Source organism: Astatotilapia calliptera, chromosome 18, assembly GCF_900246225.1.
Source record: "Astatotilapia calliptera chromosome 18, fAstCal1.2, whole genome shotgun sequence".
Classification (NCBI taxonomy): Eukaryota; Metazoa; Chordata; class Actinopteri; order Cichliformes; family Cichlidae; genus Astatotilapia; species Astatotilapia calliptera.
This window is the reverse complement of record NC_039319.1, coordinates 12,010,045-12,080,671: the sequence shown is the minus strand read 5'-3', so window position 1 is coordinate 12,080,671 and position 70,627 is coordinate 12,010,045. Positions and strand designations below refer to the sequence as shown.

The 70,627-nt window shown below is 40.2% G+C and overlaps 4 protein-coding genes and 1 long non-coding RNA gene across 10 annotated transcripts; 2 read left to right on the top strand and 3 right to left on the bottom strand.

The window, feature by feature from the left end:
* Window positions 1-14,895: 14,895 nt before the first annotated feature.
* On the top strand, window positions 14,896-23,539 carry LOC113011174 (uncharacterized). 2 transcript variants are annotated; one of them, XM_026150585.1, is made up of 3 exons: window positions 14,896-16,226; window positions 18,404-19,045; window positions 22,940-23,539. In XM_026150585.1, the coding sequence occupies exons 1-2, from the start codon at window positions 15,237-15,239 to the stop codon at window positions 18,941-18,943; spliced, it is 1,530 nt and encodes a 509-aa protein (XP_026006370.1). In that variant the 5' UTR covers window positions 14,896-15,236; the 3' UTR covers window positions 18,944-19,045; window positions 22,940-23,539. The 2 variants fall into 2 exon arrangements, with proteins under 2 accessions (XP_026006370.1, XP_026006369.1); XM_026150584.1 differs by having other exon boundaries at window positions 22,937-23,539.
* A 12,937-nt stretch (window positions 23,540-36,476) lies between these two features.
* loxl5b (lysyl oxidase-like 5b) lies at window positions 36,477-43,647 on the bottom strand. The gene is made up of 7 exons (XM_026148801.1): window positions 42,577-43,647; window positions 41,592-41,700; window positions 41,008-41,145; window positions 40,651-40,807; window positions 37,865-37,960; window positions 37,642-37,757; window positions 36,477-36,804 (listed from the first exon to the last, which is right to left on the bottom strand). The coding sequence occupies exons 1-7, from the start codon at window positions 43,499-43,501 to the stop codon at window positions 36,798-36,800; spliced, it is 1,548 nt and encodes a 515-aa protein (XP_026004586.1). The 5' UTR covers window positions 43,502-43,647; the 3' UTR covers window positions 36,477-36,797.
* A 2,173-nt stretch (window positions 43,648-45,820) lies between these two features.
* Window positions 45,821-59,968, top strand: LOC113010031 (uncharacterized). Of its 2 annotated transcripts, none has more exons than XR_003270277.1 (3): window positions 45,821-45,934; window positions 46,164-46,351; window positions 49,504-49,847. It is a non-coding gene; the product is annotated as an uncharacterized LOC113010031 (long non-coding RNA). The 2 variants fall into 2 exon arrangements; XR_003270276.1 differs by lacking the exon at window positions 49,504-49,847 and adding an exon at window positions 59,907-59,968 and having other exon boundaries at window positions 45,822-45,934.
* nmrk2 (nicotinamide riboside kinase 2) lies at window positions 50,865-53,487 on the bottom strand. Of its 2 annotated transcripts, XM_026148806.1 has the most exons (8): window positions 53,292-53,487; window positions 53,093-53,183; window positions 52,319-52,367; window positions 51,904-52,081; window positions 51,732-51,803; window positions 51,518-51,624; window positions 51,282-51,367; window positions 50,865-51,181 (listed from the first exon to the last, which is right to left on the bottom strand). In XM_026148806.1, exons 1-7 carry the CDS (start codon window positions 53,315-53,317, stop codon window positions 51,282-51,284), a joined length of 609 nt encoding a protein of 202 aa, XP_026004591.1. In that variant the 5' UTR covers window positions 53,318-53,487; the 3' UTR covers window positions 50,865-51,181. The 2 variants fall into 2 exon arrangements, with proteins under 2 accessions (XP_026004591.1, XP_026004592.1); XM_026148807.1 differs by lacking the exons at window positions 52,319-52,367; window positions 53,292-53,487 and having other exon boundaries at window positions 53,093-53,156.
* Window positions 55,627-69,538, bottom strand: atcayb (ATCAY kinesin light chain interacting caytaxin b). Of its 3 annotated transcripts, none has more exons than XM_026148805.1 (14): window positions 69,310-69,538; window positions 68,864-69,045; window positions 65,567-65,673; window positions 64,332-64,381; window positions 64,006-64,233; window positions 62,326-62,484; window positions 62,030-62,132; window positions 60,209-60,340; window positions 59,954-60,040; window positions 59,611-59,709; window positions 57,834-57,869; window positions 57,689-57,736; window positions 57,291-57,337; window positions 55,627-56,282 (listed from the first exon to the last, which is right to left on the bottom strand). In XM_026148805.1, exons 3-13 carry the CDS (start codon window positions 65,641-65,643, stop codon window positions 57,298-57,300), a joined length of 1,059 nt encoding a protein of 352 aa, XP_026004590.1. In that variant the 5' UTR covers window positions 65,644-65,673; window positions 68,864-69,045; window positions 69,310-69,538; the 3' UTR covers window positions 55,627-56,282; window positions 57,291-57,297. The 3 variants fall into 3 exon arrangements, with proteins under 3 accessions (XP_026004590.1, XP_026004587.1, XP_026004588.1); XM_026148802.1 differs by having other exon boundaries at window positions 68,860-69,045; window positions 69,310-69,537; XM_026148803.1 differs by lacking the exon at window positions 69,310-69,538 and adding an exon at window positions 69,168-69,242 and having other exon boundaries at window positions 68,860-69,045.
* Window positions 69,539-70,627: the final 1,089 nt, after the last annotated feature.

Sequence of the window (70,627 nt, the reverse complement as noted above, 5' to 3'; positions counted from 1 at the left end):
ACTTAAGGTGGCTCTACAGGCTATTGAAAAGGGCGTACTTAGTTCTTACAATCTGAACAGTTCCTTGATGCATGTACAGTATATTTATGATCAAAATAGACACAGACAGCTGGAGACATGAAAGCCAAGTTGTCATTCCTATTACACTTTGAAGTCCACTTGCATGTGCAGTTGCTGCATTGTAATGTAAATTCTCTGTGGACGATTCCAAGCGGTCACAAAAGCAGGCATACATGCAGACATTCACACGGACCCTCGTGCTCATCGTGTAATGATGACATTTTCATCACTCGGACTCAAAATAGGATCAAGGCTTTACTCTGTCCAACAAGTTAGAGTTTTAGTCATTAAACACACAATAGTCCATCTATACTGATCAAAAATATAAAACAAATTTTACATTTTTTTTCCTGTTCACTATATTGTACTGGGTTGCGTGACCACTGCAGGAAAAATAAAATTGCTTTTTTAATGGAAAGAAAACAGAGACATGAGAAATGCCCTTTGAGCCCAGATCAAAACACTTTATCCACACAGAGCTACAGTGTCAAAGCAACTTGTTGTTTTGATAGCAGTAACCAATTTACAACTTTTTTAACACATGGATTAAAGGTTTTGTGCGAGTTACAACTTCTTGCAGGTTGAGAGCTAGTTTAGGAGCTTGAAAAATGTTTGGAGAAATGTGCCAAAGTAGTGAAAAAACTATGAGAGAGAGCCAGGGGCCGTGTCCTGTACACCAGTCAGCTTAGCAAACAATTCAGGCAGGAAAAGGGTGGGGAGGAAAAATCAGCTGAAAAATTATACATGATAAAAAACAAAAACACAGACGGAAATATAAAAAAAGCTAGAAATGTTTACCTTTAAGGAATCTGCCAACTGTTCAAGATAAGTGGAATGCACAAAAACAGAGGTTTTAGAAAATCAAAGTCATAAACGACAGAAACAAAATCCATGAATACTGTGTATTTGCATGCTAATCTTGATGGATTTAGCCAGTTTGTGTATAAAATACCAACAGGAACTGAATTCTTGTTTTCGGAGATCCTTCAGCAGCTGCCTCGACACTACTTTATTTAAATTCTTCGCAGGTGTGACCACCACTCCAGTACCCACAGTGCATAAATGGCATTCAGTGCTCTCACGCATCAAGCATTTTTAGTGTGCAGCCCCATGTTTTAAAGCACACTTAATTTTGTTGTCTTTTTCTGCAAGAGCACACTATGTGTTAGACTAGCTGTGACCTAAATGTCCACACCCAGAGTCCTCTTTTCGAAGAGGCGAACATCTGAGGAAGAAATAATCAGAAAATGTCTCTAAAACGTTTCTGTAAATCATGCAGAAAATGCTTGCATGACTGCAAGCTGCTGTCTACCAATCAATCTGATGCCCGCCGTCCAAAAGCTCTTTCAGGGAAAACATTGTTGTGACTGAGGCCAGCTGCTGAGGGACATTTCATTTATCTGAAGTGGCGCGCTCAGACGGCTCATGAGCTCACGCTGTTGCTTTCAGCATTTCGCTTCCTTTTCTTCTGCATGAAAGCAGAAGGAGTTTCAAAGTTCTATTTTTGAAAGTTTGTGAACAGCTGCTTTACTGTCTCACTATATCCAGTGATATAATGAAGATCAAAAGAATAACACCATAAATTAAAACACATGCCTGCGTGTTCATACATGAGCGAAGCGAACAAGCGCCGCAGGCTAGTACATTTAAATAATCATGAGTATAAACTGGAATAATTCACATTTTAAATGACTGATCTTTAGTTTTAGCCAATAACTTAATCCTTCTTTAAACCTTTTAAGACTAAACTTCAAAATATGGGCCTGAATTGGACTGAACATTTCCTCATATGATCTTCCCCACAGTTCAGACAGTGAGTTACAGGACAAAGAAGCCTCGGCTCCTGTGGACAATGCTAGATGAGCGCTGCAGCACTACTGCCACTTAAGAAAATAAAAGAGGTTGCGAAGCCAAGATTGAAGATTGAACAGCACAGCGTGTTAAACCACGTTCCCAAACCTGGCTCTTCCTGGAACCGGTTCAGCCGCGGTCTTTCAGGACTGCCCGTCTCTCTTTAATGGGTGTTTATGAAGCTTAAAAGCCCTCTCAACACCTCCACTGACCATCAGTAGCTCTTCTAACTCAGACCATAGATGAAGTAATCTTTGCAAACTTTCTGTAAATGAGGTCAGCAGCCGTTTTAATGAGGCTCGATCTATGTTGGCACGCTTCTCCTCAGATTAGACATGAACCAAGTAATAGACTCACCACCAAGAGGCTATTGCTCTCAAGTGGCTCGACAGTACATCAGACAGCGATTTTTATTCGCCCACCTCCTCATAATAAAAGCCCCGGACATCCATATAAAGATGTATATAAAGTTTTTTTTATATATTTTGTCACTGCAGCTTAATATGTCTCTTTTCTTCTGTGTGTTTAAAGTCATTGTTTGAAGATTATGTGAAATGGTGAGAAGCAAAGGATGTTCTGACATTACCTTGTTATCTTGGTGGATCTCATTGCATTATCGTAGCTGATGTGAATTTTAACACAATAGAAAGTGAGGGCCTGTCAAGTTGAGTACAGCTTTGATTTCTCCCTCGGTGCTCTACTTTAAGTGCATCATTTCAAAAGGGAAAATTATGAAGGCCGGCTGCTTCACCATTTGTGTTAAAAGTCTTCTCTTTCCACACTTACCTCTTTTTCGCGTCCCTCAGTTTGCTGAAATTCCTGAAAGTTTTCAGATGCAAATCTTTAAATGGCATTGAATGAAATATTCAACTTGTTTATGTGGGTAAACATGAGAGATAAGTCTGAATAAAGCGATGATGACCCAAAATTTCCCTTGGCTGTAGTGCAAAATGTCTTAAGGTGGTGGTTCTAATATGTTTGCTTGCCACTGGCGGTTGGATTTTTGCAATAAGGTTTTAAAAGCTTAGAAAATGACAGAAAACTAATTTTGGCAAAAAAATATACACGCGTTTTATGTATAGTCAGCATAATGTCAAGTGGTCAGACCATTATTTTACTTCAAAAGGAAGTATCTCAACAGTTATTGGGTCGATTTTCATAGGATGAAGAGCTTCCACTTAACTTCACCCGCATGATCGGCACAGTTGCCTCTGTTCTCAAATGTCAAAGTGTTATCCTCCCATCTTCCTAAGATCAAAACCTCTTAAAGGCTTAAAACCTAAATAGTCATGAAAACATGAAAGTGTTCAAGGCAAATTTATGATCAGAATTTCATAAATAAAGGATGCTGAAAAGCATCCAAGCTGACAAATTTAGAATTAAAATATTATTTCTCTTATAGCGAGGAAACACCTTAGGGGAGAATTGATTTCTATACTCTTTCTGCATTTATTGGATTACAGTGATCTGCTCTATATGGTTGCACATGTCTGATATTTAAGGGAGTAGGATACTTTATTCTACTATGCTTTACGTTATATTACCGGCTGCTAAGTGACCATATAAATCCCTCTTTTCTCTGTAGATACATGTGTAAAAACCAGAATGGTCTTTGCCAACACAATATTTGGAAAGTGTTTGCTTCCAGAGCTACAACAGAACTTGGCAAGAAAGCTTTTAAATAGAGTGCTCCTTTTTTATGGAACAATTGACTGCTTCAACCTGATAGGAAGGCAACAGTAACCCCATGGGGTACCACTCTGGTCAGCTAAGAACAGGAAACTGAGGCTGCAATTCACCAAAGTTGCCTGCTCTCATGACTCTATGTTCCTGCTGTGACGTTTGGATGGTAAAGCCAAAATTAGGCATGAATGCACAAAGCCATCCTGCCTTTTATTAGCAGTTCAGGCTGTTGGTGTTGTAACGATGTAGGAGATATTTTCTGGGCACACTTTGGAGCCCTTAGTACCGAGAGTTGTTTAAACACCACAGGCTACCTTACCCTAACCTCTGAAGAATGTTCACAGCATGTTTTTGTATTCATATCATGAAGAATCAGCACTCAAGGTGACCCAATTGTCAAAAAAATTATATCAGCTCTAGCAGCAATTGGTATCTAACGTCACATAAAATTTGAAGATAATATCTTGAAAACTGTGCATGCTAGATTGCTAACAAACAGACAAACAAACTGAACCGATTAGATACTCCCTCTCTTTGGAGCAGTTATAAAGGTAAAAAAGGGTCCAAGCCGGTACCATCAAGGTGTACCGAACAAAGTGTTCAGTCTGTGTTTATATTTCACATATACATCATAAAGTCCATTGCTCTGATATGCTAACATGCTATAAGAAAAGAACCCTTAGCGTGTTAGCATGCTCGTTAGCCTTTAGCGGCTTTGTTCCAAGTTTCAGTGTGATGGCACAGAGAAATTGTTAAGACTGCTCTAAATAGATTTCAGTTTTCCTGAAACACAAAATGATAAACCACTTTGGCTGATAGCTGACAGCACTCTATGCTGCAGGTAAAGACAGACTGGGTGAGTAGATGGATTTCTTTCTTTCTTTGCTATTTCCAAGAGCCTGCTGTCAACGCAACACGGAACAAACTTCTTCCACTTACTGTACATGCAAACAAAATGTAGCATCTTCACAGAACATTTGTGCTTTGTTCCCTATTCATGATTTTTCTCTTCAGCAGTTGGATCGTTGAAAGCCAGTCTGTAACACGCTGAGCTTCTGTTGCCTCAAATATGCCTCCTCCTGCCAGTCCTACAAAATGTTTAGAGATGCACCAAATGTTTCATTCAGATTAAATTTATCCATGGGACACTGACACTAATTATTGCTTTGTCTAATTCTTAACTTCAGCTTTCACCAGTGCATTTTTCATCATGATGAATACTTTAAACACATACTTTTACCTTCCAGGACTTGTAATTAAGTATGTAAAAGCTCTGAGTACTTCTTATTCTATTGAAAAATACATACAGTGCATGTAGTTGGTAGAGTTTGGCAGTGGTCATTTCAAATTTTCAGCGCCGGCCTAATGACCAAAGGCACTTGCACTGCTTAATGAAGATAGCTGTGTGGACTTATCTGGGTCAGTATATGTTATTGCTGCAGGTCAGATCTGAGTGAAAAGCAGTCTGACTTTTTGCTCCTCTTTCAGGCGCAGAGTCAAAGCTGAGAGACGTCGAGGGGCCAGGCTTTCATGTCCGTGACTCACGTGTCACACTGTTTACTTCGCAGATGAAATACTGTACGGGTAGGAGCCAGACTCTTCAGTGAGATGTTTTTATGTTGTGCTTTAGCTTGTAGCAATGCTGTAGTTTTTGAGTCAGAAGTAACGCCTTCTTGACATACTGAACTTCTGTCTGCCAGAGACGGTCGTGACCGTTGGAGTCTTGAAATGACTTTTTTAGCATACAGCAGCTCTCTTTATGACTAGACTGAATAGATTGCAGCAAAGTCTTGATTGTGGATGTTCTTCAGGGGATAAATACATTTAATTCTTCGTCTTTAGAAGTAAAATACATGGACTGTATATACAATATGGGCATAACCTCTGTGACATTACCCATTGCTTGTTGAAGTCTCATTGTGAAACCTCTAGCTGAGCATTATTACTGTCATTATTTTGGTGTTTTGAAATGTGAAATGTTCTCAAAGTTTTAAAGTGACTGAAGAAGCCTTGGACACTGCAAATGAGTCTGTAAATTCATAAGGAGAGTGTTTGTTAAGGCCAAAATATAAAGGCACTCAGTATAGACAGAAGCAAAGACCTCCCATTGTTTTTTGAATCCACAATTTGGAGCTTTAGTCTTTGTGTTCTGGCTACACTATGTTATGAGCTTAGCCTTGAGAGACTTTGTTCTTGGGAAGTTTTATTTTCTCAAGTTATTTTTTCATTTTTAAATTATTTTCTCTGAAGTTTTGCAGTGATGGAAACAAACTTCCAGTTTTTTTCCACACATTTTCTTGTTGCAACCTGGGGGTTCGACCCCCTGCTGACAGTTTGAAAGAATGCACGTTTGAATAAATTTTGGAGATGGGAGAAAAATTCATGTCCCTCTCAAGATAAATTTGTTCAGTTTTGTGCCCATGTTTCTTTTCCCCGAGCCTCACAATAAGATCAGCATTTTAAATTGTAAAAAAAACCTTCAGATAACAGATATTTAATGCTGATTGGCTAATACTAACGCTGATACATTAAACTGAGCAGGTAAACATGGCAAACATAAACACTCACTACACTAAAATGCAACTTCAACAATATCCTAACATTGCTTTAACAAAGCTTTAAACACTAATGACTGATCTGTATTCCACCAGATACAGATATTCACATCAGAAACAATACAAATAGAGGGTTTAATCTTGAAGAAGAAGACATAAATTGCACTCCTTTCTGTCTTGGCGTGGGCTCATGAAAAGAAATTTCTCTTCAATATTTCACACATAGATGTGGTCTTAGAATTGCCTTGATCTGAGGAGGCCTTAACTACAGCCCTGCACCTGCATTTGCTGTAATGTGTCCTTTTGTGCTGTCAGTGCAGAGCTGATAAAACTGGGCTCCTGTGCCCACCATCTATCTCTTCTCCTTCCCTCTTGTCATCATTCAGGAGCCGCGTAAACACAAGCTGTTTTTTGTTCTCTTCTCTGCACTTTGTCCCCATGGCAAGTGCAATCCTATGCTAACAGGGCAAAATGAATCATTTCATTCCCATTTTCTTACTGTTAGCCATGGCAACAGCTTTCTGTGAGCCATCTCAGCTGTGCTTCTCAAGGCAACACTCTCACTCCTGTCATTATGCTGTCCGTTAGTGCTTTTTGCCATTGTCATTTGGATTTCAGGCCTTTTCTTAACAGCTGGCTGCCACGTGGTGTCCTTGGTGCTGGTCATATAAAGACAAATTAACAACAGTGCCCTGAGGTCATTGGAGGTCTTTGCAGATTCACTCTCTGCATGTATTGTGAAAGGAGTCGCATGTGATGATTCACCACGTTAACTCATGTCAAGGACTTAATGCAATAAATTTGATTTGAATTCATGTAAAGTACATTTAAATGCATGAATGTTTTCTGTCTTCTGAAGAATGGTTTTTAAAAGCCTTGCACAAAGAGTTATAAAATAAACCTTTAAAAAAAAGTGCTTTTGAGACCTTTAAAACAAAAGCACAGCGTCTCTGAGCTCCCAACCAAGAATAACTTGTGAATGAAATACATGACGCAGCATTTTCTGTGGCACTATGATGCAATTGAGTTTCCTGGCTTGGAAATGGGAATTGTTTTGTAAATCCTCTTTGGAACAACCTAACCATTGTGCTCCCTTAAAGCAGGACATGCACAAGCACATTGAACCCTGATAGAAGATAAGACCTCCCTGTGCGTTTGATCTAACGCGGTCCTTTATCAGTGAGGCTTGACACAAGTCACTATCCCACACTGGAGATATTGCTTCTGTCTGAAGTTTTTTCTTTAGCCCATCTCTCTTGTCGGAGTAAGTTAAATCCTGCTTCAAAGCCTTTCAAGCACCTTTAGTAAGCAGAAATCTGCATGATTAAGTATGAATCTTGTCAGTTTTTGATGTTTCACACACAGAGTTGTTCACGTATTATTAAAGAAATGTAATCTCATTTCAAGACTAGATGAAATTTTTTTTGCTTGCTTTTTTACCGTGATGGGGGCTTCTCATGAAATCCAATAATCTCCTCTCAACGGGAGATCAGTTTGGAGTGAAATTACATTGACCTCATCTACAGATACAGGAGCTCTTCATCCTCATTAAAGCACTCAGAGGGCTCACCCTGTTGTGTACTCGACAAATAACATGAAAACAGGTAAAGTCCTTTTTTTTGTCCCAGATTTATTAACACTGTGATGTCTGAATACCTTTAAGCCCTGTTGTATCAGAATATGTGATATTTAGGTTTTGAAAAATTGTTCTCCCATGTCAATACAATCATAGGAAATATAATAAAATAAAAATTATTTTGCCTTACGTAGGTTTAGGGCTATTTCTCGGTCATGTCAGAGTTAGAAAGCTTCTCTCTGTAAAAGGTGTAAAGAGAAGTTTGACAGAAAAAAAACAACAAACTGTGAAAATTCCCCAGAGAGATCTATATCCACATAACATCACAAAGCCAATCCTCCTGTTACGCCACATCCAAAAAATACTCACCTAGATTGAGCCCCTGTGACTGTAGAGGCCGTTTGAGTAAAGAGAACTCAGTGTTGTGAGTTTGAGAAAGCAGTTTGCAATGATGTGAACTTTATAACATGGTCCCTTCTGCTGGAAGCAGCCATTAGCCAGTAGTGTTGGACATAGTCAGCAACAACAGCCCATTCTCACTCCCGAGGCGTAACGTGACAATTTGTCACGTCCCGCGGCGTTCCTGAGGGACTCGAAAGGTGCCATAACCATAACCTTACCCCTAACCTTAACCAGCACCTTAATGACGTTAAATAGTGTTTTCCAAAGCGATTTAAGTATCATGAATGAACATGTGTAGATTGATTCCACACAGTTCTCATGTTTCTCAATTTTTCCGATCTCTTCATTTAGGGACGTGTTGGGTGCCCGGTTGACGATTTGTCACCTAGCGTAAAATATTACGCTTTGGGAGTGAGAACGTGTTGGCAACAATGTTCAGGTAGGCTGTGGTGTTTAAATGATGTTCAACTGGTACTAAAGAGCCCAAAGTGTGCCAAGAAAAGACACCGTTACACCTCCACCACTACCCTGAACCAAGGCAGGATGAGCTCATACTTTCTTGTTGTTTACACCAAATTAGACCGTAACATCTGAATGTTGCAACAGAAATTGAGATTCATCAAACCAGACAGTGTTTTTCTTCTGTTGTCCAACTTTGGTGATTTGTTTGAATTGTAGCCTTGGTTTTTACTGCTCTTAGCTGACAAGAGTGGCAACAGGTGTGGATTCTTCATTCATATTATTGTATTATTGTAGGGTCCTTACTTTACAATACAAAGCACCTTGAGGCAAGTGTTGTTGTGATTTGGCACAATGTAAAATAAAATTCTCCTTTCTGTTTTGATAGTCTGTTTGATTTTTAGGAGGCCATCTTCAGCATGTCTACATGCCTAAATGCACTGAGTTACTGCCACATGAATGGCTGTTTCAATATTAGTGCTAATAACCTGTTGAACAGGTGTACCTAATAAGGTTATATTATAGAAGACAAATTCTTGTGAATAACTAATCAAAATACTAGTCAGCTGTTGCTGTAGCCACTTTCACACCGTGTATGATCCATACTGTTCGGAGATCGTGTGCTCTGATCTGTGTGCCGTCAAGATACCAGCACAGTACGATGTGGGAGTCATGTTTTTACATTTTGTTGTCAAAGTCTCACAACTCTCTTCTTTTTTGAAGAGTTTTACTATTACTTTATTTTTCTTGAATTATGACAACTGCTGAACATCAGAAGCTTTAACTGAAGCTTTTTCTTACATGTAGTTTGATCACATTTCTGCTTGAAGACATAGTTTGCCCATCTTATAGTGTTTTGTTTACTATAATGCTTGCCTGACAGCATGTGTTTTGAAAACAGTTGAGAACTATGGCTTTTCTTTGCTGTATAGTAGAAAAATATTTGTTTTATCGGAGTATGAAGTGGAAAGAAGATGGTTCATTCGTGACTGTGGAACCTGGAGCCGAGAAGACAATATCACCACATGGCCCGTCGACTTGCATCTGAAGCTTGAGCAGATGGAGTTTGCCCACTTCTCGTGGAATTGAGGATGTTCGCATTTCCATTTCCCTCTGTAATCTACATTTTTGTGATAACAACAACTGGGGAAACTGCATCTGCTTGTGATGACCATGTGATGTGACCCAGAAATTCTCCTAAATAGATCTTGTGTGGTCATCATGAACAGTGAGCAATTTCAAAAAATGCCTTGACACATTGAGGATATGCATTTTTTGGTCGCTCAGTCATGCAGTCTGACATTTTCTTTGTTTTTATCCAAGTCTGGACTAATAGTATACTACATTCATGTTGTGTACTTGATTTTATATTATGTTACAGTTACAGTAGGGATAAACAGGAAATATCAGCAGAAAGCACATGGGTTGAGTTGTGAAGAAGGAATTAAACTGTGGATTTTGAATAATAAGTGACTTTTAAGGCAGAAATGCTGAATACTTACAATGAATGGCACATTTCAAAGATTGTGCAAAGGTGCAGAAACCTTAAGGACCACTGCAGATTAAAATCAGTACTTTAACTTTTGGAAAAATTTGTTTTTTTTATATGCTGGATTACAAATCACAAGGATAATCATCAGTCAGATGTTTCTTGTTGTGTTTGCATGGAGCGGTGAAACGAATACACATGCACACGGTGAAACAGGAGAGGACAACAGAAGGTCTACCAGCAATATAAATGACAGGAAAAACAATGGGACTCACACTACGCTGAAATGAAACGAGTGCACTTAAAGTATGAGAGAAGCCCTGTGATACTAATTAGACAGCATAATAAAAGGACGCAGCTACCCTGACATCCATTTGTTTCTGAAGGCTCAACATTAGCATTTTCTGAGGGTTGGGACAGACTGTGAAACCACTTGCACACCAAGGATAATCTGCAATATTTAAACATGGTATGACCAAGATAAAAAAAAAAAGGCTTAAATGAGTGACTGAACCCATAAACTCTGCAATGGAGGTAAAGTCAAAAAAGTTGTTTCTTCAAGGACCACAAGTCTTTTAGCAACTACAGCTATCGCCGTCTTGTGGACTTCAGAGGAATGTTTTTAGGCATTTCCACATTGGCTAATTTTGTTCGACCTGAAGGCAGTGCCCATGTTTTATAGTTTCTGAGTTAGCTGACAAAAATTTATGTTACTGTAATTTAATTTACGAGGCCCAGCAAGCATTAATCTGGGTAAATGTGTTGTTTTTGATGACAGTTTTGTTTAATAGATGCAGTCACTGAATATTTTGAGCTGACCCCCCTGACATGCTAGAATAATGACCTTTCCCCCTTGGACGCCTGCTAGGGGTGACCCTTGTTTCTCTTTTCTGGACTGAGCGGGTTTTGTCATGTTTCAGGTCTGCTTCCAGATCACTGCCTTTTCTAGAGCTACTCATGGAAAAATCCAGAAGCTATTGTAATTGTCGTCAAACCACATCTTCATTGATAAACACTGAGGTGTCAAAACTCATCATTAATGATACAGGAAAGGCCGTTAAACATTGTCTTTATGGGGGAAACAGCGAAGGAATGTGTTTTCCTCCTTTTGCTGAACTAAACGCACAAGTGGGAACCTAGCAAGAGAAGCTGTGAGCAGCTGGGGCCAAGCTTGCCCACAATTGCACACTAAGAGTGGAAGACTGAAATGGAGGGAGTGCATACCAGTCTGCAGATACACACATTTGAAATATGCTGTGAAGCAGACTTACATTCACTCTATTTCAATCCATAAAGAGATTATTTCTAATGGAAACAACTTTGGTATATTTAATTGTGATGAAAAGGGATGAGTGTTTAGGGGATAAATCAATAAACATGGAGTAACAAGAACAAAGGAGGATATAGGTATTCTACAGAAGATTTCAAAATAAAAGGGCAAAACTCAGGGCCCATAAACTCAGGAATGGATTTAGAGGTCAAGTCAGAAAGCTTTTTTCTTTTTATTATAAGGCTCATGATAAAAGGACTAAGCTCTCTTCTCTTCTTTCTTTCTTTCTTTCTTTCTTTCTTTCTTTCTTTCTTTCTTTCTTTCTTTCTTTCTTTCTTTCTTTCTTTCTTTCTTTCTTTCTTTCTTAGCATGAGAACAGTTTGTAAATTTACATTCAGCAACAGAAAAGGGTCAAGCTGATTCTAATTTGTTGGACCAGATTTACAAAAGCCCTTTCTGTTTCACATTTAGGTTCAGTCACTGGGTTAGTTGGAGTATTTGATCATATTCTGATGCTTGCAGACTTATTGAGGGACAACATGGCTTGAAATATTCAGCAGTGTATTCTGAGGTAATAAAAATAAACCTATATATTTATACAAGTTAGTAGCTAGTTCAGAGAGGCTAAAACTAGCCTATATATTATGACAATAAACAGTATAATACAGACAAAACATACTCAAACACTACACATTGAATTATCCACAGTAAGTCTGTACATCTGCAGGTGGGTAAATAGGCCACATGCCATCCAGGACATTCCAGACACCATATTGAGCTCTTGTTAAGGGCTCAGTTCGAAATATCCATATGTGCTAATTAGGTCATCTTGACCATGGCGAGGACAAAAGAGTTCAGAGTGGTGAAGTGTGGCTCCTATTTTCTACTCGGTGCTTCCCCTCCAGTCGTGCAGTGAAGCGGGCCGGCTGACAAAAAACAGTGTGATGTAAGAGCTGCACAAGCTGGGAACTTTCTGAGGCAACATGCACACATATACTGCACCCATCTATATGTATGGGCACAGACCGTGTGATAATGACAACCTTTGATATTCCTTTTACCTCACAGACAAGGATCTGGCTGAGAAAACCCTCCTGAGAAGCACTGAGAACCCGATGACAGGCTGAGGTGTTGCTCTGTCTTCTCTTATCGACTTTCTCATCTGTCTGTCTGTCTGGATTGAATGAATTTATATGTATGAGAGCGAGATGGCTGGAGCGCAGGACTTATATTCATGGGTTTAAAATGGCACCGAGAAAGTGTTCAAATGTGACTGATGACTGCTTTTTTCCCTCGCTCTCAGCTAACTGACTCTTTAGTATTGGCAGGATTGTGCTAATAAAAGCAGTCAAAATGTACTCAGTCTGGTTTGTTGTTCTCTATAGACAGATAACAATGGGGCATTTTGTCATAACATTTAAATAAGGCATCTATCCCTTTAATATCTCTGGCTGGAAATGGGGATCAATCACTCCTGTCAGGATTGCTAACAGTCATGTGACTAGAAGCAAGCCCAAAATGGCTGCTCATAGAGATTAACCCAAACAAAATTCAAACCACTTGTTGGTTCCCTTGAGGGATATAAAGTCTTATGGCTTCCTTCAGATCTTTGTTTAGCTTTCAGTGCAGCAGCTCTACCTTTTAGGTCCACCCTCACTGCTTTAAAAAACCCAGCTGTAGCTGCTTGCATACTAAATAATGTACACAGTTATCTGCTACTGTAGCCGACAAATACCCTGACAGAAATTATTCTTTAAAGCAGCTGTAATTAATATTTTTACTTTATCAGGGTCCTATGACTCCTAGCTTGTGTAAATGGCGTTTCATGGTGATTAACCCACAGAAATTTTAAACCGTCAGTTCCCTTCAGCACTATAGAGTCTTTGACATTCTTCAGATCTTTGTTTAGCTGTCTGTTTTGCAGCTTTGCTGTCTGAGTTTAACCTCACTGCTTTCAAAAAGCTTTAAATGCCGACTGTAGCCACCTGCATACCAAATAAAAAAAGTTATCAACTAGTGAAGCTGCTAAAGCATTCAGCATCTACAGTGGCAGATATTTCCCCCCGAGATGGTGGAGACTAAAACACGGCTAGAAGGAGAGGAATTATTATTGGACTTGCAGTCATCTAGTGGCCAGACACATGTTGCTCTGTAACATCTGGATGTGTCAACAGGTCGTGTTGGTGCATGTTCAGCATTGGAGGTTTCTACTTAATTTATATACCGATGACCGATCACAGCTTGTTCCCACAGAAATCAAGTGGATGAACATTGAGTTATTGCAGATTTTAAGAATCACTACACACTCAATCTGAACAACTTTACCTTTGTATATTTAAATATGCATATCTGTGCCCACATAAATAAACTGCACACAGATATATAAATTCCTCCGGCTGTGTTACACCAGTCTTTTCCAGCGGCTGCAGCTGCACTGCTCATCCTCCTGCTGCGATGGATGAATCCCCTTCATCTTCCTCTGCTGTTATTCTCAGTAGTTCTTTTTTACAACCCATTGTTTTCAAAGCTCCAGTTATTTTCTTTGAAAATAAACGCCTTGCCGTCCTCAGCCGCTGTGGACAAAGAGCTGCAATACTGACGCACTGTGCTATTTTGGAGGGAGAGAAAGAGAGAGAGACAGAGAGAGAGAGCGATCTTGATTACTCATCATGCTTATCTAATTCTGTTTTTTCTTTTTTGCTCCATTCATCTGGAGATTATCTTATCTGAAGAGAGAAGAAACTCAATCAAACAGATGATGAAATTAACATGGCTTGCAAACATTTAACAGTGTGCTGTTTAAGTGGCATTCAAATCCCAATGTATGGATTTGAGGGAGCAAAGATATCCTGCCTGTGCTTGCCTCAGCAGAAGGAAGTTTTGCACAACTGTTGAGGTGAAGTCACTTTAACTGAGACAGTGACAGAGTGCGGATGATAGGAGAGGCAAAGGACGAGGAGGAAAAGAAATTGGTGTGGAGAGAGGTAGAGAAAAGTGAAAAATGCTCCCCTTGTACAAAGGCAGTGGCTCTGTCTCCTTGACTCAGAGAGCTGTCTACTCCCTTGTGTGTATATGTTAGAAACCCCACCTCCCCCAAGTGCTTCTCTCCACCCCTCCCCTTCTCTCTCAGTCTCTGGCCGAGGAATCCCAGGCAGCGTTTAATTGCAGAGTGCAAAGGCTTTAGTTGGTCTAATGAGCTCAGCACCGGAGCTGGGACTCTTTCACACGCTTCTCTCAGAGACAGAGATCCATGGAGTCCTTTAACGGAGGATCCTCACAAAGCTGCAGGATTTCAGGTGGTGGGTGAAGAAGAAATTCTCAAATTCAGGTACAGCCGACGAAGTGAGAGAATATACCAGAGGCAAGAGACGGAGTAAGAGGTGGAGAAAGAGAAGAGAGCGGGAGAGGGGAGGGGAGGAAACGGGAAATACACTGCCAGAGTGAGAGAGAGAGAGAGAGAGAGAGAGAGAGGGACTGAAAGCCTGCAGCAGCAAATGAGACAGAACAACGAGGCGGGAGAGGTAGAACGAGAGACAGAGAGAGAGGGAGGGAGGTGGAGAGGGGCCCCGTGCAGGAGAGAGGGCTACAGGGTGAGGAAGAAGGAGTAAGAAAAAGTTACGAGAAGTAGGAGAAAGAGGGTATAGGGAAAGTACCTACGCAAAGATTACTAACTACAGAAGTGAAGACGAAAGGAAACAACAGGCAGGAAGGAAGGGGAGGGAGTCTTGGGTAGAGAGTTAAAAAAAAAGAGCTGGTGAAAAGTTTTCTTGTGGGAAGACGCAGATGAGGAAAACAGAGCGAGTGAATGACTGGGCTGGAGAGAGCTGGGAGGGGAGGAAACCAGTTGTTTTCTAAGTCGTTTTCGACGCAAGTCTTTGGACTTCTTCGGACATGTACACAGAAGGCGCACAAGCAACGGGACACCAACGATTTCTTCAGCACAGCAACAATCCTGCCCCATGCCCCTGCCAGCACTGCATCCACTATGAGCCGTACGGCCATCACGGTGGACTGGGATATCAACCAGCATCACCCAGACAGACAGACCACCCATCGCTGGACTTCAGGAGAGACACCCGGGCTCCTCGGGTTAAAGATGTAGGAGGTAGAGCTTTCGTGGTGGACAGAGTTGAGAAAAGTGGTCATCACAGCCCACAGAGGAGGTCTGTGTTTGCAGGGCAGGGCCCTTATAGCCAGTCAGATGACTTGAGCCAAGTCTTCCCCTGGGAGTTGAACGCTGCCCAGTGGAACTACCCACTGGAGCCTGGGGTGAGACACTATTCATCTGTCAGAGAACAGTGTGGCTGTGTGGTGCGCAGCAACAGCAGGGCACACCCCTTTAACGCTGGGATACCACATCCTCTCCCTCATCTTCAGGTCAAAGGTCAGGGGTACAGACACAGGAGGACTGTCAGGTACGTCTCTGTGGATGAGGAGGAAAGCGATGGATGCAACTTTGAGAACCATCATTTGGACCTATACAATCCCCAACTGGGCCATTTGCACATGCCAAATGGCCACTGTAGACCGAGGCCTGTGTTCACCGAGGGAGGGGAGGAAGGAGATAGCCATCAGGACCCAGGGAGACTGAAGGGTGGATCAGAGGAGGGTTTGAATGGATGTGGTGGCTTTTTCCCCACTGAGGTCCCACAAAAGAATTTGAACCAAAGCAGACGGAAGGGGTCCTACATCCCTCCTTCCGACATCCCCAGTCCAGAAACCTCAAAATCACCATCCGGAAACAACCACCAGCTCCAGGGTTTGGAGGTGACAAAGCAAAAGAGACGGCAGGATTTGGTGAGGGATCAAATTCGACAAGTGGTGACAGATCTGGAGGATGTGTTGGGGGGTTTGAAGCAAGTTCACGTCGAGATGAAAGAGGTAGGAGGGTCTATTATTATAACTGTATAATCCTTACGTATACATCAGGTGTCTAATATAGAAAAACCTGCATCTGGTGCAGATGACCCAGTCTTTCATCAATTCTCTCCTGGAAACTGTGACATTTAAAAGGATTAACACAAAGCTCAGATGCTGACATAACAATCCACTGTGCAGAACAGATTGACACAGGTCGTGTATCTCTGAGTGCACGTTCATGAAGAGCATGTCATTATATGTGTCCTTGTGTATACGTGTGTATGTGTATGTGTGTGTGTGTGCATGCTGACTGCATTGTTTGCAACTCAGTCATCATCTCCTACCGAAGCAGTGATTGAGAACGATTTGCTCTGACCTTTTGAAAAACGCTGCCGAAATTGGCAGCGTTCCGGGCAGCACATTAAAAAGCCTGGCTTGAGACTGTTACTAAATTATGCCCTGCTCTTACAGTATCCATTTTGCATGCAGCTGTAAAATGGCATTGATTCACAGCTGACTGCGTTGGTGCAAGGTCTGGCATTTTGCTGTTACAAATAAAAACCGCCATAATAGTGAACTGAGACAGTTGTAAACAAAAGAGATCCAGAGACAAAAAAGAGCTTTAATTTGACTAATTGGTTAAATTGTCTCAATCTGTTGTAGTTAGAAATAGAGTTTGGCAGCGGAGGAAGAAGCTTTCAGATCCATTACTTCAGTACAAATACCAAAACGTAAAAACAAATTCCTGCATTCAAAAGCCCACAAAAGTCTCCAAACTAAAGTGTTATGGCCTCGAAGAGCTACAGCTATCAACAGCATGTGCTAATACTGATGTATGTAGCATGTGACTGGTATTAAGGTGGAGCAATAGGTTAGGAAGAAATAAAAAAATGTAGATTTTTTTACGTTTTTAAAGTTTTCACACGAAACATGAAGTGTAAACCATTATTCAGTCCCTTGTAGAAGCACTTTTAGCGGCAGTAACTTGAAGTGATTGTGTTCTGTGTGACTTTTCAGTCTCACTTGTTGTTGTGGAGGAATTTTGGCAAAATCTACAATGTTGCTTCAAGTCATTGAGGTTTGCGGGCATTTGTTTATGCACAGCTCTCTTAAAATACCACTTCAGCATTTTGACACAGCAGGTTGAGGTCTGGACTCTGGGCCATTGCAACACCTTGATTCTTTACTTTTTTAGCCATCCTGCTGTAGATTTGCAGCTGTACAGTGGGGATCATCGTCATGTTGTATGACCCAGTTTCGGTCAAGCTTTATCTGTCTGACAGATGTCCTCATATTTGGCTCTAAAGTACTTTGGGATACAGAGGAGTTCGTGGTTGACTTGATGGTAAAAGGTGCCCAGGTCCTGTGGCTGTAAAACAAGTCCAACTCATCACCTCCCCACCATCGTGCTTGACGTGAGGTTGTGTTGATATGCTGTGTTTGGTTTTCTCCAACTGTGGTGCTGTGAATTATGACGTCTCAACTTTTGTGTCATCTGCCCAGAGGTGTGGAGTCTTGAACTTAAACCATGCTGAAAAGCGAAGTCTTTCTCCTAAACTCTTCCACAGAAGCCATATTGGTTCAGTCTTAGAGCAATTGTACCTTCATGAAGTTTAATAATAATAATAATGGATTGGATTTATATAGCGCTTTTCAGGGCACCCAAAGCGCTTTCCAATGCCACTATTCATTCACTCTCACATTCATACACTGGTGGAGGCAAGCTACGGTTGTAGCCACAGCTGCCCTGGGGCAGACTGACAGAAGCGAGGCTGCCATATCGCGCCATCGGCCCCTCTGGCCAACACCAGTAGGCGATAGGGTAAAGTGTCTTGCCCAAGGACACAACGACCAGGACAGAGAGCCTGGGGATCGAACCGGCAACCTTCCGGTTACAGATGCGCTTCCCAAACCCCCTGAGCCACGGTCGCCCCAATATTAATATTATATTCAACATGCTAACTGAGATCTGTAGGTGTAGAGATTGGGTTGTTTTAAACTTCTCTGAGCATTACACAGTTTGACCTTGTTCAGATGTCCACTCCTGGGATGATTGTGGCATTTCGTTGACACATGAATGCTACAGACCAGCAAACTGCAGCAGAAAGTCGAATAAAAATGCAAGTACACAAACAAAGTACTGTAACTGAAACTCCACTGCAGTTTGTTCATATGTATTTCTCTCTATTTTCATTCAGGTGGTTGAGCAGATTGATCGTCTCACAGCGAATATCGACCTCAGTGAGGAGCCGCCCTGCATCGCTCAGGGGTCATCCAATAACTTTCACGACTCAACGCATTCAGGAGACCTCAGGGTCACCATGCTGCCCAATCACAAGCCAGCTTCAGTTCAGGCATCACAGCACGTCGATGAAGACCGCGTCATCCTCAGATCTAACTCTCCTTCTCCTGTCCACATGGCGTCGGTAGTGAAGACCAGCCACTTCACCCCGCCCAATCTAATTAAGGACCACGAAAAGCCAGGTTTGAACGGCCACCCGCCTCACCTGTACCCCTCGAAAGACTCCAACCACACAGGCCAAGCTCGTCCCGAACCCCACCCGCAGACCCTAGACCCTAAGGTCATCATAGGGAACAGCACCTCCAATCTAAGAACTCAAAAGCCTCCGCCTTACCCCCAAAACGGCCGCTGTGGGAAGGGCCCATACCCACCTCCCAAGCCTGTGAGGACCCCTGCCTACCCTAGTAGAGGTCGCCAGAGCACCAGCATGGTGTGAAGGAGGGGGGTGGTGTCCTCCAGTGCCATGGGGGCCTGAAACATGAGACCCTGCTGTAGTGACTGGAGGTCAAAGAGGGACCAGGCAGGGGAACAATTAATGGTACGTTTAGAGGAACTTTTTTTTCCTCCCTGTCTCTCTCTCGCTCTTCTTTTACAATGTTGATGTTTCTGTCCGGGCTCACTGCTGATTACGTTGGCTCTGTTTACTGGCAGCGCAGGGTTTAAAGGCAGTAAATGAATTGCAGCGTTCCTCCCTTTTTACAAAAAAGGATGTATGTGTTTGATATATGTGTTTTTGTGTGCGCGTGCGAGTGCGCGGTGTCTGTGTGTGGGCGGCAGCGAAGGGATTGTTATGCGTCTGCTTTTGTTGATGTCACATGATTTCCCAGTCTTCACTACACTGCAAAACGTGTCTGTCTTGGCAAGTGAAATGAGAAATTAGAGTTCATTCTTGAGTCTGGTTACACATGTGGTTGCAATTAGTCAACAGGGTGAGAAAATTTCATTCGCTGAAGTAAAATTCTTCTTTTACGAGTAGATTTGAGAAATTTCTGATCTTGCGAAATGCAATTAGCTGTTGATTATTACTCATTGCTGTTATTTTGGCTTAAAAAAGCACTTTAATATATTGAATGTGACGGCCTTAAATCTTGAGACTTTTTTTTGCAGTGTACCTTAGTCATAACTTCGAGGGAACTTGAACTTGGCAGGAGCTCAGCCGTTACTGGCAAAAGAAGACCCCACAGCCGCCTGACTGCAACCATGTGACAAAAAAAAAAGTCGTCATTAGATTTACAGGAAGATCATAGCTCTGCCTCAGAGCTGGCATAATTTACTGTTATGGGCTGATGAGGTGGGACTGAGCCTTTCTTCTCATGCCACAGACAGATGTATCATCACAGAACCAGACTTAATAACAAGATGACTCTGTGAAAAAGTCCCTGTAGCAGAGGCAGAAAATTAGACAGCAGATATAGAGTTAAGCACTGGTTTTAAGAGTCCACCTTTGCAGATGCTGAAGACACGTGCGTGTTTCTGTACTTCCCTCTTGTGCAGAGTATGCGTAACTACAATCTATTTTTCTGGCTTCGAGTCGGGCAAGCACAGTCTGGTTTTAATCATAAACCCCCACCACCCCACCCCCCGGCCATGTGCCAAAACAAAATGAGGCAAACTTTGGGTTTATTTGTGATGTCCATATAAACAGAAGCACTCCACATCCACTGCTGCAGGAAGAGGCGCACATCCAAGGCTGCAGCTTCAGGTCGAATCTGACAGGCAGATGAAAAGGGTCGGCAAGGCGTGCGCCTTTGAACATTCTTTCAGTTGAATGAGATGAGGGTGTAAGTGTAACATAGCTCGTCCGCTCAACACTGTCCTTTCACAGTTTTTCAAAGCATCGTTGCTGTTGACATTTTAAAGGTCTGAGTCATTTGAATTAGTCATCTAGAGCAGGTTCAGTGTCAAAATGACAAGCACAAGACATTCTGTGCCTCCATAAGTTTTTCCTTGACTCCTTTTATTTATCGCTAAAAGATTTTCAATTAGCTTCCTTTAACGTGATCAGTTCCTATGACGTGCATGACTAACACTAAATACCTCATTTACTGCGCAAAAATTAAAGGTAAGACATTTACAGGAGGAATGTTTAAGGCTCAAAGTTGATCACTGGATGTTTTTGTAAAAGTGCCGGCAAGAAAAAATTACATCCTGGCCAGTGGGGACAGTTGCCTGGTTGTATCTTTGTGAGGACTCATAGGTGAATGTGTTATATACAGCATTATGTCTAACTTCAATTAGGGTTTATGCTTTGTTTTTTTTATTATTAATGATGTTTATTTATTAATATTTAACAAGAATGATACGTATTGATGTATTTTATTGATATCACTATTAGCTAGTTTGTCATTTATGAGAAAACCGGTTGAACTGGCTTTAAACAAACCAGAGGTCATTCAAACAGATAATGAGTGATACAGTTGTACATTTACAAATAGTGGTTTCAACTGTGGTAATTCATTATGAATAAGCTGCTCCCTTACTTGTAAGAGGTCACTACAGCAGGTTGAGCTGCATATTTGATCACTGCCTTTAAAGCAACTTCATGGCACAATTGTGTCATAAATTATTTTGTTATAGTCCAACTACTGCTGTATTTTATAGTCTCAGGTTTAAGAGTGCTCATGTTTTATATTTAGCAACACTTTTAAATTCATAACATGGAGAAAGTTGACAAGTTATTAAACCTTTTTTTTTATCTCACAGAGAAGAATGAAGGGCAGAAAGTTTGATCATCTTAAACTTAAACAAACTGAATGAAAAAGATGAGTTGTATAAAAAGTCCCTCTCCTATCATCGGTTTGTAGGTGCTTTTTGCCAGTACTTTTCCATTTTTAAATATATTTATTTATTTATTTATTATTAATTATCTATTTATTTATTTTTGTCTTTAATTTTATTTTTAAGGACTTTGATCAGCACATGCTTTTTTCTTTTAAAAGTACCATATAAATAAAGTTGGCTTGGCTTAGCTTGGCTATGATGCATTTTAGGAATTGAGACATCCTTCAGCACGGCGCACTGAGATTGATTGTCATAGGCGGGAATATGGAGGAGAGGAGGAGGCACAAATTAGTGAAATGAGAAAAGCCCAAAGGCTAAGCACACACCAGGGAGAAGGGCAAAAAAGCACAGGTGAACTCAATCAGCGGGAAGAAAACAAAGGCCCAAATTTATCACAGGCGTTTCTTTTCTTACTCATCATTGCATCTTGTATTAAAAAGTGAGGTGGGCCCACTGGAGAATCAAAGAGAGCAGCATTATCATGAAATATGATGTTTATTTACAAGGCCCTGCTGCAAAGACGGATTGCTTCCCTCTGCTCTTTGATTGAACTGAAACACAGTACTTACAGTGTCTGGTCATTAGCCGTACCTCTGATTCACCCTGAATTTTTAAAAACTGCTGCCTATAAGTGGGAGAAGGTTAAAAAAATTGCATAATGGGTTGTTTTTTGGTGTGTCTGTCTCAAGTTTTGTGTGTGCTTTTTGTCCACGGTTGAAAGAGAGCTCTTGATCTCAGTGAGACTTCCTTCCTTCCTAAAGGATTTAACCATTAAGAACTTGTAGAGCCACATTAGGTAACTTTCAAAATAAAACTGGGAGGAACAGAAAGGAATAAAGTCATGCAGACCAACAAGAAGGCAAAGGGAAAGTTTGGCATAAAAACCAAACAGAAATAAAAGGGTAAAGCTAGTAAAACAAAGCATCCGTGGCTGGCTTCTTTGACAATGAGATTGTGCCTATTTGTTGTTACAGTTTACTGAGGTTGGACTGTAGATTTTCTTTCCCAGTTTACATTTAAAAAAGGATGGAAATTTAAAAATGAGTATAGTCTGTGCAGGAAGTAAATAGATCTGATTAAGTCCTGAAACACTTTTTCTATTAAAAGTTTAACTTTAAAAATGTGCACCTCATGTTCTGTGTGTTTAGTGTATGCTGTTTGTATTTTATCCTTTCACTGCTGCCTTGGTTACAAATAAAAAAAGGGAGTCAGATCAGGAGCATCCTTTATAAACTCGACCGTGACCACTTCCAAAAAAAAACCACTCCATGGCAGAAATATCGTTCCTCTGAAAGCCAGAAACCTACCGCGGCTTTCTCTGAAACAGACACAAAACTCTTCTCACAAGTTTGATAAAAGCCATGTTTGAGGTGCTTCTTTACAAGTCAGCAACATGACTCACAAGGACACACACACACACGACACTACACACACTGCCTCACTGTCAGTACAGCACAGACTTACGCTCTGTTTCCATGGCTCCACCAATGAGTAATGCGGCACGAAAAGCCTTGAGAAGAAGCATAGTTAATATGAATGTACTGTGTTTCACCGGGAAGGGCAGGCGGCACCAAGCCTGAGCTCACTGAGGTGCTGAGTTCTGCATTTAAATAATTTTTTCCCCTCTTCTCTGATGTGATGTTTCCAGCAGGAGCTGATGCCACTGAGACGAGCTGTCAGCTGGTGGAAACAGAGCACGGCCTGAAGGTGGGGTTATTTCCAAAGGGAAAGCTCCCCCGAGAGTCGACCTGTGACTGCACGTCACGTGAGCGCACAAGTGTGGAGGAGAGGCAGTCGAACTGTTTGAGAATTTAAATGTGTGAGAAAGTAATGAGAAGGATAAACTGCAAACTTATTCTCAACAACCATCAACCTGAAACATAAAGGTAGCTTTTCATGACAGTATTTATTTCTACTATTTTTATATTGAAAAAGATTATCTATTTTCAGGCAGCTTATACTAGTCTGGATACTACCTGTACTATATTAAGATTTATATCATATAAACTATGGTGAAGATATTTTCCATATCAACTATTTCTCTCTGTAACATGGCTTTTAAAGTACAAGAGGAAAGAAAGTGAGGATAGAGGAAGCTAAAATTAAATGGCAATACTTTTGATTTTCCTGCACCTTCCTCATGCAAATAAATCCAACATCTTAATCATCTGATTCTTGATAAGTTTCACTGACTGCTGAATGTCCCACTAAATATTAAATATGAAATAAAAGAAATGACACCAGCATTTTATTACCCCTGCCTCTGAGAAATGATTTATACACTCGCTGAGCCTGACTGAAGTGAGAGGAGCTGTTGTAGGAATACTTCTGGGCCTGATCTGGAGATGGCAGTGTGTGATCTCTCATGGCCTTATTCTGTCAGCGCGCTTGAGGCTGTATCCATGGCCAGCAATGCCAGCGTCTGTGTCTCTGTTTGTTTAAATCTTGTCTGAGAATTTCACCACTCTCCTCTCGCAAGCGCCTGCTGCTATCCAAGCACTTGTTGCTTCCTCTGAGAGCCACTACAATCCAGCTCCCTTACAAAATATCCCAGTTTCTTGGCCTCTTTCCGTGCCCGTATCGCTGATGGAAAGCTACAGTGACAGATGGAGCATGCAAACTGTTAACTGTCCTGGGTGTTTTGTCACTCACTGTCTGCAGCCTGAAGCAGTGTAAGTAATTGTGCTGTGTGACTGGGAGGCAAGGTTGTAAAGAGTTGATAAGCTGCTGTGGATAGATGGGGAAGGTCATGTGCCAGAGGCTGTTATTAACTTGTCAACATTAAAAATTAAAAATATTTTTTGGCCCCTCAAGCAGGGCCTTGTATTGCACCATTGTCTGGTAACAATATACAATAACGCTGTAGCCAAAGATTTTTTTTAAATTATGGGTTTTATAATCTGATCTGACCTGAAGTGTTTCTCAAGTTTGCAAATAAACAAAGAAAATAATGATAAATTCCTAGCACACCTCAACAGCTCAGTGTTAAGCCAAAAATCATTACAGTTGAATATACTAACCCAACTCTAGCTGTCTGTCAAGCTCTCCAGCTCAGCACTTTAGGCAGTGGATTTAACACTCAAACGCCACGGTAATTTTTAAACAACTGGTTCTGAATGTTGATTTACACACAGAGGAAAATGCACTCCTCAGTTCTGGCCATGTTGATTAGCTGAACGAGATCATTTTTTAAGTTCATGAGATTGATTTAAAGCACCATCTCCAGGTTTAAAGCTAATGCCTCTGAGGATATCAGCCATTAGCACTGAGAGTTAAACAGATTACTTCAGAACTTCATCAAGGTGTTACGATAAAGTTCAAAATCCAGCCATGCATGTAAATAAGGATTTACAAGGTTTAGCAGAGGAGTGAGCAGACCAGTTTACATCTAAAAATGAAAAACCACGTTCTGACTTAAGAATTTCTAAAACACAGCACCGCTATAACTTTGGATATAAACATGGAAAGCTAATTAGCAGGAATCTTTTCAGGGATAGTGAAGTTAGGCTAGCTAGAATAACTGAACCAATGACTGTAGAAAACATTTACTTACATACATGTTTCCAAAAGGCATTTTTTATTCAACAGACCCCCATTTTGGATGTGTGACAATCAGAGATGGGCAGTAACGAGTTACTGTCATCCGATTACTTTTTTCGAGTAACGAGTAAAGGGAGTACATTACTATTGCAAAAAAGGTAATTAGATTACTGTTACTTTCCCGTAAGCACACTGCGTTACTAAAACCCGGATTTTTTCTGCAAGTGTCTCATGACAATGACATAAGCGAGTGCAACGTTTGTGGCAACAGCTGTGTGCAGATCAAAAATGGATAATATATCGAGTGCAGCGTTTAAAGCGTGGAAGTACTGACCTTACTTTGAGTTTGATTCTGTAAAAAGTGACAAAAACATTAGCGTCCACTGCTCACTGAGTGGGAAGAAAACTTTTTACAGCGAAAAATCCCCTAAACGTCGAGCAAGCACCAAATACGCTGCTGCTGGAATGTGAAATTCACAGAGAAACTGCCGTATCCTTCCACTGACCGCTGCGGCACACCTGCACCAGGGCAAACCTCCGCCTGCCCCACCCCTGCTATACAGGTGAAAATAGAGCAACAGGACTGCTGGGTCTTTGATTTTATTTATTTTCTGCTGTGTTTTACGTGCATCTATTTGAAAGAGTGAGTGTAAACACAAAGAAATATTTTATGTGCTGCAATGTGCAGAAAATGGGTTTAAATGTTAAACAAATTTCTTCCAGTCAGAGAATATTGCATATAATCTAATGTTTGCTTCATGCGTAGAGTTAAAAGATTAAAACTAATAAAACAAGTTTTAAAAAGAGACTTTTTCATTTGATTACATTTTATATGATGGATTATGCAGAAAAAGTAGAATTGGGCTGAAGCTAAAGCTATTCCGCTTTATGGTTGATCTGATATCCTCGTGTTGGTGTTGTTCCCAGATCATCATACTAAATGTTGTTCCAGGATCAACATTGCAAGTGACCAAACAGAATGTTGTGACGTCATACTTTTGCGACTTCGGGAAAAACCGTAAAACAAAAAACTATACTTAAGCTGCGTGAAACCGCCTCTGTCCGCCGATCAACGGACCCTGACCCTAACCCTAACCCTAACCCTTTAATAAACAGTAAGCAGAATTGATATTGTCCTTGCAACATTGGAATTTCATAAATGCACGAATGGCTTGGCGCGCAAAGAAATAACGTCACAACAATGTGATTGGTCACTTGCAATGTTGAACCTGGAACAACATTTTCATGATGGTCTGGGAACAACACCAACACGAGGATATCAGATCATCCTTGCTTTATCACCTATTTAGGGGATAAATCATGTCTTAAAAAGTAAACTAAGTAACTAAGTAACGAACTACTTTTGAAAATAAGTAATCAGTAAAGTAATGGGATTACTTTTTTGGGGGAAAAAGTAATCCCATTTTTCAAGTAAGTTGACCAACACTGGTGACAATCGTGACGATAATTTATAATCAAGTGACACAGGCCAACAACCATCTGACAACCACCTGTTGCTAGGGACTGGTTGGCAAAAGCCTCTGAGTGATTGTTTCGGTTACTGGCAGATTGCCATGGTTGTCTGTAAAAATCCTGTTACGACCCAGACTCATGAAAGCCATGACCTGCTGTTGATTGCCTGGCATGGGAGGATTGTCAGCTAATGCAGGTAAGTGTCTTACAGCCTATAAAGCGGGCCCAGATGAACTGTTCAGTTCCTCTCTTGTACTCATCCTGACATCAACCCATTAGTGATCTTTGTGCCTTAGATTGTGTTTTCTAAATTATTTTATATTTAAGTAACCAATTTGTGTGGACTCTTTCCTTGTTACATAATTTGAGCCAGTTCGTGATAATTCTTGCTAACTACCAACACCCTTTGAAACATGTTCACTCCAGTGCTGAGGAACAACTTTAACTTTTATTTTCTTTGGTTTGCGTCACACTTTTTCAAGTAGTGTTACCACTCAGCTCGTTTTTAGTGAGCATTTGCAGACAAACTGCAGGCAAATACAGCAACATGTTAAAAAGTGTGCAGCTAGTCTGCATTTCTAATTTCCATCGCACTTCTTCAAATGTACACAGTACAGGAAGTTAGCGAATATTTACAGAGAAACATGAAGAACTCTAAGCTTTTTGGTGTAGCACCTTCTTCACAAATAACCACTGTTGCTGAGTACACGTTTCTCAAGCAACCAGTGGTTGGACAGCTCTGAGCAATGTGTGCATGATGTTGTGTTAAAAACCTTAGTAATGACATGCTACCTGGTGGCTAGCTACAGAGCTACGGTTAGGCTAATATAAAAAATGAGCACAGTGAAGATCTAGTATGAGGGTTAAATTGTTCGTAACCAAAGTTTATGTTCAGTGCCTGAACTGCCTGAGACAAACATCATGTGGAAGGAAGAAGATGCTGAAAAGAGACCAAACTTCAGACAGGAGAGCGTCTGAGATGATCCATGCTCAGGTCTAGGTTAGTTATTAATATGTTGCTGCATGGTTTGGATTACTTGCTATGAAAAAAATCCGATCCTAATCCTATTGCCAAGTGATTCTTTCCTGAAGAGTTTAAATATATTTGGTGTGAGCCCATGGGCTGTAGTGTACACTGGGAGTTTTGAAAAACCTAGCTCGAAGATATTCTGCACATGAATTGAGAAACCAAAAATGGCTGCTGATTATTTCTGGGGGGGGGGGGGGGCTATTTATCTTAAATAGCACATGACAGACTTTAAAAAGACACAGCTTCAATCAAAGCAGCAAATGCCTGGTACTGGAAACAGGGTTTTTTTACACCATCGCTTCCATGCGAAAATTCAGAGACGGCATAAATATGTTTGTAGCTACTGTGAGATCACCCAATGGTTTTGGATTTCTGCATTTTGAAGCTTAGCTTTAGCTTCAAAATGCAGCTTAGAGAAAATGTAAATCATATCAAGGAGTCGAAGTGCATTAAAGGCTAAAAGGTTCTGTATCTAAATGATTTTCTCTGGAGCATGGAGCTGAACTGCCATGTCTCAAAAAAAGGTTGGGACATTTTATTACCACCAGTGTATCCAAAAAAGTGGCCAAAGTTATACTTAATAAAATGGCCAAAGTGCACTTCACAGAGTGGCCACAGGAGTACCTAATAAGTCAATCAACGTGAAAGCATGTTGGTAATCTGGTCACAGTTTGTTTCTCAGTGATGGCTGTGTTTACTTCTCTCCATCAAATAGAGTGGGACACAGAAATACACAGAAAATCCTGTTGAAGGATCCTAGAATAGCTCCTTGCTAGACAAAGACAGCAGCTCTTAGTGAAAACATTTTTTGCCATTATGAGCACAAGGATGTGTTACTGAGGTAGTCCATACACTTTCTTTTTTAGTGTTAATAACACTAAAAATGGCACAGAAATTGCTGTTTTAAAAGTGCCTCCACTTCTGTTTTTTCTAAAGAGAGAGGAAACAAGTTAACTTTGGAGTGAATTTGAGTGAATATGGAGGAAACATTATAAGTCAGTCTATCTTTTAAAGGACATTTTGTGAAAGACCACAAAGAGAGCACCAAAATGTCTACTATTTGAAGGGCAAATGTGTAGGTGGATTAAAAATGTAGGAGTAAAAAGAGCTGAAGTAGAAAAAGGTTGTAAAATGAAAGAGCTGAAAATGTTCATTGGGCAATATCATTGCTGATGTCACCCACTCTAACTGGAAATACATTAAAAACTCATACTGAAATTGACATGAAACTTAAGCTATCATCATTTAAAACCCCCCAAAGATTTGAACTTAATACAGCTTTAAGAGTTCAAGGTATTGAGGCCATATGAATGGTGTCTTTAGCTCAAAACAGGATGAACTACTTAACTACTAAAGTCAGCTGGGTTTGAAGAAGATTTAAGGTTTGTTCAATTATTTCCATTATTTAAAAAATGCTTTAAACCCAAAATAATTAAAAAGTTGCAGAAAAAGAAAAGCAATAGCACAATTCTCTCCCTAAAATTGTCTGTCCTTACATGGGGGACATCACATTTAAACTTTTCTGTGCCTTATACTTCTGCTCTATGAGATGCTTCATACTTTGTTAAACAATAGCTCGGGTCTCTTGAGGTTAAGAGATTAACCTTAATTAACCTTAATTTTAAAATGTAATCTAACATTGTAAAGGCTGATCCATGAAATAATTCAGCGTTTTTGAACACTGAGTTTTTACTGAACCTTATGTCAAATAAAAAAAGAAGAAATTAAATATTCACAAGTTATGATTCGCATCATATTTGTTATGTCCAGATATTTTCATTGATTGCTTAAAAATAATTTGTGCAATTTATTTCGTTTTTTGGGGAGAAAAAGTACACTGAAGGCTCAAAAACTCATGTATCAAACATGATACACGTGGCGTTGCAGGGTTAACAGGAAAAAGCAGCACCTCCTTCCTGTTCAGAAACATGAAGACATTTGTTTTTCTTTAGAAAAGTTATTAGTTTCTATCTCTTGACACATTCACGGTCCACTAACTGAGTCAGCACTTTGAACTGTAAGCCATTTATTCATCATTGCATGATTTAGTCCTCTAGATTCAATAATATGCTGAAGGAGTGAATACTAACTCTTTCCAGACTGTAACTGTTGGAATATTTTCTTAATGAAGATACAGGATCACCCTGCTTTCTCAAAGGGCTGGGCAAGAAAGTAAAAGCTTATTTTGTTTTCAGCTGTTATTCTTGACTGAAATATAACTTGTAAGCCAAATATGTTAGGACAAGGAAACTACCATCAATCCTCTGGGCACTCATTTTAGTCTGTAAGGCTGGATGTTAGTTAATGTCTGCAGAACCTGAAGCCCAGTGGACTTTGACAAAGGCCACGTCTCAGCCTGCTGTCCAAGTCTTGGCCTTTCTGCACATCCTGTCTATGAATCTTGTCAGACCAAAAGTGCACTGGCTGAGCTGTTGGCTGTGCCGCTGTTGTAAATACTGGAGTGAGTTTGGAATGTCAGACACAGATTCAAACCAAGAACAACACCGTCTGCAAGTATTGCCACCTCCAGTTTGTCTAGTCCTACCAAAAATAATACATGAGTAGGATGCAGTTAATGCCAGAGGTGCTCAGTGCTTGGCTGATGGAGTATTGTTTCCTGGTCTGTTTAGGTTCTGGATGGAAAAATACAGCATGATGAACAACTGCAGTGTTTATCTCAGAGGCAGCTACAACAGCTAGGTGCTAATGGGTCTAACCAGCCCCCCGAAACACAGAGCCAAAGGGGGAAAGAGCAGAGCAGGGCTCAAATAAAGACAAGAAATGCAAGAAAACAAGAAATATAGTGAGATGAAAATGCACACAGATCAGATTTGGGCTAACAAGATACATTATCAGTGTATCAGAGTTTTTTTTAATTCAATTTAATTCAGAATCAGAATCAGAATCAATCAAGCTTTATTTGTCACAAGCAGGTTGCCCTGCAGTGAAAATGGGACCCCCCCCCCCCCCGACCTTACACACATAACACAGACATCACATGGGGTTAATTCATTTTTCATTTTTATTTTGTTTTTTTTTTTTTAAATGAGACGAGGCTAAATAATTTACATTCACAACATAATGGCAAATATTAGCATTAAACATAGTATTTTATTTTAATTTTGCCTTCTTGTCAATATATATATCAGTGTATGCACATTCAAAAAGCACTTTTTAGGCACTGCTAAAAATCATCATCTTAAATTCTTTCTATAGCTTGATGACCATAATCACAAGTTCAGCAGTTACAGCAAAGGTCAGTAAAAGTATACAAATGACAAATGTAAGTCTGATGAATTAAAAATTAAGGTCTTTATAATCCTTTTACTGCTGTACAGCTACTCCTTTTCCAGTGATTGTGCTTTTTTGGGTGGCGTGTATCACGTTAGGACATTAGGAATTACTCGGGCTGTGCATGTCTGTCTTCCATTGGACACAAAATCTCCTGCAAAAATGAAGAGTGAGTTTCTGATGATTCTGCTTTGTGTGGTAGCTCTTGGTATGTTTCCCAGAAAGTTGAAATGGCAGACCTAGCAAAAAAAAAAAAAAAAAAAAAAAAAAAGAAGCTTTAAAAAGTATTTGAACTAGGCCAAGAAGGAGACAAAGGGAAAAAAAGATAAACCTGAAAGTTGGTGGCTCACTGTTGCCACCTCCTACTGATGAAATCATAGGAAAGATTTGAAAACATTTATGGAAATAAATTTTTGCAAAGCTTTAATTCTGATGTCTACAAAGTCTGCAGGTGTCATACGTTGTTAGGTAATGTTGAAAACACTGACTGTATATGAAAGATGGATATAGTTTCTGGATCTGAAAAGTTTTTAATGACCAGCAGGGGGCTACTTCTCTGGTTGTATAGAAGTCTTTGGAATAGAAACCTTTCAAATCATTTATGACCTTACTAATACTTTCCTGGCAGCTTTATGATCTTAGTCACTAATTTCAATCTCACTGATTGGTTTATTGACTGACAGCATGATGTTAGTTTTCTAAATTATGGCCTATATCGAAGTCCAAAGGGAGAAAAATGCAGGGTTTGGTTTAGCATGGGTCTACCTTGAATCAAAGCTGCACTGCAACCATCATGTTCAGTTTCAAAACTCCAAGACCCCGATGGACTCAGCTTGAGGCTTTTTATTAGAGCACCTAAGCAAGGACTGGGTGAAGTCTGTGGCTACATCCATCTTTTATATACAGTCCATTGTTCAAACAGGGTTACTTATGAATGATACGTTGTCATTATACGTGAGCTTATATACGTTAATTTCCATCGTATACCCTTTCTTGTTTCTCATACTAGAAACCAGAACTAAAAAAACATTTTCAGAGTTTAGCAGAGCAGCATGAAAGCAGGGTGTTTTTTTTCCGTCAGAAGCCAAACATACCAGGAATTCATTTTCTAAAAATCCCTCTCAGCTCAAAATCAAAACACTGTTTTGTCATTTCATTCATCATTGGGAGATTCCTTTTGGTAAATGAATTTGCACTAAACAGATTGCTTCAGAGAAAAATTAATACAAGTGTTTGAAGTAAGAGATGAAGAGCTTATAGACGGTGCAGTGGATCAACAATCAGAGAACAGCAAATCCTTTGAGCCATCCCACCAAATACCACCCAAGTCAAAGTACCACCCAGCTTGAAAGAGAAACAGAATTCATCATCAGTTTGACTCCGCTGTGTTTTGTCTCCGAGCTCTGTGTAGTTTTCATTGGCCAAATTTACTACAGTGTGTCTGCTGGTTGTGTAACCGTCCCACCCCCAAGGAAGTAAGAGGAAGTAGCCCAGTGCGTCTACCCTGCACACCCTTGCTGGTCTTCAGCTGACCTCAGCTCTGTTCTCGATCTCGGCAGGATGACAGAGCTGCTGAGGAATTTCTCTGCCCTGTGCCTAAACCAACCTGCCAGGATGCTCTCTTTAGGCTCAGCACGTTCCTCAGTTACGTCCCTGCCGACTCTCACATGGCCCCGCTTTGTTGAAATATGACCTTCAAATACCAAACCCTGCCCTTAGTAACGTCTCCAAACACTGTCCACCTACGTGCAGATGCATCCGGAAAATGTCTCTCCTTGCCACAGCAGGCTGCAGGCACATGGCAGACCGGTCCCTTCCACACCTAACCTACCTGTACGCTTGATTATATTTGCTGAGCCTGAATGAAAAGTAGTGCCAAACTCCTTTTTTTTCTTTTCTTTTTTTCCTTTGGCTTCGTCAGGCTTGTGTAAGCCTAACTCAAGACTCTGTCCAGATGTTGGTGTGAAGCTACACAGCTGAGCAAACAGCCACTGTCTTCTCTGCAGCATGACATGATTAAAATGACATGCTGGGCCAAAAAGACCAGCTGAAATCTGACAGAGTTAAAGGTTAACATCTTAACTTCAGAGATGGTAAAGTTAGCCTGACCTACAAATGGGCAAAACTCAAATGTTAACTTCAGTGGTGAAATATGAAGATAAATACATACATTTGTTTACTTTAATGATAGTGTAGACTTTAACCTCATAAATCTTCCATGCTGATTATACGTCAGTTAATGTATAACAGTGTCACATATTAAACAGTGTAGACAGTTTTTTGATATCACAGGTTAACCTTTTATCATAAACCCTTAAAACAAAAATGACCCTTTCAAACATTAGTGTATTCATTAGTCAATTTTAAATATAATAAAATACTACTAGTGAAATAATTTAGTAATAATAGTAGAAAATGTGTTCAAAGGCAGAGATACTTTCATCTTGTTTGTGGATTTTTGCTTTTCCCCACCTCAGATTTCACAGTGATTTTGACATTATGTTTTTAGCAAAATACCTTGTGAAATATTAAGAAGATGAAATCTGGGTTAAGATGATTCTAATGTGTTTTTTATCCAACACCTCTAGCAACTCAGTTTCATGTCAGTTATCAGTTCAAGTGTTATCATCTATCATCCTTGACATTTCCAGTTGTAGCACAAGTTAGATGGCCTTTTTGTTATAAAAATACAGACATTACTTTAAAAAATACAATTTAAAATACATTCACTTTTAATGCAGTGCTATCACCAACACTAAAATTATGCTGTGGTAAAGAATATGCCTGAATAAATGAACAATGTAAATCAGATTGTGAGACTTTGAACCCCTGCACTTAATACAACCATGGCCACGGACTCTTAGTCTTCATTTATTTTTGTCTGTGAGCATGCTGAGACTTTTAAATCTCTGCTGCAGATATCCTCTGCTGAAATAGTCACAGTCTGTAAATATTGTCTCCAAAATGCCTGGACAGACTGAAATGGAGTCGACTTAATAGGAGCAGGGGGGATTTTTTCCAGACAGTTTCAATAACATAGACAATCTATTCTGGCAGGGAAGCACCTTGGCAACTTCCAAACCATTTCAATTGTGTCTAATCTCCCCGGTTCGCTTCTTTTTTAAGCCGAGGCTGAGCTCTGTTCCGTTGCAAATACCCAACATCTGTGCATTTAACGGCGCATACATTGTCTGGGGCCTGTTTTCCAGTGCATCACTCAAAACCACTTCATAATGTACAAAACCTGCACGAGTAAGTAAAAACATCTTTGAATCAGACAAACCATCATCCACTCAAAGCGAACGTGATTGGAGCAGGTTTGCTTTTTTTTTCTTCCGTCACTCATTGCTGTTTGAAACCGTCTACTGCTTGCTGCAAAAACACGGTTGCCTTTAGAAAAAAAAAAATTTTTCAGCAACACGCTGGACATCCTCTCTGGCGTGATGTGTCAATCCTCCCACTCAGACAAAATATCCCAGAGCTATTAAAAACACCTCATCCCGGACAAGCCCCCGCGCATGTGAGTCAAACCAAAATGTGGTGAATTCTGAGCCAAGAAGGATTTTACAACCCTTTTTTAAAATATGCATCGAAGAAGAGAATTGGAAAAGGCCTCCATTCATCATGCTCTGACTGTGTTTTAGTAGATATGGCAAGGATGCAGAAGATCTTGTGTCTTCACAGAGCGTCTGCCTGCAGGCCTGTTTGTCTCTGAGGCCGCACACTGAGGATAGAAACTGCTTTAATCCTGCAGTGTGCTTATGAGTTATCTCAGATCTTACATCACAGCTGTTGTCCAACTGTGATGTAAGATCTGAAACTGTCAAAAGTATAATTTATACTACTTTTCATATAGTAAATCAACAGACAATCTTGAAAAAAATCCAAACATATTTTGGCATTTTCTAACATGAAACTTTGATTTGTAATGTAATGCATCAACACATCAGACTATATTTTCAACACTGTTTTATCATGTGAACATTTCCATTCACTCAGTTATACACTAACACACACTTGTAGAAACATACTCATAACATACATCCTTGACAATTTAACATAAAACGAGTATTTGCAGTTTTCTAATATGTCCAAGTTAAAGGATGAGCTGGATGTGGTTGTTTGTTTCCTGTTGTCAACAGATCCCCTGAAAAGATTAAAATGAAGGATTTCTACTAGGCCTTGTCTGTGTTTATTCAAAACCTGATGCATGTTATTCATCTGCTCCCAAGAGCTCCACTGAAAAATATTCTGAGTCACACTCTTTAACCGGCTGACTTATTTCTTCTTTTATCATCAACATGGATGCTGTGGTTTATTTTTACTGGAGTCTTCATTCACTATCCGGCTGCCATAAATACTGCTGTTTGAGTAGTGTTCGCTTACTTAGTGTGCTGCAGTTTTAGAAAATTATGTTTTTTTTAAAGCCACATATATTATACATATGCAGTGTGATCCTATAGAAGGCCAGGATCACACTACACAATAGTCACCCAGTAAGAGCTCAGTCCTGGGACTAAAAATGGGCTGCTTTGACCCATGGGGTGTTTTGTAGTGACCTATTGGAGAATACAACTTCTCTTTGTCTTTGTAAAACCTTCCACCATGTGTTGTGGATCTTCTTCTCAGTTTTGGTTTAGATGTTTTTCCATGAGAATTGTTGACAGTAGCGACGATCTAGAATATCTTTTATGTAAAAACCTCTTAACATCCACCAGATTGGATGGTGATCTGTTTGGGGTTATGTTTAGGATGTCTCTGAGCCACAGGCTAATAAGCAGGTTTCAGATTCTATCAGTAACCTTTAAGATGTGGTTTCATACATGTGTTCGGACCTTCTATTATAACTAATGTAGCTCCTGTATTATAAGAGGAGCTAACCTTTTTCTTATTTTTTCTTATATACAAGGTATGGTCAAAAAGCTCCAGGAACACTATCATAAAATAACAAAACAAACAAACACAAAAACATACCTGATTTAATTTCAAATTGAAGACCGACTTCCTTGGTGGTACTTGCTGGTAATTAGAATTGGACCTCCAGCTATGACCCAGCAGTTTTCAGTTGAAGCGTCCTAAGTTTCCAAGCCCGATGGCGACACTTCAGGTCAGGAGTGTGACGAGGAGTTTTTGGAGGGGGTTTGGAGGGTGTTCCATGAATTCACCCGTCATGACCAGACTATCAACATGGAGTTCTACAGTAACATCCTAAGTTGTCTACAGGACAACGACAGACGTTATAAAACATCACTACTTTGCCTGTTGGCTCTGAAGCGTCAACCTTAGTGTTTTGGTTGCCATGGTTTTTCAAGCCTGATTTGTAGAGCATTTGATGATATCTGATGTACAGTTTTACAGTGGTTGATATTCATATGATCAAAGTTTCAAATAATAATGTCACTGTATGTGGAAGTACTGTACTCCCTGTGATCCACAAGATCAGGCATCAGACTGCTCTAAATGCGTGGTCAGCTTTTTTCCCCTAATATGGTCACGCCTAATATATCAGGCTCTGGGTGTGAGCAGACCAACCCGATCCAACGTGATGTTTAAGGAAGGGCAGCCAATCACTGCTGAAATCCAGGGGACCTTGTTTTGAACTGGTAATCACACAAAACTCCTCTAGTAGAGAGGAAGAACAAATTATGGAGCTGACAATGAGCAACATTAAACCTTATCCCTAAAAGAGTTTCCCCAAAAGAGTGGATGTTATAAGGTTAAATAAAACTCTAGATGTTAATAATGTGCACATAATAGTAACAAAAATCAGAAAAAAACATTAACAACGACATCAAATGACAAACAATACACACATTTCAAGCGAGTAAGTAGCACTTAAAGGAAGAAACGTGTCTACGAACAGTACTTGTATTTGTTAAGAAAAACAAACCAAAACATAATTTGTAACCAATCGTAGCACATTTCTAGAAATACACAATCAAGTAATTCTGATGACATCACTAGTTCCATATACAAAGTTTGTGTAAACTAATTTTGCATTTATTCTGAATAAATGCAACCCCAAGACTTGCAGGAATGCAGGAATGCAGCTCACCATTACAATACAACATTTTACCAACTGCATAAACCTTTTTTCACTGATGTCGTTGAGCCTGTGCAGTACAGACGGGGTCTTACTGCCAAACTTCTGCATGTTTCCAGAAAAATTTATATTTCAACCCCTGAAAACAGATAAAGAGAAAATCATTAAGCATTAGGAATTAGAATAAAATATATTTGATACAGCTTTGATGCAACAACCTGATAGTTTTCACTAAAACATTTCTGGGAAATGTCCCAGATTTTTGGAACCACTAATTTAAACTAATTTGGATAACATATATAAAGAGACATCTCGTGTTGACTAAATCTGAAATATTTACCAAATGAATCATTCATTCCAGTTCAATAAAGGGAATGTGGTGTTTAAAATGTCCAGAGTACAAAAACACAGCCTACAGTCACATGAAAAGGAAAGTGTTTGCAGTACGAGTGCAGTCCTGTGAAAACCTAAGATACAAACCTAAGATGTGCTTTCATCTTTTTTTCTTTTTGGTTTCTTCTTCTTCTTCTTTGTTTAAGAAAGAAGAGACTTTCTCCTGTTAGCCCTTCCAAATAAACCATGTTCAATCTTTTTTCAAAGTGGTGTTGTGAACTTTAATCTTTTAAATGCTGTGTGGCCTGTAGAGTCGGAGATGCAGCCGTCTGTTTTTTTGCTGTTTCTCTGAGAATTGCAGTCTGACCTTGAATTTGCTGAGATGTCAACTCCTAGGAAGATTGTGGCACTGGGTTAACACAGACCAACAAACTGACAAAGCTTCTGCTTGCTCACACTTGCTGTTGATCAGTTAATCAAATCTATTCGATTAGCAGCACTTTAGCTGCTACTTACCTTCCTAATTCTTATGAAAACAGGGTGGACTTGGTTTTTCACAGGACTGCACTGAGCCCTCTAAAAAGCATTGTTTTTCACTCGAATCTATGCTACGATCATGCTCAGAGAAACCCTCTTATAATACCTCGTTATTCGACAGTTGCGTGTCTGAACATAAACGCCTGTGTAAGTAATATCACATCTCACTACGTTGTTGTTGAAGTCTGACTCCAGGATGTGGAAATTGGGATTGACTGTAACCTGACAAAAAAAATACATAAATCATGAATAAATTCTGTAGCAGGAGGTTATAAACATTTATTTCTGTGTTGTGAAATACACATACAGAGAACGAACATGTGACACACCTTCAAGATGTAGTTTCCTGGAGGCACATCAGTGATGTCAATCCACTGACAGTCGATGTTGGCAGCGTAGATGTCATGGCAACCTGGGCTCAGACCCTACAAAACACAGTCACCTCAGTGAGGTTTTATAACTTGAACAGGCACACGCATATCTGTCATAAGAAAGCATTAACCTTAAACATTATATAGAGTCAGAATCACAGAGCTCACGCAAAAGATACGATAAATATTCCTGTGGCAACAGGATGTTTAGTTTTATTGGAATAAATGTTCTAGTTAGAAAAACATTTCTCTGAAGTGGATTTGGAGGATTTGCAAAAGACAAAAAACACAAAAGCATCTTTATTTCTAATGTGATAAACTAAACAGAAGGATCAGAAGTCTGCTGAATAGCTTATGAACTTTTTTCCATTGTTACATATTTTTCTTTTTTTCTGTGTGTGTTATTTTATTACTCAGCCTCTCATTTCAAATACCTCCTCCCGTTTCTCCTGTTTGATTGCGTGCTCCGCCCTAATGCGTCCCACTGCCTCTAACTGTCTTCCCTGTGTATTTAAGCTGCATGTCTTCCCTTTTTTCCCTTCCAGACTGTCTTAGTGTGCAATTTGCTTTCCAACATGCTCTTAATGAGCGCTGCCTTGTGTTTTCTACCCAGTTCTGTTTCCTGGTATCTGGTTTAGTCTACTCCTCGTGCTTTTGTCTGTCTGGATTCATCACCTGCACATCAGACTCACTTTTACCTCAATAAAGACTCGTATTTTCTCCTAAAGCTCTTCATAAAAGTATCTGGGCCTTCAGAATAATGCAAATGAACACTTGCAGTTGTTTTCCTATTGAACTACTTTAAAAAGTCCTACCCATTCTTACTTTTCTTGTTTAGCTCTTATTTGCTATTTAAAGTGGGTCTCCAGTGATTTTACAGCTCAAGTATATTTACTCATCATGGTGAGTGGCTGTGAACACAGCTGTTTAATGTCGTCTGTGGCTGTGAAGGAGCTTTGTGAAATAAATGGCGAGAAGCCTGCGAGCCAGTTCAGTCAACTCAAGCAGCATTGCTTCAGACACACGTGACATGTCTCACTTTCCTCACATCACCCTCCCAATTTGGTGGTTTGTTTAAGCTTCATAATTTGCAATCTCTGTCCTGCACTGCTGCTCCTTCCACTTCCTTAAAATCTGCCTGTGCATATTTAAGTATCAGTAGTGTCCCGGAAGTGTGTAAGTGCTGTGCACAGCTTTACAGATCCACATTGTCAGGGGGCAGGGTCAAAACTCTGTAGAGGAACCGGTGAGCTACTTTACATGTTTTTGCTGTTGGGCCTGATGCAGTCATAGTATACAAAAAATGTGTCTGTACCGGAGTTACTGTAGTTTTTTAATTTGTTTTTTATTTTTATTTCGATTTGATATGGGTTTTTTTTTTTCAGTTTCTTTACAGAGTGAGTTTTCATATTTCATTTTAGTTAGTAAAATTTTAGTTTTAGTTTAGTTTTTATTAATTTCAGTCATAGTTCTAGTTTTGTTTTTTAATTTTCATTGCATGGAGAGAGGCAATATTTAGGAAAATCAATGCAATACAAATACTGACTCATAGTCTTGTAGACATTCAGAGCTTCAGTAAATGCCCATCAATGCCTCTTCAGGCATTAATCAAAGTAACAGATACTAAAACTAATGATGTTTTCTCTACATTTACATATTTTATTGCAGTTAGTTTTCCAAGTTCGCAAAATCATTTCAGTCTGCTATTTTTTTTTCCAAAAGTCTAGTTTTTATCTATTATTTTATTTTATTTATTTATATTTATCCATGATGGGTTTTTTTCTTGTTTCTCCTTCAGTTTATTTAGCCAGTCAGCTTTCTACGGTTAGCGACATCATCTTCGGGCTGCAAGCCGTTGGTTTTCTGGAGGACTTCGCATAAATGTGTCTGTGTAGTCTCTGTGCTGGCTGAATTGTGTGAAGTTAGAGCTTTGGATGGATGTTTCACAGATACGTGAAGCCATAATTCCTGCATTACTCATCACTTTCAGGCTTTTACATGTAACAGATTTGCAGGGAGAGTATATTTTTCTGCTGCTGTAATAAATCATTTTACACCCGGCTTGTCTGATTGAGCTGATCTCACCATGAACTTGAAGACCTCAAATATACCAGAATCCTGGAGAGTCCAATGCAAAAAATACTGCTTGAGTTTGGCACAAAGGTGGTGATAGTTGATATATAGCAAGTCTCTACTGCTGTTTTAGTCTTTACTTTACAGGGTAGTTCAGAGAGCAGAGAGTGGGGGAACAACACCCAGGAAATAGCCTGAAGCAAATTAGACTTCAGCCTCCATGCTTCACCTGAGGTGCATAGGTCAGCGATAGCAGTAGCTTTACATTTAAATTTAAGTGCATGTAAAAGTATCTCCGTCACAAATCTCTTTTTACCAGATCGGGAATGATGCATCTCATCTCAACTTTAAACCTTCACTTCACAAAGATCTTAAGACTTTGCATGTCTACTGTTGACCTATCCCACAAAGTTATGGAGGGTTCTTCCTGTTAAAAAAGACTTTATCTCCACACTGCCCTCAAATGAAGTTGGGCTATGAAATCTTGCGAGAACTGTTGTAAATCCGTAAGCATTCCGACTCAGAAAACAAATAGGTGGATGAATGTTTTAAATAAAATTAAACCTAACTGAACTGAGCGTCTTCTTTCTTTATCTTTTTCCTCAGCTCTCCTGTAAAACAGATATCAATCTGTGCGGCGTTATATCACATAACATATGATGGTGTGCTACCTGCGTATGAGCTGTACAGGCGTAGCGTCGCCTGAATCCAGGATCACAGTTCGTGTCCTCCAGACAGAAACTGGCCTTGTGTCCCTCTGCCACTTTACGTCCTGTGATAACATCCAGCAGATCGTAGTTGCTGAAGGCGTCCATGCTGTGGTAGTGTCTGTGGGTGCAAAACAGATGGAAAAGAATCAATAGCGGATATTTTGTTATGGCTCAGGAATGTCTAAAAAACCCGCAATTTTATTGTCTTATGTGAATTTTGAGGGTTTGGTGTTCTTCCTAGTTTGTCATATCTGAATGGCTAATCCCTTTTTAAAAATTTTTTTTTAAGAAAAAGGATTTAGGAGTCATCAAACTCACTGGTGACAGCTGTGCCAGTCCCACTGATATCTGGGCTTGAAAGGGAGGAAGTCAGCGGTGCCTTGGTTCTTCACTTTCTGTGGAAACCGCAGGAGGACTCTGAAGTTGATGTCTCGCACAGTGGGTCCATAAGCCGATCTTGGATGAATCACAGGAGAAAAAAGCGTAAGCTGCATTGGAAAAGTGCTACTGGCTGAGCTCCCAGGTCTAGTTTTCTTAAAAGTAACAGAGCGCAAAGGGTTTGTTCCATTGTGCTTAATGCTTTTGGGAAAACCAAACCAGAACATTTATGTCTTGGCAGGACATGATGTTGGACAGTCATGTTGGACAATCATTGCTACGTAATAAGATCAAATGCTTTTGTAACTCGCTTAACAAAACAGTTATCCCAGCATGCTTAACAGCTTACACTGGCATAATTGAATGCAACCCTAAAACAACTAAAAGTTGTTCTTAAGCACGTAAAAGGGATCCCCACTGAGAAAAAACAAAACAAAGGACATAAGTATGCGTGTCTGCCTCAGTGTCTACGTGCTGCTCTGTTCATACTGAAGAAGTGAATCACTTCTGGCACCTCAGATTACCTGGCCAGACAGTTCTCCTCAGCTGCACAGCGAAGCGCGTACATCTGCATGCGCTGGACATAGGTACCTGCTTGGATGGCATATGGGTCTGGCACAAGGTCTGGCAGTCCTGTTGGGAGGAGATTAAATGGACAGTCCAAGTTTTTTTTTTTCCTCCTGACATCTTAATGTTCCCAACTTATTCAGGCTGAGAATAATCCACAGAAATAGACACCCTGGAAATGTAAGCTGCTTTGTGTTTGTTGGCATAATTTAACATGTTTCACATTCCTTACAGCTCCAAAAGCCAAATAAGACTTTTTTTTCTCTCGCTCCTTGGCTTTTTGTTTAAGGTGAGACATAAAGTTATGAAAATTGTCCTTAAATAATCAAACAAGCAGATGATTTTAAATATAACAGTGTTTTTGTGTGTCCATAGAACCGTTACATGAATGTAAAGCCAGTAATATTCATGCCAAATAATGGATAACAAGCTGTTTTAAAGTAGTGGCCAAATTAACACTAAAACAGGTTTTGCTTGCTGGAATTATATTATTTTAAAATATTGATCACAGACACAGTTTCTTAATCCACTCTTAATTTTAATAATTTACATTGCAAATCTATCCATTTGGCTAACTATATGAAATATAAAATTTGAAGAACAGCTAACAAATATCAGGGATGTCAAACTCGTTTTACATCGTGGACGTTCATGTGAAGTGGGCCTGATCAGTGAAACGAAATGATTAAGGTGTAAAGGCTCTGTCTTGTTATCATAAATTTAGAATATAAAGTTTTCATTAATTCACAGAAAATGTACTTTTATGTAGTATGAATGGATCAATAGCAAAAACTGTAAAACTTAATAAATTACTTTTAAAAGTTCAAAATCTGAACTATCCTTTACACCGTCCCGTGGGCCAGACAGAGGCCTTATGTCTGACACCCCTGATCTACATAATCTGACTTCTCTAATATTATATAAATGGAACACTTGACCTACCGTTTTGGAAATATCCTGTGCCGTACCCTGTGCCAGGCGGACGGAGGGTGCGGGCCGCTGACCTCCCTCTGGTCGGATACATGTTGTAGAAAACAGAATTCCTGTGGTTTTTAAGCGGGTTTCGAGGGTCGTCATTGACCATGTCCTCTCCATTGCTGTTTTCCTCAGTAAGTGCAGGAAATACAGCCGGTGCCTCAGACTCATTTTCCAGACCTGACGGGTTTGCTGAGATGGAGCGATCAGTCTGAGCAGGTTGCCTGGAGACGGGCGTCACCTCCGGCCCCGCGCGTAACTGTTGGTTTTGCGCACCAGGTCCGGATTCACCTATTCTAGTATGTAGTGCGGTATTATCCACAGTGACAGAACCTCCATTACCGCCAGAAAAATCTGTTGAACTCCCCGGTGAAGAGGCGTTCGTGGTTCTGGTGAATTCACCATTAAAATGGCGTGCGCCTGGATGTCTTACAACTGCTGCTGTAGGGCGTTCAAGTCGCTGTCTGAACCCTGACGCATGACGATTCACGGGCGCATACGGTCTAACATCGTGTCCAGGTGTGAGAAGTCCCGACTGTGCACTGTTATCAGTCCTGAACTGTCTGGATTCATTTGGTCCGGTTCTCACAAGCGTCATTCTTCTGCGCGCTCCAGACATCTGGGTCCCGGTACCATCCCTCCGACTGCTCACGTAAACCCTCGACTGGCTGGTGGACCGATACGGAGCCTGGTACTCCAGCCCAGTGCTCATTAAACTGTAAACCTGCCCGTTGTTCTCCCATTGAATCCGGTGCCGCCAGGGGCCAACCGTGCGCTGCTGCCCAAAGCTGAGGGGGAGTAGTCCTTGGAAAATATATAAAAATAAAAGTGATCGTTTAGCCATGGCAATTAAACTTAATAAATTAAAGCCTACGTGTAAGTTAGCAAACATCACGTAAGTTTGCGGGCACAGACGTTGAAGCTTCGTGGAGAATGGATTAAAATCGGCAGTGCTCTTCCAGTTTCAGCTCTGACACAAAACAACATAGCACTTCTCAGGAGGACTGAGAGATGGAGAGGAGAGGAGGGCTGAATCCTTTTTCCCCGGCTCGTTTGTCGAATTCAGTCCTGTTACTTTCACTAAGTCAAGCTTCTAAAGAATTTAACCCATTCCTTGCTGTGGTTACGTGCGGTTAGACAAGTACGTTTGCTGAGTAAATTTCACGCAAGGGTGTAAACTTAACTCAGCCAAATGCATCACCTCGAGCTGGTAAAGCTCAGGGAACACTAAAGAACACAAAAGTATGTGTGTTTAAGTAATATTTTTTGTTGAGCAGAACTTTTTTATTTCAATATCACTCCTTGTTATTTGACACGTTGATCACGGCTAAAATGCGAAAAAGCTAAAGATATCTTTATATGGAGTTAAAAAATCACGCACGACCAGTTTATCAAGCTAAAAACCCCACAAACGAACAAAAAAAACAACAACAAAACAACGATAACAGTTGACCGTTTCAAATGAAACATGAAGACATGCAACAATCTGGAAAAACTTTACATTGCGTAAATAGTCTTATTGACCACAAGGTGGCACTTTGCATCTGTATCAGACCATCCCAGTTTGCAGTGCCCTAACAGCTATCACGGAGGGAGCCCGTTCCCATAAAATATGTCCATCTTTTCTTTTGTCATTTATGACTATAACTCTTTTTTAAGGCTAGCTGCACAGGTTTTAAACACGCTTCTGTTTGTTATGCTCAAAGGTGTTTCTTTGGGGATTTCTTTTCAAAGCCTATGGTCAGTGCCTTCATTGTTCAGCTATACCTTTTTTTTAAAAATCAATATATTACCAAATAAATAATACAAGCAAGCTATTATGTTTAATCTGATTCCAGATTTAAATCCTACATAATATAAATATATTTTGCATCTTTTCTGTTTTATTACAGATAATATGATCTGTCTTTACAAATTTTTAACCCACTCTTTAAAAACAAAATACAGTTCATTTGCCCTTATCTGGAGCAGAACAGTATCATGTATATTTAGCTGAAACTGCACCACATGGTATTTGAAAGTGAGGTGGAGATTTTATCGCAAGGGGTTAAAGTTAGGTTTAAGATGGAGCGGAGTGTTGTGTAACAGTGTGAAGTTGGCTCAATGGGTCTGCAAGGCTGCAGTTGGACCTGATAGTAGCTGTGTTCGACACACAAGCTGCTTGGGTTCAAGCTTAAACACATGTTTGGTGTATACTATTATACCTTGTTTTTAAATTAAGTGTGCCAGAAATGCTGGCGTCTCCCACTGCTGCTCTGGACTTTCTGCCCCACGATGCTCTCTGCCAGCTACACAACAGCAGAGCCTGAAGGTAAGCAGGTCAAAGCTCAAGGCACAATGTTAAGATTGTTACGATGAGCTAGTATGTCCCAATCACATTGTATGAACTGCTATAACAGTATGAACCTTGTGAGAGGATCTGTAGTAAGTACTGAAAGAAAAACATCAGTCTGCTATTAGGAGCTCAACAGCTGTCTTAAACATCAGCAATTACAAGACGCAGTGACTATGCACAATAACGAAACACTGTCTTGTTCCAGACAAGTCTAATATATTAAAATGATTATATAAGTCCCGTTTCATGCTCCCTATTTTTTAAACTACAGTAAGAAAAACCACTCAGCAACACAGAAAGTGGGAAGAAATTAGAGAACCAAAAACAAGAAAAGCACAACAAAAGCAACAGACATACAAATCTTATAATGGACGTTTGTGCTGCTGTGTTAGTTCCCTTTACGCCAGACGTTTTCTGATTGGCTGTCCCATGCAAACAGAAGGTGTGAAGTTTTTGGCTCACAAGAAGTTCCTTTATGTCTACCCAATATTAGAACTTTATTGTTTTTTGTAATATTGTGACAGAAAAAGGGAGAGCACAGTACTTTCACACATTAAAGAAAAAACATTTTTTTTTAAAAAGAACAGGGACATAAATACAGATAATATTTCATTGTGACAAACAAATATACTTTGATACTTTCTTTTACTGTGTGTCTTAAGTTTTAAATCTGAAAATTAGCTGAGAGTTTGATTAACATCAGCAGGATCTTTTTTTCAGGTAAGGTATGAGTTAGATATGGGTCACGAACAGGTTAAAAGACACTGACATATGGAGAAGTGCTGCTGAAGTGTCGCAGTATCTTTCCTCTGCCAAAAAGGGCATCGAGATGGTGAGCCTTCATGCTTTTCTATTCTTAGCTGGAGAAACCTTCTCTCTTCCAAAGTCTGGCACCGCCCCTGCATCTAGATTTATAACAGACGCAGATCCTCGGCACTGGTTTGGCACAAGACTTCCCGAGCAGGACAAGTAACCCACAAAATGTAGCCAGTAAGTATTAATGTTGAATTAAGTCTTTCTTGTGTGTCTGAACTGAAAGTAAACAAATCACGACAAATGCTGCCACAAAAACTAATCTGTGACTGTGAATTGGGAGTGCTTGGAAATAAAAATAAACAGTTTCTGGTTGTTTTCATGGTACACCTACAGCAGCAGCAGCAGATCCTTCCCCGGGTGACTAATTCTTTTACACTGAATATATCTTATCCCGTGAATCTAGGTATCCAGGGCTGCTCACAGCTTTGCTTCTTGTTAAGGAAGATGATGGTCTTAAAATGGTTTTACCACAAGAAACTTCCCCTACATGGAATATACCTGTTGCTTTCCCCTGAGGCCTCACACTGCCACTCTGAGGAGTATAATGATAGATCCAGAGGGTTTACCACAGATCATGGGGAGACAATACAGGTGAGATACTGAAAAAAAAATGCTTGAAAAATGACATTTGTTAGTAAACTGTTTTGGGTTCTGCGCTCATGTGGATGTTTAATGCCTGTTAAAGCAAAAAGCTTTAAATAAAACAAGTTCCTTTTTTTAGTGTAACCTGAAATAAAATGCTTCAATGTCTAGTGGAAGATTAATTATAGGCTGTCGGAGCGGCAGAGCGTCAGCTTTCTTGTGAAACGCTTCTTGCTTATCTTTGATTAACCCTTGGCACAAATCAGCCCGTCAGCGCTCCTCACATTTCATCAGTGAGACACATGCTGCTGCGTCCATCGTCACGTTTTCATTCATTCATTCACACGTGGCGATTTGTCTGGTGAACTTTTGATATGTAACCTATTAAAAACTGCCTTAATGTGACCCCGGGCCAAAAACTTTGTGTTTTCAAGGTTAAGCTTGTCAGAGTCCTTTTACTTTACTGAGTGGTTCCATTTTTACAGTTTTATTCAACTTTGTTTCATTTAAAACTTAAGATGTGAATAATTTTCCACATTTGGATCATTTGTTAAAATATTCAGTGTGATGTGTTGTAATAAATTAAACAAAACTCTATAAAAGCAGCAAAAACAAGCTGCAACATTACAGCCAATAAATAATAATCATGCCTTATATCTAATACATATATATTATATATTGATTTATTATGGGCTAATCTATATGATGAGCATGTTTTTTAACTTGGTGCTGAAACTTCTGTAAGTTTAAGAAAAGTTTCTGAAGCCACACTGTAGTATACCAAAGTACTTAAAGGTTGAGCGCTGTTATACATTTTTATGTTCGATGATGAAATCACATTTTTAAAAAACATATTAATAAACGAATCTTGTGTTTACTTGTAAAAATAAACGATCAGCCATGTGGTGTATTGTTTCAAATAATTAACAATGAGCAAGTCAATGAAAATCCAAAACTACATTAAATCACTCTTGCGTGGTACATGTTAAGTATTAAAGACTAAACTATTGAATTTTAGCCTGTTTATGTTAACTAAACAATGTGTCTGCTCCTGAGTAGGTGGAGTGCTCTTCTGCTGGGAGGGTCAATTTGCACTAATTGTGCAGTTTCTAATAGCAACTGTCAGTCATTAATTCATGGAGTGTACAATCATGTGAAAAAAAATGTTTTCACGGGACTCAGTGCAGTCGTGTCAAAAAACAAAACAAAAAACTAAGTACACCCTTACTTCTTCCATAGGAATTAAGAGGGTAATTAGCAGCCAGGTGCTGGTAATCAAATGCACTTGATTAATATTCCTCAGGAACTCTGAGCACCTCTATGAAAGCAAAGGTTTGGCAGTGGACATTTTTCTCAGGAGTGGACATCCCAACAAATTCATTACAAGCCAAAAAACCCCAAAGAACAAGAACCCAGACTCTACAGGCTTCAGTTAGCATGTCAAATGTTAAAGTTCACAATGGAAAAATTAGAAAAAGAGTGAACAGCTGTTGTTTGTTTGGAGGATTTTCTAGGTGAAAGCGTCTTCTCTCTAAAATGAATATGGCACAACAGTTTAGATTTCAAAGTTGCATCTGAACAAACCACAAGAATTCTGGGACGATGTCCTTTGGGCAGATGAGACAACATCGGAGATACTTGGGCAAAATGCAAAGCACCATGTTTGGCAAAAACCAAGCAGAGCAGGGGTTGATGATTTCAGCTTGTATTGCAGTCACATGACCGGGGCATCTTGCAGTAATTGAGTCGACCATGAAGTCTTCTGTATACCAAAGTATTCTAGAGTCAATGTGCAGGTGTCTGTCTCACAGCTAAAGACTGACTGAAACTCCCAAGCACAGCATAAAATCTGCAACAGGATGGATGAAAAAGAGAGGAAATAAGGGGTTACAATGGCCTGGTTAAAATCCAGACCTCAACCTGACTGACATGCTGTGATGGGACCTGTGCATAAACAAATACCTGCAAACCTCAATGAACTGAAGCAAAGAACAGTGAACCAAAATTCAGATAAACAGAAAGTCACTACTTCAAGTTAATGAAGTTTTACTTCAAGTTATTGTTGTTAAAGTTGGTTCTACAAGTGACTGAATAACAGGGTATGGTTCGTTTTTCACACAACTGCATAAAGTCCTGCGAAGCTTTCTTTTACACAACTGTTTTTCCTCCTCACTTGAGTTAATTATCTTCTGCTGCCAGGATCATTTGTTGGTATCAGGTGGGTCGAGTTTCTAATAGTTGCTGTCAATAACACACATACTGCTGGAGGACAGGACCAGAATACAGTCATGTGTGTATTTTGGCCTAAGACCAAAATACACATATGACTCTATTATGGTCAGTCATGTGTTTGACTGGCAGAAGAAGTCATGCAGATTAAGCTAACATGCACTTTCAGCACAAAAGCCTAAATCTTTATTAATTTATCATCTTTTCTTAGAGATATTTAACATTACCCTTTAATACTTGCTGTGTCTGCAGTTCTTTATGTTATCGGCTATTACAAAAATGACAAATCAGTTGAAGATCTCCAATTAAACATTTAATATTTTATAGTAACTCACAAAAATTTGTTTGTTTATCACCTACAATTCAACCTTGTGGGATCCATAAGTAAGTATGGAGGTGGGTTTATTAATTTAAAGGAGCTTAAAAGTTATTTGAAAATATTTGAAATGTTTTAATCCCCGCTTATTGTTACACGTGTAAGTCATATGATAGACCACAACTGATTCAGTTGTTCATACATGTTTGTCTCAGTGAGCCACCATAAATTTTCCTGTCATTCATTCACTGGTGAAACCACAACTGTTCACATACCTCAGGGGTCCTCGTTCTCTCATACAGAGGCTCTGCTGAGCTTGTGACAGCCAGTCATCTCCTGTGTCACTGCCTCTCCACCCTAATATGGACACCCCGGCTCTTTATTTGGGGGTTTCCATGGCGTTGGGGTGACGTGGGAGCACATGCCACGTATCGAGGTTCTCACCTTACTGGGCGGTTGCATGAAGGCAGATAGCCCCTGAGTCAGACTGGGCTGCGGAGCCTCGAGTGGGTGTGTGGCAATAAGTGATTTCTGTAGGCATGCTAAATCTATTCCCCTGACACCTCAGGCACTTAGCCTAAATATAAACTAACAGAGCAGCTACCCCCTGCTGCAGGCCAACGCTGGCATGTGAAGACTCCAAGAAACGAATCACAAGACCCTGAACTCTCCCCGACACACCCTCTGTGGATCTGCCAAGTCCAGGGACAGAGCTGGCTGGACTTTTCTCACAGTAATGTACAGTATGAGTAAACTTTTATGACCAAAACCTTTATCCAACACTGAGCTATTGAACTGAGTATTGCTATTGTTGTCACTGGCCCCTTACAGCAGAAATTGTCCATTTAATGGTTTAAAAATGATTCTGTGTCATCAGCTGGAGTAATTAAAACCCCTTATTGTAACCATATAATTAATTTTGGTGCTTGATATTAAAATATCAATAAAAGTGAAAATGCATTGCTCAGTGTCTCCCCTTGTTTCTGTCGGCTGAGGCCGGGGATTGTGCTATGTGGGTGATTCTAAAGGACTTTGAAGAAGTGCAGACATGGTTCACACTGCTGCTTGTTGAAGCTGATGCCAAAAATGAAAGATTTGCTCCTTTATTTCTGTAGGAGTGTTACAGAATAGGTGATAGAGAGGTCGTGTAATGTTGCTGGATGGGGTGTTGAACACCTCTGGGAAGCATATTGAAGTTTTCAACCAGCCTACCTCCCAGTGCTAAAGCTTTAGCACGACCTCCTGGTGGGCTGTGACCTCTAAGAGTAGATGTAAGCGAGAAAATCATTTCCCCATCAGAGCTTACAGAAATATCACGCTGTTAATTTCACAAGAGCCTTAGAGGGAGACACTGTGTCTTGTTAAGTGCTCACTGGTTGAAGCTGCCGCTTCTTCTCTCCAAGACTACATAAAGCGTTTGTTGTTATAAGCAGTAGAAGAAGATGGTGTGCAGGTTTCTCTGAATGAGGATCAGAATGACTCTGAATAAACTTGAGAATGTCTGAAGGACTTCTCTGTGTTAATTATTATTTTCTACATTAATCACCAAAATTATACACACTATGAAAAATGAGCAACGTGTGTAGGACAAATCATTCAGCTTAGTTACACAAATAGATGATTAAAAGTAAAAGACCTTTAATGAGTATGACTGAGTTTTTTATATTATATATGTTTGTTCACCATGTTCTTAAATGCATGAATGCTCCAAGTACATTTAATATATTGCTTTATCAGAAGTTTTGAGAAAAAAAGGAGGCAGGTCTAATAAATAACTTTTCCCTGAAACATTTCAATTCCTGTCTTTCAAAGGGGAATCAGCCACTCCTACTATTGTGGAGCACTAAATCTTATCTATATGATAAGAAGGCTCATTCAAGTGCAGCCAGATGTTAGGTTTGTGCCTCAAAAGAGGAACTACGCGGATGTGTGTTTGTTTCATGAGATACAGAAGGAAGAAAAACAGGAAACATGAAGTGGTTTCAGTGGGGTTTTAAATCAGGAGACAAAAATCCTTCCAAACAGTGAGACTTTATTTTTATTTTTTTAAATACAGCAAGACCAAAGTTACTGGTGTTTAAACACTGGGCGGTCCAGAGGTGGCTTATCTTTGTTAGAAAAACAACAGTTACAGAGGATTATACAAAACGCAGCACTTCTGCCATTAGTTCTTCATATCTTACATGATTATCTATTTACAAATCAGGCTTAGAGCTACTGAACGGATGTTATACATTTACTCAGATTTCTATATTTACAAGTTTATACACAAATCCGCTGTTAGACCCGTTCTGCTGTAAAGAGAGAGAGAGAAAAGCAAAGTTAGTCACACGGAATCAAATGATTTTACTGATCTGTCAGTGAAAATGTCCAAGATTTGATTTTTTTATTTACCTATAAGCTGTTTAGAAGGGAGTTGTTAATGGTTTCATACACTTTGTTGTAAATCTCTTCCTTTGAAGTCATCCCATCAAGGTACTCTGCACAGAAATGAAAGGAGTATGAGAGCATTTCTGCTCACTGGTTGGTGGTTAAATAGGTTTTTTAGATCTGTGGCTAGGCTTATGGACGAATGCGAGGATGCAGAGTCTCATTTATATTTCAAGAGGAAAAGCACTTGCTTTACAAACCTATTCTGTCGCAGTTGTCCTCCATCTCTTTCCTGTGTTTCAAGTACATGGGCCAGACGTGGCCATCGAACAGGCCGGCTGGGTCAGGGACCGTGTATGTCCTTGTACTGCAGAGAAAAAGAGATCAGTGTGGGGTTGTTGTGTTATTAAAAGCTGTGCTGTGGTGTCCAGCTCTTAAGGGGATTCTGGTAAAGTCACTGCAGGAGCTTGTTACCTTCTCCTCCTTTTGCACTCCTCATAAGGAATGGAAATGTAGAAACATTTGTCATAGACATCAATAAGAGGCCTGCGGAGAAAGCAGAGGTCAGATTACTCAAAAGGTTTAGAGGTCAGAAGGTTTGTAGGTCACAGTTTAGAAAAAATGAGTAAGGTCCTGGGAAGCCCACTTGTAGTTGTAGATGAGGAACCCCTCCACGATGAGAATGTGGATCCCCTTCTCCTCAGAGCCGGCTTCTTCAGCTTCAGGTGACAGGCTCACGCCGTGTGAGCGGGCAAACTTGATGGGGTTCTCCTGCCAGCCTTTGACAGTGTTGATCATAGCCTCCATGTCCAGAGCGGTGATCACTGATACAGAACAAGTAGAGAAAAGAGAAGAGCACGTTTTACCACACACGAAACCAACACTCCTCACCAATGTGCTTTAACACACATTAGTCATGGTTAGTGAATGTCTCTAGCATCCACAGAATATTTGATTGAATATCACAAAGTTTAGGATTGATTGGTTACCAAACTACAGAAATGTGCAGGAAAGAAAGAGTACATTACTGCATGGTTTTCTTACGCGAAATCCATTCTTACCATCCCACTGTCTAAAGCCGTCCTCCCCGACTTCTATTTGATCGGGTTTCTGAAATAACAGTCACCAACAAAACATTGCTGCAACCTAGTAACCAGTCGGAACTGATCACACCTGGACAGGACAAGTCAAGGACTCGTCTCCACCAAAAGTGAACACACGGTGACGGCTTTCAATGCGGCTGAATTCGCTTCCCAACGTTAGGCTTAGAAAATCTGACAATTTTTTCATCAAATCTTAAAACTATTCTAAAAGGTACTAACGCTTGTTGTCGCCTCATCTTGATAGTGAAACATGCTTTGAGATGGAATATCTTGAGTCTGTGAAATAGAGATTCTGATTTGTCTTCAAAAGGCTTAAAAACATTTAAGGGGAAAGTTTAAGAAAAAGGCTTTCGACGTCAGTCATCCTTTACTGACTGTGAGTGGATCATGTAAAGATGGGTGTGGTAGATGTAAGACCTTCTGGCTTCTTTTACTCGAAGTGAGGTTTAAGTCTGACTTTAAGTGGGGACGCTCAGCCCTTTCATTAGCTGTCCAGGAGACAATCAGCCAAATGCATTACTAGACTACTGCCATGACAGGACATCTGCAGGTCAGACTGAGGGTTTATTTCTGAGCACAAAATGTCTTCAAGGACAAATTTTAAAGCAGCGAATGACATATGAAAAATAAAAATGCCTTGCACTAACTCAACTTTAATGCCATTAAATTATTACTTTAGCTTTCAAGTTTACTTCAAATGAGAAAAAAATAAAATACTTTCATGCATCTTACCTTGAAAAAGTCATCCTGATGCACCACACAACAGTTGGGTAATGTCTTTAGTAGTCTATTTGTCAGAGTGGTCTTCCCACCGTTGGTCACTCTGAAATGGGTGCCACTTAGTTTTATTTTCTCTCAATTTCCATAAATGAACATCGATACATGAATATATATATATATATATATATATATATATATATAAAAGACTTACCCTCCTATGCCAATGATGAACTTCATTTTTTCTTATTTCTTTTCTGTATTGGTCACCTCTGGAATTCAGTAAATAAAAGCAGGGAACCCAGCCAAAGCAAACACTCTCTCAAAGGCTTCTACTGAAAACCTTTCCCTTCTCCTCCTCCACAAATGTCCCCTCCTTTTACTACTTCATTGATAGACAAAGTCTTTGCCGTGCATTTAAAGGATTTGGCTTCAGTGTCACAGCCTCCCAAACCAATCAGCGTGCTTTGTCTCGTAGCCAATAAGGTGCCACTTCACAGTCCACGGCACCAATGATGGGGCAGGACTCGGGAGCCTCACAGCTTCGTGAAAGCAAAGCCCATAATTTGCACCTGCTCTGAGGAGTCAGTGAACACCAGCCAATCTAATGCACGAATAATCCCACACCCAATACACGTCTTAAAAAGATAAAGAAAATAATATGAGACTAAGGTGTGTGCCACGGTCGTATGTAGTGCCTCAAACAGGAAGCTGTTTGTTTTGTTCTAAAATTTGGGATGTATTTTTGCAAAAACTGAAAAGCTTTCCCATTTAAAAGTAGACTGTGATTTACATGCAGAGGACATTTCTCATAAAGGAAGAAACTATATAGCAAGGGTGTAGACTGTAAAAATCATTAAAAATGTAATATTGTGTGCATATATGTATATATATATATATATGTATATGTATATACACACATATATATATATATTCCAAACAATCTGCATCACAGCATAGTGTGGAACCTGTGATTTTAAGGGGGAATTTTCCATGCATAGACAGCTCTGGGTAAATGAAAACCAGGAGCACTATATTTAACTGGCTGTGTCTGACTGCTGCGTCACGAATATTTCTGATGCAACTAGTTGGAGTAAATGGCAGCCAGCCATGTGACCACAGTGTCTCGAGCTACAGGTGTGATAAACCACGGCTATTTCTTTGAAGTTAAGCGCCCACTGCTTATCAACTCAGATTGCCGCACATTCCCAGATGTGTGCGGAATAAACTCGCGTTCATTTTGTTTGCACAGTATTTGAGCAATCTATGTTACTACTGCGCTTTTCTTTGTTGGTGTAGGAAGGAGTTGAACTCTGACCTGGAGATACAGGAGCACGTGGTCTTTTTGCCAGGAAAGTCTCAGTGGAAAAGGGATGCCTCACACTAAGTTACTGACAGGTCTTATGTTGTGTAGTAGTTTGGCGTTAGTAAACAGAAAATGTTACGTACACGTAAGAACCTGGAGAGTACAAATCTGTTCCATATAGGGGATCAAACCATCTGGTCTAGCACAGGGAAGCATGTGGTGCACATACGTTTTCCACCCTGGAATCAAAAGACAGACTTACCTTTGCTCTCAGTCTAAATTTGGCTTTTTAAATATATGTCCATACGCTCGTTACCAGGGCTTATACACCGGAAGACAAAAAGGCAGATTCTTGTCTGCATGTCTGTAGATCTGTAATAAATATTTTAGTTTAACTCAGCAGAGACAAGCAGCTAGTCTGGTTGCACAACATTAGTAAATAACCAGATCTGCAATGCCTGTGTAGTTTCAAGATGTACAAAAAAAAAATAAAAAATGCTATTTGGTGGTTTCAGAGGATGTTGCATAACTCCTTCTGGACAACATGGATCTGGAAAATCGTTTCATCCCAAAATCAGTGGTCAAAAACTCTTTCCAAATATAGATTTGTTTGCATACAGCAGTGTTATTCAGTCAGCTTTAGAGGTGGTGGTGAACTTTGGACAGAGGCAGGCTGTTTCCTGGTGCTTCAAGTATTAATACAAAATCTAAATGTGTTATGGCTCCATGCCTTTGTGTGTCAGGCGTCTCTTTATTCCAATCTCATGGAATGAAATCCATATTTCAAAAGGCAAGATTATTCTTATAAAACTAAATAACAATTAAGAGTACATAATTAAATATAACATCATAATTTAACTCAAGCTGTTTCTCTTTCACATCTGAATGATTGAATTTACACAATAGAACATGATTAAAATATAATAAAAAATGCAGGGCAAAGTTCAGTTTCTAATTGGTTATGTATTGTGTACATAAACAGAAACGGGTTACTCCAAGGGCATTAAGACCTCCATAAAACGCAGCACAGGACGGTCAGGTGACATCCACCGAGCATCCACTGACGATTATCCCCGTTAATAACTCAACTGCCAAAAACATTCTGGACCGAAGATGAAAACACGCAGCTGCAATAAAAGGATGAAAATATCAGCTGCAACGTACATGAGCAAGTCTGTGCTTTTGTTCTCTTCTGTTTTAGGACTTAAGGCTGAATGCGGGGGACAAATAATCATGACAAAACTTTAGATCACTCATTTATTACATTTTTTTTTTTACAAACAGTAAATGGCACGTTTTCATAAATAACACTAAGCAATTCATTTTAACTCTCTTATTAAATAGAATTCTTTTCATTTGTAACAATGTTTCTTCCCATCTTGCAAAATTACTTTTTGAAACTTAACAAATGTAACAAAGACAGGAAGGATATAAACAAGCATGCCACCTGCATATTCAACTCCGGAAAACTTGAAAACACACTTTTTGCATCAGAAACATTTAGGAGGAGCGATATCATTGCACTTCTTTTTTCAGCAAATAGCCAATAAACCAAACAATACCAACACCGTCTGTGTGCAAACACTTTTTTCTCAAAAATATATTACAAATATGTACAAAATGCTCCCGGCAAGTCTTTTCATTCACGCATAGGCAAAGTCATGCTGTAGGTAAAGGTCAACTTGACATGCAGGACAGTTTTTGATTTAACTAAGCTGCGATGCTTTGGTGTAACTGAACCTTAAGTTGTTAGAAGCAAGCGTGTCACTTGAAACAAGAGGAATATTGAGGAATGATTGTCCTCTGGCTAATAGATCCATTTAGGGGATATAATCCCAGCTGAGAAGCTTGTGGGCTTCTGTTTTTACGACCCCCCCTCGGGCTCTTCAGTTTAAAGCTCTGCAAGGCAAATACAGAAAGTTTAAGTCTCACTTTAATCCCGTCAGTCACAAAGTTTCATGTAATGCAGTTGTTAAAATTGGCAGTGTGTCAGTGAGCGGCAGTAAATCTAAACTACTTGACACATATCAGGTTTGACCATTCATTTTTTTCCCCCTGCTTCCTGTGCTGGCATTTAGTTAGGGGACAGTCCCCGTGTCCATTCCCGAGATGTCAGCCAGTCCACTGGCTGGCATCTCGTTTGATATATGAGGGCCTATAGGAACAGTCAGCAGCCGGGGACAGTTTCTAAAATAATCCACTTCACCCGCCCTAACCCATCCCGGCTGGCTGTGGTGGGCATTTCACCCAGTTAATGACAGGCTCGGTGGGGCAGATCAATTTGCCCAATAAAAATAGAATTGATTGGTTGCACGCAGGCAGGCCTGAAGAGACAAGCAGCTGTGCTTTATGTAACATGGGGTGATGTTTGAGGATTGAGTAACGTTTCTTGGATCCATGCACAGTCGGAATTTAAAGAAGTTAAACATGACTTGGCAAAGATGAAAATGAGTTGGACGGGGTGAGTGACAGAAGTCAGTCAGCAGTGTATGACATGTTCCTGTTCAGCGTCCAGCACTCTCAGAGAAGAATTGGAAACCTGGAAGGAAACTGAAGCGCGATTTTTGCATTTTTAGATCAACACCTCATCAAACTCAGCATAAAGCGGATGATTGTTGTCTTTTGCACTGCACAGAGACTGCACAGTTTCAAGGAATTGGAAATCTTCGAGTGTGTCATAGTAAAATTTGGATCCCACAGCCACTGAACAGAAAGCTGATCCTTTGGGCCCAAGACAGGCCATCGTCCAGCATGTGATTTACTGTATCGTGTCTCTTTAGCACACGTAAGCAGATATGTGCAGAAAAGAACATTTCCATGTATGTCGAAGATTAATTACTGTGGGCTGACATTACAAACCAACCTGAAGAGTTGATGTAGAGGCACTCAGATGGATGAGTCCCTTACCTTAATGTCAGATGTCACGGCCAACCTCTGCTATCATTGACTTCGGCCTGGAAATAACAGATTAAAATTGACGATAAACAAATATAAATATGTTGCCTGGTCGTCTAAACCATGTTAGGCTGTGTTGCTTAATCAAATCTATATGTCTGCAGAAGTTCAAGCATTCACAATCACATTAAAGAGAAGCAACGCACTGATCAATTTGCTGGTGAACCTCTTACATAATATGCTCTTCATGCCAATGGAGGAAGTTGTTTTATTTTTAGTGCGCTAACAGATGAAATATAAAATCAGTGGCTTCTTGCAGCCACGGGATTTAAGTGCAACAATATATGAGTACTTTTCCATATTGTAGCTGCATGCGCTGTAGGACTGTATGTACTACAAAATTGGGTCACCTTTCTTTGGGGAGTGTTGAATTACTCTGCTGCTGGTCTTGCTCAAGTCTGGGGGAGAGGCACATAGTAGTAACATGCATGTTTAAATGAGCATGTGTAAACAAAGAAATTTTAATATAAAATCACTTGAAAACATGTGACTCACCTTTCCTTTTGTGCTCTGATCTTCTCATCGTCATACCTTTAAGAAAAGGGGATAGAAATGCAGAATGATGAGGAGTTCTGTAACATCCTTCTCACCAGTGCTGAAGTTAAAAGTTCATCGCTCTGTGTTGATGAAGCTCATATGCAGAGACATGTTAAAGAGAAGGCTTTTGAAGGAATCTGCAGTCCTGAGATAAAATTCAGTCACTTGTAGAAGCACTTTTAGGAGCAATAACTTAAGCGAATCATTTTCTGTATGACTTTATCATTCTCCCACATAATTGAAGCAGAATTTCAGCTCACTCTTCTTTATAGTGTTGCTTCATGTCATTGAGGTTTAAAGGCATTTGTGTATGGACAGCTCTCTTATGGTCCTTCCACAGCATTTCATCAGGTTGAGGTCTGGACTCGATCCTTTTCTTTTTCATCCATCGTGTTGAAGATTTGCTGCATGTCCTCCTGCATGACACAGTTTCGGCCAAGCTTTCGCAGTCAGACAGATGGCCTCACATTTGACTCTAGAATATTTTGGTATACAGAGCTGACTTAATGGCTACAAGGTGCAAAATACCCAAATCATCACACCTCCACCACCATGCTTGACAGTTGATTTGTGGTGTTTGATTTTATTGAAATGTGGTGCTGTGTATTACGGCCATTTGGTCTAATCTGTCCGAAACTTTCCCCTGGAATCCTTCCAAACAAGCAACACTTATTTAATCGTTTTCTATTTGTGTTGTCATGAAAGGTAAAATTTAACATGCTAACCAAAGCCTTGAGAGTCCGATATGTAACTCTTGGGTTTTTTGCAGTTTCTCTAAGCATTGCATGGGAAGATTGTGGGGTTGTGTTAACATTTGATTAGCAGCATGTATTAATTTCTATGGAAGCAGTAAAGGTGCACTTGGTTTTCCACAGATTCCACAGAGACTTTCTTTTGCACACGACAGTGGAAAAGTTTGTCTGATGTTGGCTCTGTTTCTTCTGTTTAACTATGCACTGCAGTTCTTCCAAAGCCTCAATCATCTTTTGAATTTGTTTTAAAATCAGTCTGCCATAATTCAGTTTTGAGCACTCTTGCACAGTTTGCCATAATAAACAAAAAAAATGAAAAGTGAATGCCTACTCAGAGTTGTAAAGCTCATGTTGGATTTCTTATATGTTTTTAATTTCTTTCCGTGAGGCACATTGTAACTTTGCTACATATATAAAGTGTTTTTTAAACATTAATATTATTTTAATCACCTGCTGTTTCGTCTGCACAAGTCCATCTAAGTAAACAGTGAGAAGCAGACATTTAAACAAATGTGAAAAACTGTATATCAGTCTTAGTTATCCATAAACACTGTTGGACTGTTTGAATTCTTTCAAGATGTCAGGATTTGGACAATGATGCATGTTTTGTAATTTTGCCTCTGGACATCATATCACAAAAAAACATTAATGATGTGACCAAAGTGCAGACTTTCAACTTTAATTCAAGGAATTAAACAAAAGTATTGCAAAAATAGATTAGGAATAAAAACTATTTTTATATATTCCCTAATTGTCAGAGAGTCAGTGGTGACTGAACAATAGACTAACAACAGTTTCGTGACCTCTTCCCTCTTTATTCCATAACAAATTAAGCAGATAACAGACCTGGAGTTGAGTCTTGCATTCAGTAGTAAATACTTATGGAGCTGACTATATTGCTGTAAGCTTGCAAAGCAGAGTATAAGCTATGAAAGACACTTGAAGCATCTCAACAGGGACCCTTGGTGGCTGAGAGTACTTACTGCAGCACACATTCAGGAATCTGCACGTGCTCCATGGGGATAATCTGACCGAGTTCCTTCAGGGTGTGAACGTAACGGATCTTATCCATGAACTTCACACTTCAAAAAATATAAACAACATTGGGTTACTGTCACAAATTAATCCTAAAATATATGTGCATTCAGCCACGTAGCACAACATACGTACTCTGATTATGAAACAGCAACACTTTTCTCTTTTTAATGTTTTCAGTGTAGCGATGTGACAACTTTAAAATGCTCCAACCTATTTTCCCCTTTCTCTCTTTTGTTTTTAGATTTGTTAAGAGACAAGCTTTCACGGCCAAATGTGTCATAAATATACCTAATGAAGGGTCTTGAGATGGCCAGGACAGTGCGGATGAACCATGTTGGGTGAGCGATGATGAGACACTTTAGATTCTTCCTCAGTCTACAGGAAACAAACAGAGTTTATTACAATCCCCATTATAACTTTTAACTGCATGAAATCCCATGTATATTGGTTATCTTCATCTCTAGCATCAAGAACATCTTCAGCTTCACTATCTTCTAATTTCCCAAATTGTTTTCCGAGTTATTTTGACACTGTTCATCTTACTTTCTGTCTATCATCTGGTAGCATCTCTTCAGCCAGCTGATGCCAGGCATCTTTCTGCGAGGAGTTGCTCCATTCAGGTAAACAATCATGTAATCCTCTGCTACCAGCAGCTCCAGGCTGCTCACAACATACCTGAGAACAGACATGAACAACCTATAATTGTACATGAAAATAGCACATAAAATCCCCTCATTTGATTTATGATGAAAAAGAGTTCTGATATTTTATTTGTGGAGATAAAATGATCTTTCATTTAAAGGGGGATCCATTAAACTCACTTCCAGCTCTAGTTCATCTCATAAACTGTACCTGCAGGATGTTACACTTTGATTAGTGAGGCCCTGTTTTGAAGCTTTAGGCTGAGTATTTTTGGCATCACCATTTCATGTTTTGAAGCCAAACATGTTGCCCACGGTCTTCCCCGATCCATATCATACTTTAACACCCCTTTTTAATGGGGGTGTTTTCTGGTGTCTGTGTGTGGCGCTGCTGGGTAGTCTGTGCTGGCAAACAAATGTTACCGGTCTGGTAGTTACTCCTGGGTGGGTCTGGGGCAGGCTTGGGGACTTGGGGTACCTCTGGGCGGGGGTTTTGGCTGGACCTGGGGGGCTTGGGTGTATTGGTGGAACGAGGAGCCTCTTTAGCTAACTCTTAACCTGGGTTTTTATTGGCTTATGTAGTCTGGTAGTTGCCTGAATGCTGGGGTGGGTATAGTTCGGGTGGAGTGAAGCACACACACTCCCGTTCTCTGTTCGCCATCCAGGGCTGGAAGAGCTGGCTGTCTGGTCAGGGTCTGGGTTAGGGTTATGAGGCTGTTGGGCTGCTCTGCTGCTGCGGAGGCCAGGGAAGTCTACTTGTCTCCATCCCAGAGTGAAGGAGACCATCTCCTGGGTCTGTGGGCTGATTGCCCTTCTACGGGTTGTTGGTTCCAGGACCTGGGAGTGTATGGGGAGTGTGAGTATGTGTACGGCGTCCATTTCTGTGTCTCTATGTTGGGTGTGTGTGTGAGTGTTTGTATACCTGTGCATGAGGGTGGGAATGCATGCTTGTGTTGTCCTGTTTGTCTTTGTGTGTCAGGTCAGGTCTCTACCTCTCTTAGAACATCTCAGGCCAATAATGCCTAGTAATGCTCCACTTGTGAAAGTAAATCTGTTTGTCATTTTATGGCCTTCAGACAACAATTCTGACTTCTACACTGCTGCAAAAAGACAGGAGGAAAAAAAAGAAGAAGAAAGGGGTGACTCAAAACTCATGCACAGTACTGGAGGGATTTACTGAGGTCATAGGAGCAGAGGATTCTTCTCTAGAATCTGAACTCAGGAGTGCCACCTGCTGGCTATTAGAAATAATGGCACAGATTTCAGGCACTTTACTGGCTCAAGTTCTCAACATGACGTCTGGTTTTTTTCTTCATCAGAAACAAACTGTTTTAGCTCCCTTTAAGGTCAAGGGGCGGGGCTTCCATGCTCAAAGCCAGAGCAGCGTGACTGAGATGACCATATCAGGATATCCTCTCTTACTGACATCACACAGCGCCAAGAGTAGAACAAGCCGTTTAGAACTGACTATTTTGAGCAGTCTGAAATCAGGGATCACTATCTCAAACTTTAATATAAGCTCTCCCATTACAACAGTATGGATTTAAATAACATAAAAAAAAACCCATAACAGGTCCACTCTAATTTTAAGAATTATTTGATTCATTATTTTACATCCTCATTGGATAGGAGACTTTTTACATTGGAAACGTTTAATGGATTGTAGAGTGAGAAAAGAAGGAAGTAAGGTTGTCGCCATGTGATAACAAAGAAAGGATCTTACAGGAAGAGATTTTCCATGATGTACGTGTAGTCGTCACAGCTGCTGTCAGGAAGGTAGCAGGCTGCAAACACGATGATGGCATTCAGACCTTCCCCGTAATATCCTGACAGAAGAGAGAGATGCAGTTGCTCCATTCGTAGTGGCAAATTATCACGTGGCAGGTAGGACATGTAAATGTGTCTGTACTCTTTTACATTTCACCTACGTTTTACATTTAATACCAGGAAGTGGGCTGATAAGATTTATAATAGCATAACCATCCTAAGGAATCCATTTGGGGAAACAGTCTAACTAACCTCCATGTGTGACCACTCTCAGGTACGGCCTGATGACCTGCATATCGATCCGTTGCTCCTGGTCGCCAATGATCACTGTTCGCCACAGACGACCTGACGAGTCTCTCTCCTCTTCGCTCTCACCTGGGAGACGCTTAGCAGTAGCCACAGGTGTGTCGTCTGAAAACAAGGTGACACCAGAAAGCAGCTGCTCACAACACATGTAGCCAACATGAGCAGAGCTGGCAAAGGGAAATGAACCTTTTCAAAGCTATAAATCACGATTTATGATGACATTTAGCATACAAACGTAAAATGTACTCTAAGCTCTTTTTACAACATGTCTAATTCATACAAGCACCTTTTTCTTCTTCTAAATGTTTCTATCTAACATTCAAATAACAATTTGGGGGTTCAGCATCTTGCCTGAGGATACTTTGGCTGACTGGAATTGCCTCAAACCACCATCCTTCCAATTAGTAGCTGACCTGCTCCACCTCAGAGGCAAAAAAGGTCCATATTTGTCAATGTAAACAACAATATTGCTGAAGTTACTGCACATAACCTGGTGCAATTCAAATTTTCCCTTCTTTGTAAAATTAAATATCATGAAATTCTGAATTTTTCCACCTCATTTACAATGCAGGCTTACTCTTCAGCTCACCTTTATACTAAATATGTGGTATTGGCTTGTTCAGACAGCTCAGAGGCCACACCAACAACAATGCACAATACAACTACTCAACATGACTGACAGAGACAACGCCTTTAAATGGAGCATAGAATAAGCGCTGATGTCACTGCATGGCTCAAGCACACGATCAAAAATATGTTACCAGAGAGCAAAATATCTGCTCCCCTTGGATGTGACCTTCTTGCGTTGCTAAAATTTAATAAACAAACAAAAAAACCTGCTCAGCTGGGTAAAAACTCATCCCAAAAGGATACACAGACCCAGCAGCTATTTGTTTTAAACCAGCACGATCCATCAAAGCTGGAAGCACAGATTTAGAACAAGAAAATCCAGAGGAAAAAAAACTAAAAGAGATGTGAAGAATGAGAAGCAGCAAAGGATACACCAAAGGGCTCCTAACAAAAGCCCCTGCAGAGGGGAACGAAAAGCTACTACTGCTTAGAAAAAGCTGTAACATCTGGACCTGAGCTGATCACTGACTGTGCTTACATTCATGTACTGCACAGACACGAAAGCCTCCCTTATACCTGGAACCTGAAGGATCAAATGTAACCCCTCACTAGACTGTAAAACTGCTAGAGCTCCAGAGCAACACAGGAGTTAGGATTGATAATGTTAGAGCCACCAGCCTTAAATTGGCGTTAAGGCTAATTTTTAACTCTCTTCGGCTTTTCTCCTTTGTTTAAATCAACACACAGTACAATGTAATATCATGTTTTATTGTTATGCTTTGTCTTTTGTGACAGTACCCAGCATTCCCTCTTTTTTAGAGTGTGTGTCATTGTTTTCATTGTTATACTGTGTGTGTTTAATAGTTATTGTGTTGTTTTTAGCTTGCGGAAATAAATGTGCCTCTATTCTACATTTGTTCTGGTTTATTACAACTACCATATAAAACTATATCATTACAGAAAGATTATGTACAGTTTGTTGATTTGTCCTCATTATGTGTTCTAATAATTTCCCCCATAGAAGTTTTTGGATGCTAAATTTGAACATGCATGTACCTTCCCACTCTAGCTCGTTGCCGTTGTTGATGAACTCCAGTGAGTCAGTCTCATCTGGAGTCTCGATGTCATCAACATTGATGTCCAGGTCGTCGGGCGTTTCCAGGAAGTCATCAGAGAGCACCGACCCCTCGCTCTGATCCAGAGACAGGTTCATGTCGGGGGCGACCAGCGTGCGACGCTTACGTTGGGTCATGGATTCGCCGACATTCAGAGTGGTGGGAGGATCTAAGACAAAATGTTATGAAAGTATGGATACACCTTATACGTATAAACATGAGTGTGTCTGTATAAAAAATATAATGGTGTCTATTTAGTCCACTTACTGGTCCTGCTGTCAGAGAGGCCACATGCATCTCCATCCTCTGGCAGTGGCCTGCAGGGAAACGAACGCAGCATAAATAAACAGTTAAATTGGAAATAATTGTACATACATAAGAATTATATCTGGCTTAATGTCTTCCTGCTGCCAAGTAATGATTGTTTTGGCTGTTATATAATTGTATATTATAAGCACAACTGTTAAACTAAATAATCTGCGATGATGAAAACCACTAAAAAACCATGAAGTACTAACAGTCAGTCCCAGCATTTTGCTCTTTGCCCTTTGTTTTTAGAGAGGCTGCGATGCGAAACCCGATTTAAATGTATTTCACCCTGTCGTTTGAGAAAGCAACACCAGCAATTACCAACTCCCCTCTGATTTTATAATAGGACAGCTGAAACCTCGGTGAGGGACTGAGCAGGCTAGATTAGAGTGCACACACATATGCAGACAGGCAATAACAGAGACTTGCATACACAGACAAACACACCCTGAAACACCACAAGTATGGACTGATGGAGCTGCTGGATAATTGCTGTTATTAAATTGTCAGTAGCTATGTAGAAGCAAGGTTAAGACCGCACCGACAAGTATTCAAGAGCGAATTAAGCAGTAGGGAAGAGAAAAACAATTTTCAGTGTTAAATAATTTGCTTCTAACACAGACCTCCAGGTCTGAAATCCCCCCAGATGAATCACAATATTCCACTTCTCTTACCTAATATTCCACCACCATAATTCATGTGACGTCATCCTGAGATATTTTTAGCCTTGTTAAATGCATTAAACACACGCATTAGTAATTCTGACACAAAAGCATTTTTCAGACAGTCACAGGACTTTGCTGCATGTACTATGTGTGGATGTTTTTGGAAGATAATGAAGGTTTCTCTGATCAGCTTCTAAAAGCATATTTCCCCTGCTGTCAAAGAAAGATTTTGGCCAGCAGTAGAGCGAGTGGCTAGTCTCCCATAGCTTGGACACTGCGAGGTATTTGACTGCTCCTCTTTTTCCATCTGCTGGTTGCTATTTTGTTCGCTGACTTGCTACAGCCTCATCACATAACACCTGATGACTACATCATGGAAAGTACACACCTGCTTCCTTTCGGCCCTCCGCGCACTCACACAACATGTGACAGACTTTCCATCGAAGCTTGATCTCTTTGAAAAAGCTTCTGCACAAATCAGACAAACTGCACGCACAAACACAGACTGTTTGTTTCTCTGCCTCGTACCTGGGGAAGTCTTCATCCTGCCACTCGTCCTTAACCTCCATGCTGTCCATACGTAAAGTGGCTTCCGCTGTACCCATCCTCTGACAGCGAGGATGGGCTTCAGCTCGCTGTAATAGGCAAACAAACAAAAGAATTCATTGAGCCGTTCACCAGGAAGTTCACCGAATGGTTTAACACACTGCTGACTAACTAATTCAGTCGTTGCAGCCTTATTAAAGTAGACACTCCACCCAAATTGCACAACCTGAATGATGTCTTTTTCTGGCTTCTTATACTTGTCTTTATTACAAACTGAAAGTGGAGATAGATGAGCGTGGCTGCTTTATGATCAGGATTTAACATAAAAAAGTTTTAAGCCACTACCAAGGAGTTTGTTTATCTCTTTGTTTGCTTAGACGCTTAACCTGACCTGTCAATCATTCGGGCATTAAAAAAGACACCTAACTGAAGGGATGAACCAGTGTTGTATCTTCACTTAACAGAAAATCTGGGGAAGAACCTGTTTTAAATTATATCTTTAGGCACTTTGTTACTAGCAGCCTGTTGTGACACATTATTTGTTCCTGTTTCTTTGGTTGAATCTGTGAAAAATACCACAGATAACACCATGTGACAGACATAAAATAACATTTTTGCAGCAACAAGGTGTTTCCCCAAAGCTCTTAGCTGAAAATTCTACATAGTAGCAGACCTAAAATCTATCTACTGCAGATGAACAGCATCTCAAAGTCATGTTCTTATAAAATGGAAAAACAAAACAAAACAAAACAAAACAGAGAAGATGTGGCACAGAATATGAGAGATGCATCTGGCCTCTAAGTTGATGTATCTCTCTTCTCCTCACTGACGTCTCCTCAGAAATGACCTCAGTAGAAGGGTGGCGGCACAAAACTATTCTTAAGAAAGGGAATCAGGGACAAAAGGCTGGTGTGTGCCAAATTACACAAGAACTAGACTGAAAACCATCCATAAACAGGTCTTATGGAGGGATGCATGTCTAAGGTCAGGGGAGCAATATAAGAGTGTTTATAGTCGTCTGTAAAACATGGTTGGGACTGAATTTCAGTCGGTGGTGTTGGGAATTATGTCGAAATTGATGGAAACATATATGCAGAAAAGAACCATCAGATTTTGATCCAGCATGCAAGACCATGTGAAAAATGTCAGATTGGAAACAATATCATTTTGTTCAGCATGACACTGATCCCAAACACACTGTAAATGCTGCAAAGTGCACTTGGATAGAACAAAACACACAATGGAGCACTACCAGAGCCTAGACTTCAACTTCACTGCAGCGGTGTGGGATCATCTTGACAGAAGATGCATTAAAAGTCACAGTATGCACAGTATTGTCTCTAGTTGCATCATGGGAAATGTGTCATGTATGAAGCTTGACCCTTGGAGGTGACACAAAAATTTGGATATGTCACCCACCTCTGATTCTGTCAGCTTCTCTCTGTTAAATTAAAATGAACTTCATTATGTAGCTGTTGCACTAAAGTAGTTGAGTATATCATAAACAGGTGAAGCAATGGACTCAGAGGAATTAGAGACTGGAATTGGACGATCAGGAAAGCAGAGTAGATGCGTTGTCTTGTTTGTGTCGGGCAGACTGTATTTAAGAACAAAATCTGAACCCAAGAACAATTTAGCCCTATGTGTTCTGTTGTTAAATCACAGAAATGATAGTTTGACATAACCAAGTCCCAGTGGGTTTCCTTCCCCATGATCCCTGGGGGAGGGTGACATAAACAGTTTCTCATACAATACAGATCCTCAGGGCACAACAAGCACCTGCTTCTGTAAAGCAGATCATGATCTAAGCTTCCATATTATATAGAATCAAAGCAGATATCTCCCTCCATGACATCATGCTCTATATTTGGTATTTGATGTAAAGGTTCACAGTGTTTTATTTATAGCAGCCTGACCATTAGGGATTAGTCATGCACAAAGTAAACATCATGTGTAAGTCTTGTGTCTCCCTATGTCACTCTCCTAGCCAGAGTTCCTCAGGCTACAGACACAGACTTTACTGTGATCCATTTGTCCACTGGGTTGGCACTGATGTGTGGAATAAAAAAACAGCAAATGTGGGCTAAAAGGTGCAGGTCCTCCAGCTACATGTTCCCAGTACAGCTGTATTGTAAATCGATTCTAAATGATGGAGAAAAGAGGTATTTGCACTGCATTGCCTGATAAGAAAGTTGCAGTGTTTGGTGCAGATCCTTAAATGCCATTTTAACTGAGACCTTTCTGCTTAAATTACATTTCAAGTTGCCTTCCTCTGATCTCACACGATGACTGCATGTGGTTTATTGTGGTGCGCATGTCTCTTTCAAAGGCTCAGCTGCATGCACAGTGAACTGCTGATTGATGGACACAAAGTAATGTTGCAGCGGCACGTGTTTGGTGGGGATTTATGTCCAGATGGCAGGCCTGTCCTCATTTCCCAAATGCTGTCTCGTGAACTATTGATGCTGTTGCGCTTGGCAAACCTGAGACCTGAAACAGGCGCAACACTTGCATAAATGTTACCACATACTTTTTTCTGACAAGTACTCTGTCTTTGATACACAACAGGTGGGATCAAGTGAAGCGGAGAGGTAGTTTTCGCTCGTCTCTGTTATGAAATCATTTACTCAAAGATAAGCATTAATAGAACAGTTGAAGATTAAAGGCGACAGAGAGGTGGTCATGTACAGCCTGAAGAGAATGATGTCCAAAGCCTAAAAACTTCTCATCTTTTCAACATCTCTTAATATCTCTGACAACACTGAAAACAAAGTAAAAAAATGATCTGTTTGAAGAGTGTGACACCTGAAATCTGCTTCATCCTGACTGTGTAGTTGCAGTTTGATCAGATCAGCTTGTGTTCACAGAAAACCAGCGGCTCCCACGACTGTTATCCCACTGTGATCTAAACATTTCCCCTTTTCCTTTTTTGAGCCCGCTCCACTTCAGAATAAACAAACTAATAATAAAAAGAATAATCTTGGGTCTTACTGTATCACTCTTATTGAGAAGCTGACAAAGAAAATTTGTGTTTGCGTGGCCTTTAAATGCGTGCAAAGAAGCTATTGTGTCACGACTGCCAGTCCTCAATTAGCAGAAAAACTAAAACCGTCTCAGTGATTAATTGCGTGCAGTCACAGAACGAAACAAAGCACTGAATGTCACGTTTGATGTTCTGCCCTCTGGGCCTCCCATCAGTAGAATCTGTTCAGAAGAAGAGCTCTTTATGAGAGCGGAAAGCGGAGAAAACCATGGTTTAAAAGCAGGATACTCACATACTGTAATTACAAAGGCTTTCTGCGTCCCTGCTTCCCTTTCAGATGGTCCCCCTTCCTTAAAGCTGCTGAGTGTGGATCATCGCTGATTACATCTGCAGGTGTGTGCTGAGGGCCTGGGCTGCTGGATAATTCTTGTTGTTTACCCCTGCTGTTAATGGAGGCTGAGGCAGTAACTGTGTCCTCCTGTAGAGAGGCGAATGAGAGGAGAGTCTGTCACCGTGCAGCAGAAACATCCCGCTCTCACCTTCCCAGCGTCCTCACTGTGCTGCTTTCTGATCTAAATAACAATAATCCTGACCGTGTACCTTTAGCATGTTTCATGATGATCACTCTCCTCCTCCTCCCTCCACCAACTCTAATGCCCCCACCCCAGGCTTTAATCCTGCTGCGATGATGTCAGCCGTATGGGAACAGTGTTATGATGGTTACGTAATAACAACTGCCTACCTTCTCTTTGATTCTGTCAGGCCACTTGGAGTCAGGATCACCTGTTTCCCTCACATTCAGTCCATTCTGGATTCTCCATCACTGACGGAGTTTGTTTCCTCCGGAGAGCAGGAAAAAAATGGATGTTTCTATTTCAGCGCTGTTCCCTGGCAACAGCATCTTCACCCATTACGCGCACAGTTTCTCGCTCTCTCGTTTTTTCCCCCACCATCTCTTATAACCTCTCTCTCCCTCGATGAAGCCCCTCCTCCACACAGATTCCCCTCCTTTTCTCCTGCTTGCTGGCTCTGACTCTAATTCACCTTCCTCCCTACTTCTCCTGCGGTCCTCACAGCTGCACACAGCTCTCCGCAGTGTCACCGCACACGGAGTGGCATCCCTCCGGCATTGCCCTCAATACCCAAAGGGAGCAAGCACAACTTCCAGCTCTTCAGCTCAGGCAGAAAAATTAAATTCAGGTGTTTTTACACTTTATATTAACAACATTTCACTGCACAGCACTGAAATATGCCTGATTTATACAATAAGCGCTTAGCAGATGCAAATTTTGCATTAAGCAACAGTTTTATCTCTGTAAGAAATCACTTATTTTGTTGATGTTTACTGGAATTAGGATTCTATTTCGTTTCTACTTTATTTCACAGAAAATCATCTGTAGCTTTTTTATGGCTTCTAATGTTGTTATTAATTCCTTTTAATAGTTAATAAGGTGACAAAATATCACATGTTGATATTTTGCATTATTTTCCTCAACAAAAAGCATGCTTTTGTAACGATTTAGTTTAGTTTTTTAGTTACTTGAACTCAGTTATTTATTTATTTATTTTTTAACAGCACGACATAATCTATGTCGTGCTCTTCTTCTTTATTTTTTCATTTTTTTCCATTTGCCAGCAGATGGCGTGAGAGTGCTCCACAAGTCAAACTCATCAGTGTAAAATAAGAGTTGGGCTGAGCTGTATTACAGTTTGTAAGGCTAGTATATTCAGCACCCTAATTTAGAAATAAGAAATTTAATCCTGTGACATGTGCCACAAAAATGCAGCTCTGCTTCCTGGAGAAAGCAAACATCTGTTACTTTCATTCTAGCAGTCTGGAATAAGAAACCAAAGGTTTGATCAGGCTATGACAGCTGGATAGGCTCCAGCGCCCCTGAAAAGGATAAGCGGAAGTGAATGGATGGATGGATGGATGGAATAAAAATATAATGTTGAAGTAGACGGATGATCACGATGGCTAGTGTTACTTACACACTGTGTAAGTACTGTTTCACTATATTTTACATAATATTGGACAAAAACAGTTACATGCATGTCAG

Excerpts from the sequence above, each read along its gene's own strand:
- LOC113011174 (XM_026150585.1), top strand. The coding sequence starts at position 15,237 with ATGTACACAGAAGGCGCACAAGCAACGGGACACCAACGATTTCTTCAG. Across the intron at positions 16,227-18,403 it reads TTCACGTCGAGATGAAAGAG|GTGGTTGAGCAGATTGATCG; the intron begins GTAGGAGGGTCT and ends ATTTTCATTCAG.
- loxl5b (XM_026148801.1), bottom strand. The coding sequence starts at position 43,501 with ATGTTTGCTAACTTACACGTAGGCTTTAATTTATTAAGTTTAATTGCC. Across the intron at positions 40,808-41,007 it reads GACTGGCACAGCTGTCACCA|ACACTACCACAGCATGGACG; the intron begins GTGAGTTTGATG and ends TTGCACCCACAG. Across the intron at positions 37,758-37,864 it reads CAGGAAACTACATCTTGAAG|GTTACAGTCAATCCCAATTT; the intron begins GTGTGTCACATG and ends TTTTTTTGTCAG.
- nmrk2 (XM_026148806.1), bottom strand. The coding sequence starts at position 53,317 with ATGAAGTTCATCATTGGCATAGGAGG. Across the intron at positions 52,082-52,318 it reads CGGCTTTAGACAGTGGGATG|TGATCACCGCTCTGGACATG; the intron begins GTAAGAATGGAT and ends GTTCTGTATCAG. Across the intron at positions 51,804-51,903 it reads TTCCTCATCTACAACTACAA|GCCTCTTATTGATGTCTATG; the intron begins GTGGGCTTCCCA and ends CTTTCTCCGCAG.
- atcayb (XM_026148805.1), bottom strand. The coding sequence starts at position 65,643 with ATGGGTACAGCGGAAGCCACTTTACGTATGGACAGCATGGAGGTTAAG. Across the intron at positions 64,382-65,566 it reads CAGGATGAAGACTTCCCCAG|GCCACTGCCAGAGGATGGAG; the intron begins GTACGAGGCAGA and ends GTTTCCCTGCAG. Across the intron at positions 64,234-64,331 it reads CCTCTCTGACAGCAGGACCA|ATCCTCCCACCACTCTGAAT; the intron begins GTAAGTGGACTA and ends ATTTTGTCTTAG.